Source organism: Anabas testudineus, chromosome 15 (assembly GCF_900324465.2).
Source record: "Anabas testudineus chromosome 15, fAnaTes1.2, whole genome shotgun sequence".
NCBI lineage: Eukaryota > Metazoa > Chordata > Actinopteri > Anabantiformes > Anabantidae > Anabas > Anabas testudineus.
The window spans coordinates 4,893,478-4,965,566 of record NC_046624.1 but is presented as its reverse complement, the minus strand read 5'-3'; the positions used below and the strand labels follow the sequence as shown (position 1 = coordinate 4,965,566).

General features: G+C 39.2%; 1 protein-coding gene across 1 annotated transcript; it reads left to right on the top strand.

Annotated features, from left to right (window-relative positions):
* Positions 1-31,992: 31,992 nt before the first annotated feature.
* LOC113159265 (rab11 family-interacting protein 2) lies at positions 31,993-49,027 on the top strand. Its single transcript, XM_026355872.1, has 6 exons — positions 31,993-32,165; positions 32,849-33,444; positions 36,681-37,087; positions 38,344-38,689; positions 39,948-40,020; positions 42,203-49,027. The coding sequence occupies exons 2-6, from the start codon at positions 33,092-33,094 to the stop codon at positions 42,425-42,427; spliced, it is 1,404 nt and encodes a 467-aa protein (XP_026211657.1). The 5' UTR covers positions 31,993-32,165; positions 32,849-33,091; the 3' UTR covers positions 42,428-49,027.
* The last annotated feature ends 23,062 nt before the right edge of the window (positions 49,028-72,089 follow it).

Sequence of the window (72,089 nt, the reverse complement as noted above, 5' to 3'; positions counted from 1 at the left end):
TACCAAATGAATTAACTACTGCATGGAGAACTACCAATCAGCTGCTGGCTAATGTGTCAGAAGTGCTCTGTATATCAGCAAAACGTATCTGTATCTGGTCAAAAATAATTACTGCTACTCCTGTTAGAAAGAGAAGCATCATTTCTTTGCTCTGTATAAACAGATGCAGGTGTTTTTGCCTGCTGGTTGTTAACAGCCTAACTCAAACATGCCTTGAGTGGACATGAGTTGAGTCAGAACATGTGTTTATTCTCTGCTCTGTCACATGAATTCAGTCTTTTCTCCTTTCTAGTCTTTAACCCTCCACTGTTCGCTCCTCATTTCAATCCACACACTTTCCCCACACACTCTAACCTGGGCACTCTTATTTCTATTACACACATATACAGGTTCACATGCAGTTGTTTCTCACTTCAGTGATTCCAGTGTTGGTATAGTGCCATGTGTTCTATTTGCTTTTAATTGTTTCTGTAACAGTGTTAATTGTTATGCCGTCCATGTGTGCTGAACTTTTCTCCTCTCCTCTTTTGGCACTTCTTTTTTCTCATTCTTGGGTGAGTGTGAACCACAAAACCCTTTTTGTCCAGTTTTGTCCTCTTTCCCAAGGACTAAACAAGAAATATTGTATTGGTCTTATTAAAGGTATAACAACTGATGTTTTACTCACTACAGGGATATTGAGATTGACAAGGAGAAGTTGTCTATTATATGTACTTAAACTACTTAAAGCCATTCTATGTCGATGGAAAGACAGCATTAGAAATATAACCTATACAGTCAGCCCATTGTTCTAACTTATGTTAAATTAAAACAGCTGTAAAATGTTACTGTGTGAGCAGGGTGCAGTGACTATGAATATCCAGTGTGGGTTTTCTGCCTGAGGAATGATGTGCTTTGTGTGGGAATGGGGCTTGAGAAGCTCAGATCCCCATTCTCCTAACTCACACTTCCTGCTGTTCTGTCTGATTGTGTCGCCTTTGTCTTAGCCTGATGTGCTCGCCTCCTCCTCTGGAGAGGCTAATGCAGGCCCTTTTTTCCTCCTGCAATCTCACCAAATGCCAAGTGTAACTGGTGCCCCTATTGCTCCTAATTAATGCGTGATTAAAGAGTGAAATAAGGGATTCTACCAGTGATTTGTTTTTTCAAGGAGTAAGAAATTAATCCTCTTTGGATCTTGCAGAATCATTTAAGGATTCTCCTTGTTCTGTTTATCAAATAAACCAAGTAATTAGAGACTTTAGATAAGTAGGCTAAATTGATGCCCGCCCTATGTCTTCCCAAGCTAGTGTTCACTGATAGAAACAGCTGTGTTGCTCTGCTAATGTGCGGCATTATACTTGTCCAATAACAATGCTCTTTGTGTTTGGTAGTCGCGTAATTACGCTGGGGAGCCTCCTTGACCTTGGTAAGCACATCTATCTCACTTGTGGATCAGTGTATTTCATTTCTTAACCCACAAAGATATATCACAAGGGAGTTTACTGACATTCCCCTGAATGTAATTCAGAGTACAGACTACATTACTGGCAATGCACGATTGTGTAGTGTGCAATAGTGCAGTTATCCCGGCTCTGGCTATTTAACGCCATAATCCTCAGCTAACGTATTGTAGCTGTATTGCACCTGGAGGGGCAGCAGTGTGATTTTTATTACTTTTACCTGGCTACCCAGAGGAGGTATCTTATCTCCACACTTGGTTTTATGCAGTTTGGTTTTGAAAGGTCTTCAAATGTTGGAAATTTGAATTTAGGCCGCATGTCTGACCAGTTGCACATATGAGGTGACATCACTTTGCTTCCCTTATGGGAAGGTGTCGACCATTTCTGGTATTGCATCAGTGTTTCCAACATTGCACCTGCAGCCAGTGTCCAGTCCGAGACCTCAGACAGACACTTTGAAGCCGAGCAGGGCCAGGCTGTATAAATGACTCCATCCTGTCCAGATGAAAGGGAACATTTCAGATTTCTGCATCACAAACAAAGATTAAGGACATCTATTACATTTTCTCTCTCTTCCACAGCTGTTTCAGTAGCAGTCTATGGAGCTCTGCTAGCGCAAGGACAAGATATTTGTTTTTCTTTTTTTATATTGTGTGCGCAAATTAGAAACCTTTTCTATCCAATTGCTGTGTTGTGGGCATGAATGAACATATGGACAATAAAACATAAATTAGCTGCTTGGATTTAATGCAGTTTCATTAATCCTGACATGTTGTTTGTTGACTTTGGGCAGAGATATATGTTGGATTTTTGCTACCCACTGAAAAAATGGTGTTATGCATGGCATTAATAAATGTTAAATGTAGGCAATTATGTTTTACAAGTTCCCATAGTCGTTAAGAGCAAATTAGCTTTACCCTCTATCCAGTGTGCTGCCATCATTTTACTGCTGTTGTTAACTAGTTAATACATATGTTTGCATTGTCCAATATACCATGTACACACACAATACAGTACAGTCAGTAATCTTATGGGTAGATCCAGCATGTGCACAGGATGCTGTATATCTGTAGTCAGTCATGTTTACATGTTCAGTTCACTCTATTGTGAGGGTTTTTCCACTACTCTCTCTGTATTTCAGTAACTTCTTATTCGCTTCTTTCTCTGGGCATACTGTCAGTCCGTGTTCTTTATTGTGGCAGGCCTAGCACCGGGACTTCCTCTAATTAGATCAGGAATTATGGTATGGATTAGGTGGTGGAAGGGCACGCCAGTTCTTCTGACCATGGTAGCTATTTCAAGTCACCATTTCAAAGTTATGCGCTTAATGCCTTCTTCCCTCCTCCTCTTCTTGCTCTGCATTATAACACAGCTGCAGGAAGAGTGACAAACACTGTTAATCTCTTGTTAGTTGGCAGTCCATTACAAAGGGGTAAAGCAGGATTTTTCTCCAGCGCTGTAAACACTCAAAATTCAGCATTGTCCATTACCTCTTAAACATAGCTGATAACAAGCGTCATTAATTAAACTGTGGGAGTAAGTGGGGTTACATAAATTGAAATTAATAATCGGGCGCAAACAGAAATAGAAAGCATGTTTCCCAATTGTTTCCTCACAAACTTCCAAATGTAGCCACGTAGATTAAGAAGGTTTGGCTCCTGCTTCGCCTGTGATGTTCCCACCAATCCTAGGGATAGGTTTAGTCATGGAGTGCTCTTTTAATTTGTTTGCCACATTCTCACATTTTCTCAGAAAAAAATGATCAAGTAGGCATTTAATTACTTTAAGAAAATAAATCATTTCCCATACGCTGTTGTGTTGCTGCCAAGTCTATTGCACATAAGCTAAGAACATGAAATATTTTGCCACTTGTACTTGAAATACCCAGTCAGTTTGGAGCAGACTGCAAGTGTTGACTCCAGTCTGTGGCTGAGGAGAATATGGGTCTGTAATGGAAACTATTTCAGACGTACTGGAGAATTACAATCATTGCAGAAGGCTGATAGACAATCAATATGCGTAAGATGCTCAGTCTTGGCCATTATGTCATATCTGATTACGCCAGAACAGCTGGATTCCTGTGAGTAATCATAAAGCATTACGAAGAGGTGCAAATGTCTGCGGCATGATACAAATCAGGACTAGCATGTTGTGTTTAGAGTGTTGACACTACATGAAACACCAGCGAGTCCTCAGAGGGCTTCAGTATGCCTGACTGAAGACACAGCAGCTTGTTGCTCTGTTGTCAGGGAGAATCAAGTCAAGACATGCCCATCTACATCTGACAACAGGCAGAGACGAACTGTACCTCAAACTGTTTTTATAATTGAATTAATTCTATACATTTGAGGCGGGAATTTAATCGTGGCACATCAGTGTAATCCACTGAACACAGATCTTACAAGTCAACACCAGTGGAGACTCCCACGAGTGACTGCTGGCACTGTAGGAGACTGACATCACTTTCATGTATAAATAACAGCCGCAGCGGGCCGTAATTTCACCACTGGGAAAACACCAACCCACCTGATGAAGACTGATAATCAAAATCTGACAGACATTTCCAAAACTCCACCAAAAGGTGACACCAAATCCCTTGTGTGCCAGAGTGAGCAATGGGTTGGACAAACATCTGCCAAACGCCACAGTTGAAATCCATATGGCTGGGAGTTAATTGGCGCGCGCAGGCCCGGGCTTGACGTGAGCACAGATACATAACAGCCTGTGTGGGTGGGCAGAGGTGGCTGGAGGTTTGAGGTCAAGCCTCGGTCCCCTCTTGTACCATTTCACACGGGTGTCCTGGAGCTTATCTGACAGAGAGGGGAGATCTTGCGGCACTTCCTGCAAATGGCATGTTAAATGTCTCATTAACGCTGGTGACCTCAGCCTAATCTACTGCTCATTTCCTTACAGGGAGAAGTACTGCAGCCATTAGACAGTGACTAATCAGAAAGACATGAAGTGATTTTAAAGATTTAAAGGTCTTTTCATGTTGGTTTCTGTTGTGCCATTTTATAATTTCAGTCAGTCATGTGACATGACAAGAGTGAAGTGAGTTTGGCTGGTTTGCTGAAGCCTCAGTAATAAATAATCACAGTTTTCCCCCTTTGGGTCTTTCCCACATGTGAAAGGCTTGATTCATTAGGACAGTAGGTCTCTTGAGGTAAATCTCAAGGGTCTTCAAACCATATGAGTGACTGGCATAACGCACGAAACACTTAGGAGCAAAAACCTCTGTGTTCTTCACTGGAACACTAGACTACACTGACATCATTTGCATGTTTTATGTTTTTCCATCTTTTCCCATTCATTCATGGCAAAACAAATGAGTTCTCCCTGTCAACAAATTGCCATCAGCGCTCCACCCCTGCCAGCCATGGGAATCTGAGTCACAATTGGCGTACAAATAAATGACACGCTCCTGGGAAATCACGGCAACAAGCAGATACATGTTAAAACTCAGGAGAGGCTTCTTGTTTGAGCTGGAGAGAGCCTCCCAAAAATCCAGATGTGGTGGAAGGCGCAGACGGGGCTCAGGCCTTCTCACCAGTAATGAAGCAATTAGACAGACAATTATGAACACCTGTGACGCTGATTGGCACCATGCGGCTCTGTCTCCTTCTGCGGCGCTAAAGACGCCTGAATGTTTCTAAAGTTAACCTCTAACAAGGCCTGTAATGATGACACACACGAACACACACACACACACATGTACACGTACACATATACACTCACAGCAGGTTCGCATTAGGAAGATGGGCTCATCCCACACAGCCGGTTGCGTCATGTATTATTGAAACCACCCTTGTATAAACACAACTCCAATAAATTGGGGTCTCAATTTTTCTGATTCATTAAGGTTAATGCAGTTTTAATTAGTGCCTGATTTGAAGCCTATTAGATGCAATTTATAAGTCCTTTACAGAGACCTGCAAAATGACGTTGGATGGGATTAATAAGATAAAAGACACAAGTTGGAATTGTAGTCCCTCCTGGGTTAACGCACAGACTCAGGGATTCCTCTCTTTTCACTGTAACGGCTTGTTTATTTGCACAAGTGCTTTCAGGCACATTAAAACAATCTAATGAATGGGGAGCTTTGGCTTCAGGGATTGCATCACCCATTGAATGAACAAATGAAATGCTGGTTATGGCCTGATTTAAAGGATGCTCTGGAAATAGGCTGGAACAGCTGACGGCCCTATAATTATAAACCATATTATGGGCTTTTGACAGCTTTTTACCTATCAGAGAGACTTTACAGCTAATTTTTGATGCTCCTGTTGGTTTGCTGTAAATCAAATTCCAAGGTGTGGTCAAGAGTAGAACTGATGGTTATTTCAAATGTTGAATACACATTAAAAAAAACACACTAATAATATTGATTAATACAAGAGAAATCAAGACCATATATTTAAATTATCTTAATTTGCAAAAATCGAGTCATTTCATACATCTTTTTGTAGTAAAGGTTATGGAAATCAGTACATATTGACCTGAACAATATTACTATACATCAAACTGATATAATTCATTGAATAATAGAAAAAACACATTAATCACAATCATTTTTTCTTCACTGTTTCATTTTTTGCACTCATTCAGTTCCTCATCATCACACACAATGCCTGAGAAACAAGAATAACTGTAGATTTCTGCTCCATGCTCCAGATTTCATACTTGAGCATGATCCTGAGCATATGTTTTTCTCATTAGTATTTTTATTAAAGGACTGGAATCAGTATGTGACCATCATCAGCAAACCAAATGGTAAAATAAGATTAACACAAACAAAAGTCATTAATATACTGTTGGATTTAAAATACTAGGTGTCTTAAAATAGATCTTTGTGGTACACCACATTAGCCTATATGAACTTTGAATGTTGTTATTACATATAGCTTGCTCTCATTAAGCTAATTAACCCCTATAGAGTGTTAAAGCAAAATGTGGTCACTAATGATGTCTAACACAAATCTTAAAATAAGGATTAATTAACAAGAACAAAATTACAAATCATATAATAATTTATAGATTAAGTAATTTCTCAGCACAGTATTGTTGATTTTTCCGATCACAACTGTGCAATATCCTATTGAATTATTTATTTCCGTCTATACACCAGTTACTTAGGAAGAAGTATAATGGTAGTTGTAGTTGACAAATAAATTATAAATCACCTAAATGTCATTGTATCAAATATCAACTACATTTTAGTGGGTTGTAGAATATCTATTAATTGTTTTATACTGTTGGAGAGGCTAAAATAAAATGTATACTAGATAAAGGTAGCAGATATTTTTAAAATTAGTTTACCCCTCAACCATATTAAAATAACAAAATACCAGTCATCAGAAGCTTACTTTGACAAAGGGTATATTTGTTATTATTACCTGGTTGTCTCTTTAAATATCGAGGCTGGAAACTGAAACTTACGAAGACACCTTAAATGTAGAGATCAAAACTGTCTGATCATCCTTTCAACAGGAACATCTTTAATTCACATGGGCCACATGGGTGTTTTTAAAGCATCTTTCTTTGCTCTCCTTACAATGTACAACATCAAAACCAGAGCAAACAAGTTAATAGGCCCCACAGCTTCGGTATGAGTGATAGTGAGCAGGCTTTTGAAATGGTATCAGTGCAGTGGAGATGGCTGAAAATTACAGGAAGAGAGTGTAGAGCTGAACTGCTGACAGCAGGAGTCACAATACATTAGCAGATCCAACTGGCTGCTCTTTCTGCATGACATTCCCACTGTACTGAGTTGAATTGTTAGCACACATTGTTTGACATTGTCACGGCTACATTTTTTTTCCTCCGTAGGCAGGAAAATTGTGCTCCAACAAGGTTATGAGACAGGTGGTACTCCTGCATTTGGCTCGCAGGTTGTGGTTGAGAGCTCTCCATTTTGCATGTTTGTAAATTGCCACCAGAAGCGAATAAAATGGTCCCATCTGTAAACTCCAGCTCCACAGGCCCACTTCAGAGACCTGAGATCTATTTTGCTGCATTTATTCTCTGAGAGAGGCACACAATGGGAGTTCGCTGAAGATCAGTTTTCAATTGGATAATAGGGTTGTGAAAAGAGGGGATCTAGAGGGCATTGCTTTCACACATTCTTATGGCTTCATATCTCTGTAACACAAACCGTGTACTGCTTCAGTCTCAACACCTCGATAAGCCTCCTTTTCCCTAAATCAAATTCAATTTGCACCTATAGGACATTACGTTGTATAGTACTACACTGTCAGACCATACTGAAGCTCTTTATAATAAGATATTCAAACATATAATCAAATTGAATCAAATTATGTCTGTGTTTTCTTTTAATTTTACAGTCATTTTATTATTAGTTTGTATTAGTTTTCAATTAAAACAAGACAGCTTGTATTCCTTCCCTTTTCCTATCTGTCTGTCTGTCTGTTTGTCTGTCTTTGTGTCATTAACATTTATGCAGAGAGCAGCTATTCGAGCTCTGTGAGGTGCAGCTGACACTGTCCTCTCTCCTTTAACCTGCTGCAGCCACTAGATGGGGTATGATAACCACAGAGAGGCTCTCCCAGTGGGACTCCTCAAGCTCTGGTGGGTGCTGCTACTACTCTTGGGAGAGGTGAGGAGAGGAAATTGTCTGCCAAGTTTACCAGAGATTATTATCAGCTTCTCATTTGTTTTTACGGTTTCTTTTCTATTCAAATAATTCTCAAACTAATTTGATGGCATACTTGTGTGATAAAGTATTTATTACACATGGGTAGCAGTAAAAGTCTGCTGTACGAGCCTCCACTGGCACTATTGCTTTTGTGGTTTTCGGGGATGTTATCAGTTTACAGTAGCTGCAGATTTTTATCAGTATTAAAATACTTATTAATTCAATTAACCTGATTGCTTCACAATTAAAGGCTCTAGATTTTGCCATTTATATTGAAATACTTCTCTTGCTGCAAGAACAGTTTATGTCTATGTATATTTTACAGTGTATATACAGTATATATATCTATATCTATATATATATATAGATATATATATATATATATAGATATATACTTGCATTATTGTTATTATGTTATTTTAAAAGCAATAGAAAATGATAAGTAATAGTAAATTGTGCAATCCAGCAAAAAAACTTGATTTACCTTGATTCAACCGTTTCCTTTATTCAACCAGATGAAGATCATTTTTGCTCAATTGTGCGTGTTTGTATAGTGCAAGAGGCAGAAATAGTTTGTTTTTCCCTCCTGAGAAAGGGAAACTAATAAAGTTCAGTGTTCATTTTCATTTACATTTACAGCTACACTGTGCTACAATTTAATTTACATTCAGATCCTGCGTTTGAGTTAAATACATTACCATACAAATACAAAGATGGTCCACTTACACCCAACAACGAGTCGCGTTGCTGTGACATGACTGTCTCCTCTCTGCTCGGATCACGACAGGCAGCGTGCACCGTGAACTGTAGAGCAAATATTAAAACTTAGTTTTGCTCTTTGAAACATCCCCTATGAATATTGCAAAACAAACTATTTAAAACAAGTGGAGTAAAATGTATGTATCAAAATAAATAACATTCACTAAACGACGGTGATGGTAAGAACTAATATCTATTCATTGACTTCAGTATGATGCTCGGAGCAGCTTTACTAACATCGTACTTGTGTCTTCTGCACAAACTTAGACTCCCCAGGGTTCTCACAGAGGCTCAATAGGACCCCCAGTTTAACAAGGACTTACTGTATTAATCAGAAAGACATGACTTACTGTATTATTATTATACTTAATAGAGTTTTAACCTGCAAAATGTTTGACATGAGTAACTGTTTTTATCTCCTACATACAGTTATAGAAATTCAATCTTGTATCCCTATTTTGTTGTGTTCTTTATTCAACATGCTGATAACCAACACTGTAATGATTTAGTGGTGGGAAAAAAGCTGCAGAGAGTGAAATTTCATCAACTGAATTTATCTCATTTATAAACACAGCTGGATTTCTTGTGATCATAAATTGAAACCATGCATATTTTTCTAAAGAGCGTCTCTCTCAGCTTTTGCCTAAATGCTTGTCATTGGTTGAAATCAGTCAGAATTCATAACATGGACTGCTTTGTGCCTGCAGCCGTTGAAATAGTAAAACAAATATTTTGGAGTAAAAAAAAAACTCTCATAATTGCATTTCTCCCGTTTCTGAAGAATATTTTCAAAAGCTACTGTATTGTGTGTGTGTGTGTGTGTGTGTGTGTGTGTGTGTGTGTGTGTGTGTGTGTGTGCGCGTGCGTGCGTGCGTGTGGGTGTGTGTGTGTGAGATGCAAAGAGGGAGAGATTTCTGAAGAATATAAACAGCAACATGAATTTCTTGAGCTCAGTAAATCGTTTCAGACAAATTGAAAGTGTAATTTCTTTTGCCAGTCACTGAGTTTTTGGATGAAAAAACTCTTGTAATGCCTCTCATATTCTGTTTTTAAATCACCTTTTATATTCTCTTGGAGACATGGCTTTGAACTATATGTATTCCTGAGCAGATAATTGTTTCACATTCCCTAAGTTTTATTGAGATGTTACTGAAATTTGAAATAATTCACAGCGGAGCCTACAGTAATAACTCAGTGGTAGTCATATTCTAATCATGGGCAAAGGGAATGTATTCTCCTTTATCTGCATTAATGCTTTAAATGGTTCACAGAGAGTTCATTCACACCAATGGCCAAAATAGATTTATTTTACTTGGGGCACCTATGTCAACAGTAGTTACAGGAATTACTCTGGATGCGATCCCATTATAGGATGTCAAATATTTTGAGGCCATTGGTAAATGGCAGAATGGTGTGGAGGACAACAACTGGATGGCAATTCTGCAATTTCAGGATCAGAATAAGAAATATACAGCCTGTCTGCTCACCTTCCCAATCTCAGGGCTCACCCCAGCCGGCAATGTAATACTGAACAATGAATTTTAAATAAAGTCAAACATTTGCTTCATGCTCCTCTACAGTTTAAACAAGACATTTCTGATGGAGACGTGTGGATTTATTGTAAGTAAGAGATATAAGAGATAACTTAATCCCCAATTGGATTGTAAACCCCACCTCCACTTCACATGGCTCCACCCCGTCACACCGCTTTCTTGACCTTTTGTCTCATTTCTTGGCGGGTAATGAATGCTTTCAGACTATTTCAGACGAAAAGATCTTGCACATAGTCCAGAGCATTGGAATGTCATATCAGAAAATCACCCAATCAGCATGCTGGTGTTGAGAGCAAACACAGAGCGAGGCCGTAGCATGCACAGAACAGCGGTGGACTGGGTCGTCTGGATGTCAATATAATAGACTGGCTTATGATGTGTAAATAACACACCACTTAATGGTCCTCTCCCACTCTGTCAGAGCATTTTGAATAACACAGAGGGCAGTGTCTCCCTCTCCACTCTCCACGGGATCTCTCATCCACTATTCGTCCAACTCGCCACTTTCATCCACAGAATATTAGATCAATAGTAAATGAATAATAAAATATTAGAGATATTTTTAAATTAACAGATATATTAAAAGATGTTCAGACACTATATAACTCTTTAGATTAGAGTAGAGTAGATGCAAAACATGTTTAAAACCCAATTTATTTTCTTTACTAAAGCTGCATCTCCTTCACTAATGTCTATCAACACTGTCTCTTTTCAATCTTTTCTCCTCTCTTCCTTTCAGACACATCAGTATAAAAACTAAATTAGAGCATTTATCAAGAAACCAAATTCTAAAATGGTAGAAAAATACAGGACGACCGGATCGAAAAGATATTTTTGACAAACCTCTTCCATTTGTGTTTGACATGGAACAAATAAAACGTGCTGTGTCGATTCCAGTATACAGATTACAGAGCAACATTTTCTGACACCACTGTATGTCCTTTAAATAAATAAAGAAGCAATACTTTTATGAATTTGTTAATGATAATCTGTGAATATTTTATCTAATAAAGTATCATATTTAACAATTTAATTCCTCTAGAGTATATTTAATGAGACATTTGATTTAATGCTTTAAGTGCAATTGTCTTTTTTGCCCATTTTCTTTCCATAAATGCTTTAATACTGGTAAAAACTAAATAAAAGGGCTCTTCTTATACTTTTGTTTGCCTTTTTTAATAGTTGACCAATATAAATATACTTAATATAAATAAGTTGAGGCACTCTGAATGCAAACATTAAAGTCCAGCATTTACTAAACATCATAATTGATTCTTCCAGATGAATGTGTACATGCAGGGCAGCAGGCACATTTAAAAAAATATTTACAAAACAAATTTGCCCCACAGGTATAATGTGACACATAGGGTAATATTTTTGTGAATTAATAATTACAATACACACTTTTGTAAGTGTTTGATGTTGAGTGAACTTACAATGGTGGAAAGCACCATGACATTTATTAGAATAGCCTTGAAATTACAAAACTAAGTCAATGATACACTCTCACTGTGTATTTGCTTTAAGTGTTTATAAATGTGAACAATTTTGATATTAATACAATGCACAGTTTTCTGTGTTAATTTCACACTCGGCAGCGTGCAAATGAGACAAAGCTCTCCGTGGTTAAAAGTTAGAGGAGAGCATCTTCTGCTGTCCCTGTTTCTAAAAACTCAAATAAAACAAGTTGAAACCAGCCACACACACACAGGGATGTGATGCTGCTGCAGAATCAAAACACACAGGTTTGAGTCAGTAAGTTTAAGCTGGAGCCACTTGGATAATAACTTCGATGATGACAAGTCATTCACACCTGCTGATGACATACATCAGCCGTCATTACTGTCCCTTCCATTACAGACCTGCTGTAAATGTGATACTCTCCCTTGCAGTAATAAATAGATGTGACCTCAGTGAACCAATCACTCAAGAGCCGTCTTTGATTTGGTCACTATTTCCGTCAGGCCCAGGAGACAACAGCAGTTCCCACATGCACTGACCTTGGAGAGTCTTTAGAGCTCTTTCCGAACCCGCTGCTCAAGGTTGCATCCAGTCTGTGTGTTGTTTTTCTACATTAGCAAACCTCAACTCTCCTTCACCCCGGAGCCCCTCTTGAAAACTAACACCTGAGTGTAAGGGCTTTAGTGAGAGGTGGCGTGGGAGAGCAGGTTGAGGTGGGTCAGATAGGGTGATCAAAAACAAAGCAGAAGGATAAAAAATATAATTTTACCTCCCCTATAATCCCAGGCTTCCAAGAATGACCTTTGATCTCGCAGCATGTGTGGTATGCTGAGGCGCCTGCTCGTGCTGCATGCTGCTCTGATCCTGGGAAGCAATCACCGAGCGCGCTGCTATCAGAAAGGCTGCTGGGGAAACACTCTAAGCCCGAGTCTGGAGGTGAGCGTCGAGCAAAAAGAAAATGTGCAGGGATGGAAAAAATAACCAAGTGCAGCCAACCACATAGAAAGCCTGATGGGCCAGAGCGCTGCATGATAAAGGTAAAGTGGATACAGTATCTACAACACAGGCGTATGCCAGCTTTGATTTAACACCACACAAAAATGTGCCGATCTTAACTGGTGAAATGTTGCTAAAAGTAGACAATTATTTTACACATTATTTTAATTAAGACATATTTAACGATTCTAGTTTGTTTGACACAAAATAACACCAGAATTTACTGATTAGCAATTGTTTTGACATAGAAAATGAAAACTTTGTGAGTTTATAATGTTTGTTGTGGTTGTACTATTTCCCTAATTTCTTAAATATTTTAATATTTTTATGTTTTCAAAGGTGTCAAATCCAACCAAGGAATCTGTAATCGCTCCTTCACAAGCTCCTTCTAAGAGCCTTGGGCATGGCAAATTCCCAGCATGTGCGTTTATTTGATTGTTTAAGAGTGATTTCCGGAAACCAAGTTTTGGACGGGCAGGAGCTGCCTTGTAACAATTATGGGGTTAAATGGCAGTTGGCCACACAGGAGGGCATTTGCCTGCTGGCAGCCCCTTCCTGCTCTGTGTCACAGGGTCAGAGGTCACAGACTTTTCAGGAAAAGTCCATTTCTCAAGCACCCTGAAACAGGTGGAGGCCGGGACAGCCCTGTTTACTTAAACAGCTTGGGGAAAATGGGAACGTATACGCTTGGTGAGTATTGTAGGCTTTTTATTTGACCTGCTTTGGGCACCCACAAGGTGCACTGTATCTGACAAGGATTCATTAACCTCTTCTCACAATACAGTGATTTCAGAATCTATTCATGTGTGTTTAGAAGCGGCTTCATCTGCGTCCACACTTTATAGGAATTGACTGAATAACGGGAAATCACTGTAATTGGGAGTAAGTGCCAGTAGCAGTGTAAAAAGCAGTGTGGAGCAAGATTTCCTACACACAGAATGAAACTCATGTTTTATAACTGCGTCTATAAATCTTCAATCAATGGGAAAGGTTTAATACACCGAATTAAAAGAAAAAAAGGGCAAAAGGCAACTCGGCCGAACTCGACCGCTCAGTGCTCTCACTATTTGGATTGGTTAAATCACTGGGACCTAGAGCTGAACCCATCAGGAAGGGCTTAAGTGTTTAGGATTAGGGATCTAAAAGGCATTTGGAGGCCCTGAATCAAACCCACAGGGCCACGGAGGAGGCAAACCCTGGTCTCTGGCCTGCGCCACAATCAAGCAGGGGGAGCTAGGACCTTAGCACACCTGCAGGAAGGGCCAACAGCAAAGAAAAAGGTCCCAGCAAGAGGGGCCGGCGGTGGCGGTGAGGCTTTTTCCCCGGCTGCAGAGTGACAACAGCTGGAGCAGGGTACGGTGGTGTGGCCCAAGGGCAAGGTCACCCAGTGAAGAGTGGGGGGGAGAACAGCAGGCGGATTGTTTTCACTCCTCTAGTGAAAACAGCAACCGTGGATATGCTGAATGTGCCAGCTGTGGTTGTGGATTTCTAGTCCACAGCCTGACCCCATATTAACACTACGAAGGGAAGCCGGATCGCTAATGACCAGTGGCCTCTGGCCTCACCTGAGCTCCTGCCATGCAGCAGCCAGACCTCTGGACACACTGTGAGTGCATGGAAGAGAGATTTGAATGCATTGGGCTCATATTTGAAAATTAGATATTTATTACTGTAGTCTCATGCAGGTTTGGATTGACTTTTTTCAGTATATTTCCTCAAGCACAACAAGTACTTTAAACTAGAAAGTAGTAGCTCTACCTTTAATCCCACTACTAATACAAATTCTAATATTTAAAAACATTATAGTAAAAAAATTAGATTTAAATTTCTGGGAGAGATTGGTGTGTGGTTGCAGCGCACAGAGAGTCAACCTGAATCCATCCATGAAAGCGTCGGGATTCACACATGCCCTCGGGCCTAATTGGTCTGGACAGTTAACATCAAAGAAGCCGGGTTTTATATGTAATCTGTTCGCTCCTGTGCCACATTCTCATGCCGATGCCTTTTTTTTTTTTTTTTATGTTCAAACGTTGTAATGAAGGTCATTCCCCATCAATTCACTTTGATCTGAAATGACAAAAATTTTAGCATGTTAATACAAAAATTCTTCTTCGCTTTCAACGCTCGGTTTGCTGTCGTCTCACACACTCACTTTTTTTCTCCCTCTTTCTTCAAGTCTTTATTTGTCTCTCTCTCAGTGTGTGAAAACAACTCGCACAGCTTATATAAGATAAATGAGACGGTTTTGAAAAAAAAAAAGACGAAAATAAAATAAAAATACTCTGTGAGGCTCATAATGCAGCTTCTGACATGCTCTAACACCTGCAACAGATATATAATTTAACTGTGAGAAGCTACCATGCTTTATAATGATTAGCTACTTTTATGGGTACTACAGAGTCAATTATGTGTAAAGTATAAAACATCTTTCATGGTAATAAAATCCACCTCTATGGAAATTCCCTCATAGCAGACTAAAGATTATCATTTAGCCTCTTAAACGGGGGGGTGACGTTTGTTGACTATATTTATTGCCATGCCAGTATAAGTGGAAAACGACTATAATAGTCTCTTGGAATTCTCTTATAAATAACACATTTGCTTTGAGATGAAAGTTGCACATCGTGGCATGCTCGGGCACCGTCTGCTGCAGCTGTGTGTTTCTATCAGTCTGTTATAATGAGAAATCAACTGTCTGCAGATCAGCTGCTGAAATGCTGTAACGAGCCATGAGCGCTAATACTTGAGGATCAGTTGCACTGGATGAGGCGGCTTTATCCAGTTATTAGGGTAATGTAATGGAGTCTCCTAATCCAAACCCACCAAACCCTTCCACCGTAGGGGGCACAATAGTGAGGCAACATGTTATTCCGGCACAAAGCTGACTTCCCCGCTAATATAGCAGGACACTGAAGCTCACGGCCTGTTCAAACAAGTCCTTCACAGTATCTCCCATAAAATGATTTTCTCCCTTCTTTCTCTCTCCCCCTTCTCCCTGCTAACTCTCTCCCTTCAACAAACGCTCTGCTGGCAAGGCATATTCTACGCTCCTTAATGCCAAATTAAACCCCAACTCTTTTATTTTAAATGAGAAAAGGCAAAAGAGAGTCCTGACAATCTTGATTAGGCCAAAGAGAAGGAGGGTTGAGAAGGGGGGCAAAAATTAAATGGTATTAAAAAATATAGAACATTACATTAATGCCGTCCGGCACAATTGGTGCTAATTGGCAGATAATCCAGAAGCTCTGGGCTGCCTAATGCCGGGTTGAGTATAGGAACAAGCTGGGCCTCTTGTCCTCTCCCACCACAGAGTCCTACAAGCCATGGGATGGGGTCAGAGCGTGGTGGAGGGGGAGGGATTAGCAGTGGCATTGTTGGCTCTTTCCATTGGAACATGACCTTGACGGGAGTTTGGTTCACCCCCCCTCAACCCTTCTTCCCAATATTCCAGCAACACAAACTTTAATAGGAGCATAATGGTCGGTTTTAGAGTGCCAAGAGAAACATGTGAAACAGAGACACCCCGAATAAAACCTAACATTCCAACACCTTTGAATTTCAGCCCACTTGGGAAAGACCTCTCAGAATAGAGTTCACACTATATTTGTGCAACCTCACACTGCAAATAGCTTCTCAAATTAGGATTATGTATAAATCACGAGACAAGTAAAAGGGAAGATATACTGTGTTTTATGCACTCCCACAAGCTTGTAAAAAAAAAAATAATTTTGCCAAAATGGAATGAAAACAGTTTATCCTGGATGCTGCAAGTATTAGAGCAGCGATTTTAATAACACTTTGTGCTCAGAAACAGCTGTTCTATCTACAACAATAAAGTTAAAGTGTGCCAAAACAAGGGTGGTGATCCAAAGTGCTGTGGGAAAGCTAGTAAATGTTATGTGTTTTGAAAATGGTTCTGATAATCTTTATCCTAATCCCTTAATTGGGAGTCAATGTAGTCTCCAGTGAACATACAAAGCCGCTGGCTGGAGGGAACTCGTAACTGAAAGAAGCCCTTGAAGGGACCCATCTACACCTGGGCGCTGAGCGTGCTTTTCACTACTCTGAGGAGGCTTTCAAGCAAGCCCTTGGCTGTGAAAGTTCCCATGTTAAAAGCACTACCTATTAAGGTACATCCGAAAGAGATGTATTTCCGCACAGTGTTTGAACATTTCCCATTTGCATCAAAAAAGGGCCTCGGCAAAACTGTAACTTGTGAACTGATCAAAAGCCAGAGGCCGCTCTCGAGTTGAATGGCTTTCCCCCTTTGACACGAAAGAGGCTCTCTTGAGGCGCCTACGCGGCGGTGGCCTTGGAGGTTAGGAAAATGTAGCCTCTCAGACCATACGGGACTATTCTCTGGAGTCTGGACAACACTTGAGTCTGCAGCAATAGAAAAGAGCCGATTTGCCACTGTGGATCAGTACTCCAATGGGCCTCACTCACATTCCATAAGAGGGCTTTTACTCTTTCTATGGACGGCCTTTCATGTCGAGAGGAGTGTGTGTATGTTGTGTCTGCATGTGTGCGCATGTGTTTACTTATGCATATCTGTGCATGCTATGGCTGTGTTGTCTTTAACATGCTAATATTATTTCAAAATTATAGTAAATTACACAGCAAATACCTAATTTAATAATGTAATCACCAACACTAAACACATTGTTTCCAATTTGAAAATTAGAATTTTAAGGTTGCTTGTGTTGGAAAAGTCAGTTAAACCTCTTGTTAAGATGTTTGAAACATAAGAACGTATAGCCATGCAAAGGAAAATAAATGTCCTAATTGGGGTCTTGCAGGTCTCTCTCTCTCTCTCTCACACACACACACACACACACACACACACACACACACACACACACACACTCCTTAAGCTGTATGTATACTGGTACTATCCACTGTTGCAATCGTGTTGCATCTTACAAGAAGCTGTGGCATTTGTTATTCTTTCCACATCTATCGAATGTGTTTTGACTTGATGTTTTACTTGGGAGAGGAGCTGCTGAGCTCTGTGACAGCTGGGACAAGACTTCACACCAGCTAAAGTGTCTGAGCAGCCAACATGCAGCTCCCGATTGATGGCTAAGTGAAGCTCAGCGATTGTCAGGACAATCCCGCTGTAATGCAGAGATCCTTCCCACTCCCATCCAATCCTTTCCCTCTCTGTGACTCAGCTGGTTTCACTTAAAGAACACGGAGAGAAGGGGTCACAGGGTCATACCATGACCTCATCAAATTAGCCCCAACCGAGTGAGGTGTTTAGCACGAGTTAAAACAAGTAATCTGAAGGGCATTAAATGCAAATGCGACGACCATATGCCCACTTCAAACACGGACAGCTCCCATCCAGCCGGGCTCCCCCTCTTGCCCTCTCACATACACACAGCGGAACCATTCACGTCTCACAGAGTGGGGGGCTGTTAAGATGACAATGGGTTTCTGTCATGCCAACCAGGTGCAAAACATTTCAACTGCTGGCCAAGTCCTAAGCTGTTTGATATCTGTTAAAAGAGCATTTGCAACAAAAAGTCTGCAACTGAATTACTGTTTGCCTTTGAGAATAGAGATCTCTTACACATATGTATTATGTGCATCCATATCACTTTTCATCCTGACCCTAAACTTGGAGTATGGAAATAAAGGGGACGATGATTACAAAGGTTATCCAGCAGTTCAGGAAAAAGAGAGAAGAAAAAGGAGAGAAAACGCTGGGGTAATGCCTCTGCTGTGCTCCATAAACGCTACACCATGTGCCCCTGTTAGTGGGAGCAAGAGCCTGGTCAGGCTGTGAAGATTATGGACGAAGACTGATTTTGCCCCCTCAGGCGGTGACCGGGCTGGGAACATGTGGCAGCTCATATGTGCTAATAAGCACCTGTGGAGAAGTGGGGAGAGGGAGAAGAAAACCCCCGCCGGGGCTCTACAGCCGTGCCACCTGCACAGACCTCCGCAGTGCCTCTGACTCAGTGAGAGCTGGGAACATAACTACCACTCAGATACAGTGCTGGAAAACTGGAAAAGTTAGCAAATAGTCTCCAGTCGTGATAAAATCAAGTGATAATCTGGGTTTTATTTGTAAGATAGCTTGTGGGCAGTATTATACTTTCTTTTATTTTCATTTTTTGACTTTCAACAGGTGACGTTAGTTTTCGTTTGACTGTCACTCTTGATGCTAATTTGTTCATTCTAATTTGTTTCTGCAGGAAATGTAAAATGCATCACTTCCTGTGAAGCGCTCCCAAAAAAATTCCAATGCCACTGTACCAAAAGTCAAAAATGCTTAAATTGATCTGTCACTCGTTGATTTAAATAGTTGCAGCATTTTTACCTCAGAATTACCATCTAATGATGACTGCGGCGATAAAACCGTAGCTTGTACTGTACACCGACACTGCATTTACAAAACTCTCAGTGACACAAAATAACACTTGTGAAATGTGTCATGAGTAGCACATTCAGGCCCGAAGAGACTTGTATAAAAGTCTCGCTTGTTCCAAGTCGATGGTGTGTGTGTGCAGTGCAGCTTTTCAGCCTTCATCTCATTCAAAACGGCGCACAGCTGCTGACGAGGAATGTGAGAGCAAAAAGAAGACTTTGTGGGAGAGCGCTCTCCTGTCAATCAAAAGAAGTCTTATTAAATTTGTTTAAGCTGTGAAAGCATTTTGAAGAAAAGAAACAAAGTTCTTCATGTGTTCTTCATGACCACCAATTTTCCTTGACAAAGTTTCCAATCAGACCGATCTCTCTTCAAATTAGGGTGGAAAGAGTATTAGATTTATTTGTTCCAGTAAAAAAAGTGAATGCAGTAGATCACTAACTCAACTCCTAAATTCATATAATATGATTTTTTCCAGCCTTCTAGTCGATATCGCTGCACAGAATGGCTCTGTATACGTTTAAGTTCATACCTTACAATAAATATAAATGAGTTCCTCACATGCTCTGACTCATGCCAGTAATGTATCTTAGCAGCATATGTTCGCGGAACAGGCAAATAATAAATAATATAATAAATGTTGACTTATCGGTGTGTCCGGTTTATGAATCTCGCTTGCTAGTTCTCCCGTCTGAGCGATCTGTAAACCACATTAAAACCTGTCACAGTTTAGAAAATATGCAACTCCATAATCTTAAAAAATCTGCTTTGAGCCGTGAGTGACGTACTTATGCATTTTTCAATGACCAAATGTAGAGATCTAATCAGCCCCCAGTGATTTATGGGATTTCATATTTCTCACATCTGGATTTCATTTATAAAGGAATATTTAAAACGCCACTTTACGACACACATTGCATATTTTATTGACAATCACACTGCATCACCACAAATATAGTGCGTTTTATGGAGGGACCGTGTCCAGACACTACTGAGGAGGCAAAGATCACTGATGTAAAGCAATAACTTTACTGTAATTCAGTCCACACATATTGGAAATGACTCTGAGCTCTTCAGGCAATTTCAGACAAGCAAACGAAACAGTTTTCATGCTCAATATTAGAAAGGCATTACAGACTTTTATCCCAAAACTATAACTGAAATTGACACTTCAAATAAACTTTGCCAATTCTTGTTATTCTTAAAGTTAGTTGAAACGTCATTAATACATTTTCCAATTAGAATTTTAATTGAACAACAGAGCACTGTTGATATTAATTTCTTCTCTTGTTAAGGGTATTTGAGGAAATTAGCCTGTGTCAGCACAAGAGTTATCAGCCATGCACTTTACTAGATACTGCACATTTAAGTTGATGCTTTTCAGCTTTTAACTTCCACAGTTCAAGTCGGCAACATTACAAATGTACACACGTCATTAATGGAAGGAATTCACATCATCAGCAAATTACATAGTTTAATTCTCAGTTTGGTCTTAATTATTAACACAAGTTCTTCAGTGTGATTTTAAAAAAAAAAAGAAAGAATCATAAACTTAACAATTTATAATCGCTCTACCCTACTTTTTTCCAAATAGTATTGCTGACTTTGTTGAACTTCAATTATTCTTACTGCTTGATGTCAAATTGTGCTGAAGCTTCTGTATTCTGCACCTGAAAGATACCACTGCAATTAACTGCATGAACAAATTTTACCTTTTAATAGATACGATGAGGAAACATAATAATGTGGCGCATGTGTAACAGTGCTTGTACTAACAATGGAAACTCGTCAGACTGCCTTCCAGTTATTTATCTTCACGGAAGAAACTTTATTTTTTTTCCTCAAGATGGTGGTAATTTTATGAAAATTTATTAAACTGAAATACATTTTTAAAATGGCGCAGAGCATGTATAACAAATACATCTTAATATACTTGAAGCGATGTGTCCTAAGAAGAAAAAAAACTAACAATATCTATGATTTTTGCATCATCATACTTTGTTATTAAACTGGCTTAACACTTTTTGCATGATTGTCCCACTAACTCTTGCACCTCAGGTGAGAACTTGTGAATGTTTTTCCTCACAAATTATGAAGCATTAAATGTTGATCTTACACTAATTGAGAAGTTATCATACTAGGCAACCACTAATAAGAGCCTTTTGCTTCCAAAATAATCCCTCCTGAGCCACCATTTAATAACGTTTCTGCGAGTCTTTCATTAACTAAACAAAGGACAGACTTCTCTGGTTTACATGATGCTGATTTATTTCCGAGAACCACTGAGTTTATACGGTGCACTGTATTTGCTGTTGGCTTTAACTGAAAATAAGCCCCACACATCTCAAAGCCCTTCCCTAAGACTCTGTGGGCTTTTGCCCCTTCAAGGAGCAGAAGTCTTTGATAGTGACTACATGTTTGAGACTAGTGTCCCCCTCCCTAAACTTCTAATAAATAGCTTCAAAAGTTTGGGATGCTGATCAGTGCTTTGAGCAAAGGAAGCATTGCAAGAGCATGAGATCAACCCCTGGATTATTCTGCACTAATGCTGAAAAGCAGCCCTCTCCAGCTCTTGGCCCGGGTATAATACCCATTGGTTGCCACAAGGAACACTATTCGGATTAAGTGGTGCCCCTTTCACATAAGCAACAAGTGACAAAGGAGGAGATTGGGCAACTAACCTGCTGTTTAGATAAATAAAGGTACTCTATCAGCTCTAATAATTGCTAACCCCCTCTCCTCTTGCCCCATTGTCCACTGACAAGTGCTGCTTGGCCTCCTTCTAATTGCTGACAGATTTGATTTTTCAGCGACAGCAGGAGCTCTGTTTGTGGCCTTTACATCCAGTAATTACTCTCTCCCTCTCTGCCCACCACCACCTATTTTGTCCTCTCCATTTTCCTAAATCCACCTCTTCCTTGGCTGCTTTCCGTAGCTGAATTTCTTGCTCCCTCAAACCCCTTTAATAGTTTAATTCGATGTGAATCCATTTAGTTACATTAAAAGATGGTTTAAATATATGATTCTAAGTTTCCAGTGCTACACGAGTAGCATCCCCACCCGGTACCAAATGTCTAAAAGCAGAAGAGACTCTTAAACAGGGTGGTTACATGGAAGAATACCATAACTGGGAAATAACTTAAGCACAAATAGAAATAAATTAAGTATATAATATAATATATAATAATAATAGGAGTATTTACTATATGAGTAAAAAAACTGTGTAACTGAATTAAAAGCTGTAAAAATATTTACTACATCAGGGTAAACATGTTAGAAGTCATGAGGGCATATATGAAATATAGGACAAACAAGGTTAGGGTGGGCTGACAAATGCTACCATGTGGCATTCAAAATATTCTAAACATTGAATAGCAGCCCAGCAATGTAGCATCTACAATGATGATTTAATTTTCTGAAAGGTAAATACTTTCTTGTGATTATTTAAATTATTTTGTGGACATCCTAGAAAAATACGCAGCACTTATAAAAATGCACCTCCTCTCCTCCAAGACTCAGTGTTGACTGTAAACAAAAGCGACCTAGAAAGCAGGCTCCTGAAAAACTGCGCATTTATTACCAAAACGTATTCATAGTGTAAAATAAGCTGCTGAAAAAGGGCCGTAAATTACCACGTTTAACAATTATGAAGAACTCAGATAAAGTTTGAAACTGTGATGCGCCTTTAGCTTTAGCCACAGCAACACTTTGTCTAGCAGCAGGAACTGGTTCTTAACAAGTGTTGCCTTTCCTCCTCTCCTCTGGCCTGCAGGCTGCATTTAACAAGCGCTACTACCCCATGGGAGAGCTAGAGGGCTCACTCCAGAAGCAGCAGAGCCCAGGAGAGCCTCCACAATCGCCCTCACAACATTAAAAAGCTTAATTATCCCAAGAACAAAAGTGCACTTTATTTTCACTTAACACAATTAGTCATAAACTGCGTTTCTGAGTTCTGGATCTACACGGCCTCCCATTCTCTACCAATTATTCATAGTTTCATGTTCATATCACATAGAGAGTTTCAAAGCAAACATATTTTCAGTGCTGGTGTCTGTGTTAATCATCCCACCCACACATTTCATGGATTAGTCATTCACATTGCATGAAATAGGAACCGGAGTGCCGCTCTGCCAACTATATACGTACGTATTATCCAGAATATGTCTATTGGGTTGTTTGAAAGTGCGAGGTAGACACTGTGTATACACTGAGAGAGAGAAAGAGAGAGAGAGAGAATCAATGATTGCTAATCCACTCAACAAGCTGCTAAGATAATTACGCATTTCATAAATGATTAGCAAAATACAGGAATATTTAATCCCTCTTTGCACTGGTGTTCTTTAAACAGCTCTTAGGTACAGCAGGGCACATGATGAGCATCAAATTGGCCTTTCTGCTGGAAAATAGCATATTCGAGGCAAAAGCCCCATTTGAATGTGACTTTTTTGCAGACATTAGAATTAGGTTTTTAACATATTCATAATTGAAAATGGGTAAGTATTTACAAACAGATGGAGAGGCTTAGAGTGCACAGCCTTGTTTTTAGCAGCAATTCAAAATTTAAGGGATTAGCTCTCAGGTGTGCCATCACTACTGGATGAACTGGATTTTTTTTCATACACTTAATCACGTCATGTTCACCGATGAAGACTCTGGTGCTGTTCAGCATATTGATTAATTATTTTACCAAAGTGCAGCAGTGGCGTGAAAGAGTGTCATTTACTAACCGCTTCTGAGGTAACTGTGGTTGTGTGGGAGCGACGCGACACACATCTCCATGCGCACCTTAATGCCTAAAAACTTTAACAAATAAAGAGATCTACTAAAACTAGTCATTGTAATATCAAGAGATCGCAGTACAGTACTGATTGTGTACATCACAAAAGGTCAAATTGCCAATCACAGATGTCAGCTCTGCTTAATGTCATCAGAGTAACCTTTTGTGGTTGACATGTCACAAAAAATAGACAATACTTAGCATTTCTCCATCGTAGACCTTGACCTTTGTTGTCACATCGACAATGTAAAAATGATTTCCCAATATCAGTCATCACCCTGCAGCGGTACAAGGACTAATATCATTTAAAAAATTACTTTTCTACTACCAGTTGAGAAAAATAAACTTAGGCTAGGTGGTGACAATGTGAAAGCTGCTATGATCGCAACATCTGGAAGATGAGTTAACCCACGCAAAGATGTAGTGTGTGGACACTAGACAGCGTCAGTGATGTGTCCTGCGGAAGAGGAAGAGGAGCAAGAGGGATGATGACAGAGCAGCAGCTTGTCTGACCTGAGCGATGAATGACTCCAGGGAACAGGGACGGGATAGGTTCAGCAGACGCTGGCGACTCCAGATAACGCGCACTGTTTACTGTTGCAAAAACAAGAAAGACATAAACACAACCCGTCAATAAAATTCATATTTGGACTGAGCTGTTTCCGGCTGTCCACAGTGTGTTTTATACACTTGCTCACAGATGGCCGCAGCTATCATCCGACCCGAAAGAACATCCATTGTGTTATCTGTGACAGAACGAGTCATTCCAGTTGTAGATGCTCACTTTCTTGGCCTTTAGTAAAGTAGATACAAAGGTCATCTATTTGGGCATTTATCACCCAAAGATTGAAGGGGTGGGGGTTGGGGCATTATCTTTTCATTCGTGACCTTCCTGACATTACATTGCTAAGAAAACATTTAGTGCAATATTCTGTTTTCATGCTAAAACTGGTGCATTGTAATTGTAAATGCACACACATAAAGATAGTTATAGTTCTTAATAAATGCTTTCACATGATCCATAGACTTGAAAACACACAAAAATATTATTCAACACACTAGTAGATTCCTTCAGGTACATGATAATATTATAACATGGACTGTTTTAACTTACAGAGAGAAGGTAGGATGAACTAAGCAACGTGTTCATAGGCCATGGTGGTTGTGGGTTTTAGTTACTTAATTAGCTACAAAGACATTATAGATTTGTTTTGGTGCTCTATATTTACAGTGAATTCTAGTTGTACACTCTCATTTTGTGCATCTTTATTCACTAATATTTAAACAACATAAACAATACAGTCACTACTGCACAACAATTTTGTTAGGGTGTTTTTCATTTGTTGTTCAGCTGAACTGCTTTTGTGCACGTCTTTATTTTCTCTGTGTTACCCGCCTCAATAGGAGGGTAACACACAGATTTGATTTGATTTGTTCATTCTTTTTTTTTTTTTTACTGCTACTTTGAATGTATCTCCTGTCTTCTGTGTGCAAGTGCAATCAGGATAAAAAGATAATGTAGAAAATTTAAATATGCTTACAAAATGTGTGAAATCATAGTTACTTAAAGCATGAGTACAGTTCATCTTTGTGGAGAGGTTTTAGACCAACAAGCAACATGATTATCAACCATTTTAACATACAGTGTGCAAAAGGAATCATTTCATTTTTAATTATTACTGCATTACTACAGATAATTCACATATCTATGTGTATTTCTTAAAACATTATATATTATATATATTATTAATTCTGTAGTTAACTTTGTGCTTCAGGAATATATGTCATGTCATATCTATGTACAGGTCTGACTTTGCTATAGCACATTGTGTTAAATCTTTATATGTAAGTAGAAAAAAATGTTAATTTGATACTTAATATAGGCAAATTGCTATAAAACTATGCAGACTGAGTAGCTGAGTGGGTTGTTTATCCTTGTACAAACTGGTAATAAGCTGATTCCATTCTGCTCCTAGCATTAGAGATGTGCGGTAAGCGTAATGATACATCCTAATCATTTTTTTCTGTAGGGCTAAGGAAACACTACTTTATATTTGTGTGTATTTTGTTGTGCAGTCTCTCCACATGCAAATTTGTTTTACATGTTAATGTCTCACTTATTGTATAGTTAAGACCTATACAGTATACACATACTAACGGTCTTACTGGCTATAGAAACAACCATACACTACACATTCCTTTCTTAAAAAAATTATAATCTATAGAGACTCATTTAGAGCATGTTTTACATTCATTATTTTAAATTACTTTAAATCAAACCAAATTTGCATTTTTTTATTTTGACTTTGCAAAATTCTGTCTTTGGCAGCAGGATTTTTACAGAAACAAGTCATTTTTTCAATAGATAAAATAGCAGTGGCATGAATTAGAAATAAGAAACACACTTTCTTTAGAAGTTTTCACAGTGTAATATTCAACAGGATGTGCTGTAGAAAAACTCAAGTGAAGCACAACATAATGCATGCACCATGTGCTACAAAAGCACCAATATCTTTTGGACATTTGCAAACCCTCTACATGGATTACACAAAGACATAAGGGGTCTGAAATGGCCTAACCTCTGTTCTGCAGTTCTCAATTCATTCAGAGCTGACAGTTTGCCTTTTCTCTGTGAACATGCGCTTGTCATTAGCATGCCTCTGAACTTTGCCTTACAATGTCTCTTCTGAACAGTTCTGATGAATTACTGAAGTTCTGTACAGGGCTGACTGCAGGGCATACACATATGGGTGCTTCCTCTGGCCTGGGTAGAGTCTTTTTGTGCTAATGCAGGATGAACACCTGCTCTCCTGCCCTGCTAAACATGACCTCAGTGCGTGCTGCTGACATTGAACTGTGCATGTAAGAATGCAGTAAATTAGAGCCCCACAAGGACACAGTACGGTTTCTTTCTACCATCTAAAATGTATATACATATACACTAAAACTCAAAAGTTTGAGATCACTTGCACACACAATTTCTTTGTTTTTCAAAGAAAAAAAAAAACATTTTCATACAATTCACAAACAATTTTATCCATTTCACAATTAAAAGAATGATCCAAATTTTTGCATAGAGGCCTAATATTAGCAATTGTCAGTCCTCTGCATCAATCTCCTAGTATGGCTGCTAATTTAAATTAATTACTTTTGCAATTAAGTTGCTCAGCTGAGAACAGTTGTACTAATGGAGCAAACAAGGGAGCATGGCATTCATTAGGTTAGTTTAGTACCTGAACGCAGTTGTTTGTTTGTTCACAGGTTCAAAATGGCCAGAAAGAAAAAGCTTTCATTAGAGATACATCAGTCTGTTGTTGTCCTTAGAAAGGAAGATACTCAGTGCGAGAAAGTGCGAGGAACCTTAAAATTTCTTATCGTGCTGTTAACTACTCACTTCAGAGAGCAGCATAAACTGACTCTAACAGAGATAGAAAAAGGATTAGGAGGTCCCGACAAATATCTGTGTATGTGTGTGATTTAAGACAAAGATGTCTCACAGTTCCCCAAATGGCAGCTGCACTAAATAGTACACGTCAAACACCAGTGTCAGCAGCAACAGTGAAGAAGAGACTTCAGGATGCTGGACTTGATGGCAGAATTGCCAAGGAATAGCCATATCTCAGAACAATAAAAAAAGGCTGAGATGGACAAAAGAGCATTGGCATTGGACACTAGAAGACTGGAAGAAGGTGTTGTATACAGATGAGTCCAAGTTTGAGGTTTTTAGATCAAACAGAAGAACATTTGTGAGATGCAGAACAAATGAAAAGATGCTAAAACAGTGCTTAATAGCTTTAGTCAAGCATGGTGGAGGCAGCATGATGGTCTGGGTGCTTCGGAGGCGGTAAAATAGGAGATTTGTTTTTGAGTGGAAGCGACCTTGAGGAAGGAAAGATATCACAACATTTTACAACACCATGCCGTACCCTGTGGACATCACTTAATTGTTGCCAATTTCATCATACTACAGGATAATGAAGTGTATGAAGGCAAAGTTTGAAAAACACATTCATCATTTCAATCAAAGTCATTATTTCTAACTCTGACAATATCAGCTTGTCCTGCTCTTTTGCTATATTTCCTATTTAGACTAATTTCATGTGTGTTTCCTTGGAAAACAATAAAATACCTAAGTGATCCCAAACTTTTGAGTGGTAGTGTTGGATTTACATAAGTTTAAAACAGTCTCTTTATAATTACATTACATTGTTGCATAAGTGTTTTGTGTTAATCGGACAATTAGAAAAGCATTTAAAATGTTTATCAAGAAACAACCTTGAAGTGCTGTTGGTGATTAGCGGTTTAGCCAGTGCCTCAAAACAGCGAAACTGTGATTTAACAGCGTTTTAAGACACAATGAATCAAACATGTCATGATTGTGTACTCAACAAACATGTATTTTTATGTATGAGAAAAGAAAATATGGCAGATACCACCTGTTCAAGATGATACACACAATGGACCAAAAGAATGAACTTGAAATGTACCATAAAGCAGCTCAGCACTGTGTGAGTGAGAATCTAATCACTGACACACATTTTCATTGTTAAAGGCATCTTCGGGCTGACATTTCAATATGAGCTTTTTCTTCTTTGCCACTTCCCCTAAAGCTTTGATTGGTGAAGAACCTGGGCAACAGTGTAAATCCTTCAAGAGGAGTCACAACTGTCTTGGTTGCCTCCTTGTGTCATGTGTCATGTTTCTTCTTCTATTTCATAGTGATGGATACTCCGAAGGAGATTCAGTGACTTGAAAATGTTCTTGGATGCATTCCCTAACTTGAGCTTTTCAATAATGTTTTCTCAATATTGAGTTACTTGGAGTGTTACTGAGTCTTCATGATTTTTAGTTTTAGTTTTTGGCCAGGGAACTGATTCTCCAGAAATTGGACCTTGCAGGTACAGGTGTATTTATACTACAATCACTTGAAACACATTCACCGCACTCAATTTAACAAACTGTGTGACTTCTTAAACCAACTGGCTGCATCAGCGGTGATTTAAGTGAGTTACTTTAAAGGGGGTGAATACTTATGCAATGAGCTGTGACTTGGGAGAAGATTTGTTTTCCAGTAAAACAACGACCGCAAGCATACAGCGAATGTTAGGCACAGATGCCTTCAAAACAAAAATGGTAATGATCTGGAGTGGCTGAGTCAGGGCCCAGACCTCAGTCCAAGAATTTGTGGCACAATACCCATGTAACCTAACAGAGCTTGAGTGGTTAGGGGAAAAATTGCAGTGTCCAGATATGCAAAGCTGACTGAGACCTATCCAAACAGACTGACTTGAAATGAAAATTTCTGATAATAACTTCCAAGGGGGCTTGAATACCTTTCTCAAGTCCTGTTCTGCAAACTGAAAGAAGGAATTCCCCACATCTTTGTATTAGTTGCACAATTAAATAAGGTGAAACACCAAAGTTTCGCCCCTGTGTATTGACCAAGCTGACTGACATGCAGTAAGGAACACGTACTACAAAAACAAGCCTGTGCTGACTGGATTCAGAATTTGTCGGATGTTTGTTTTTTTATGTCTTCTTTTTATAAGTGTTGGATTTATTGATTTATTTTTTGGAAGTTATGAGAAATTCACCAACAGTAAAACATTTAGCTTTCCCTATTGTGTCTTTAAGTGTTCCTTCTCTTCACGTGACTTTGATTCGAAAGAAATGAGTCACTAAATGACAAACACATGTAAATAGACCAGTGAGTTGTGGATGTTGTAGTTTTTCCGGCGTTGGTTTCACTTGCTCTGCTTGAGGTTACGAGGTAGAAATCATGGCCTTTAGGGAGTCATCAGGCTGACATGTTGCCCCAGCTTAGCAGCCCTTTTTAGCTCTGCTCGTCACGCCGCAGTCGCACATCTGCACCTATATATCAAAGCTGCACACAAAAACATTCCTGAGAGCAAAGCAGAGGTGATTTGTGTGCCTTTCTCCTTTTTTTATTAAAATTCATCTGTGATCTAACTGTTCACTCGGCTAAGAAGCTATACCTTTTAAATCAGTCATCCGTCCAGAACGCAGACCTGCAGCACATTGAAAGCAGCACTGACATCACAACTGTTTCTCCTCTCCTCGCCGTGCCTCATGCCTCTTTCATATATTTTCTCTCGTCCTCAACAGATGGGCAATCTCGCAGCAAGAGATTTTTTTAGTGTTTAATAAATGTAATACAACCTATATAGTGTTGAAGAAAGGGGCCTAAACCAGAAACATGTGCACAGAGTAGATTGAGGCTGTTAGGGGCTGCAGCTAATATGGTTCAACATGTGGACATGGCCATGCAGGCAGGTTCACTTACATGCAGGACAGTTTATGACCTTCAGTGTTGTTCCCTCAGAAGGTAGAGTGAGTCCTTACATTGCCACTGTCTAAGTTATAGCACAATGTTTTGTTCTTAAACGCACCAAAGTATTCTCTACTAGAGAAGAGTAATAAAGGGATACAAGCGATATTGGAATGCAGCGTCCTTCGTGTTTTATCTCACGTAGCAGCAGTACAGTGGTATTATGTTCCTACACAGGATAATATATGAAAGTGTTTGACTTATTGTCAAATTAAGGACGAGTGTCATGACCCTGGTAGTGGATATGCAAGTCTCTGGTCATTATTTAATTCTTCTCAACCTGACACTGTAAAGCACAACAGATAATAAAATATTCCTGAAAAGGAATGCAAGCAGTAGTAGGACACTTGGAAGTCAATCAGGAGCTGTGCAGTGTGAGTTCTTAAAACAGTGTAAGCATACTTCAGTGTTAGACTGGTAAGGCTTACCAGATCTCAACTGAACAAAACAATGTCTCTGAATGTCTGTCCCTTTTGGCTACCGTACACACAACAGCAAGAGTTAATTATATCTTAAGAGGCTTTTGTAGTGTCATCTTGACCCCATGGTGGGCCAGGTGTAATGAACTCATGTTGTGCAGCAAAAATAGTTTACATTCCTACAGGACTTCAAATTCAATGACAAGTGGGTAATTTGCGTAAAATCCATGACAAATGTGATATATATTTTGACGTCCATATAGGCTACTGTGTCGTCACTAAATATATTAAATTTTATTTTTTAAATTAAAGAAAAAGGCGTGTTATATATTGTGATCATTCACATACATTAACATTCAAAACATGATTTATGTATAGTGTGAATGTGGATTAATCCTAAAATGAAAAAAGTAAAATATGATAATAAAGTCATTTCCAAACACTAACTAATACATTAGGTATATGTGGCCACATCAGACTTTATTCAGTTACAAAGTTACACTGTAGTGTGATATTCACCTAATGCTTATTCCAAAACATGAAGGGGCGACACACAGACGCGTTAAATGTATCTGACTCACGTTTTGTGCAGCTTAATATTTCACTAAGCCTCAGCATTACATTTCGAGATGTACTCTAGATAAGTGCAATAATCTCCGTTTGATGGATGGCCCAGCCGGAGCCTCGGGCCACTGGTGTGTACACACTGCAGTGAAGGGGCATGACGATAAAGCCAACACAGGCAGGTGTGTTTGCTTAAGATGCACTTGTCAAGTGGGGGGACGAGCATGTCTGTGTTCATTGAGGCGAACCCCTTATCTGCACCTCCATGTCCCACTCATGAGACAAAAGCACTTCCCATGTTTGTATGATTTACCTCTCAAGAAAAGCGCGGCCCCGAGCACACTCACACGCGTGCACATGCAAAAGAAAAACATATATTGAAAATCATTAGTTTTGCCTCTATTTGCTACTTCCCCGCACAGTGATCTTCCAATTCAACACCAGCAGTGGATACACACACATTTGGCTTCTTTGTCCACTTCGTTTCTTTTCTTTCTTTGTGCCGTTTATTGCTTTTTAAACCAACTTTGTTTCTCACTTGTAGTTTAATAACCAAGCTGCTGTGCTCGTCCACGTGTGCGTGAACGCGTGCGACCGCGTGAACCTTCGCCGGGGTGAATTGGAAGTGACGTCAGATGAGGAAGTAATGCTCGCCGTTGTGTGATTGCTGCGGTGGACAGCAGCAAGCAGCACGAATAACTAACAATGAGCACTGGCTGACATTTGTGTCGCAAACCAGCGCATGAATGTCTCAGTGAAAGCGTCTCGGATGAGCTGAAATGCTGAATGTTCTTCTAGTGGTGGTGAAAATGTCGCCGAGGTAAGTAGCCGTGTGATGCTCTGTGATTGCTAGCTCTGTAGCTAGCTCCATGCATCTAACATTAACCTGTAGTTTAACAAAACGTTAACAACAATAACTTCATCTAAACCTTAACAAACTGTGTAGAGCAAACGATATAAAGTCGTTTTCATGCATGAGTCGACTTGAGTAGTTTGTAGAATAAAAGGTTAGCCATAATGATAAACCTGTGACAAGATATATTCACAATTTACACTAGAAGAATATGCTTAGTCTTAGTAATGAGTCATCTAGAGATCAAACCTGGACCTGCTCTTACAGAAGGCAGTGACAACAGGGAATTGACAGCACCCATCTTCATTTTAAAACAGTACATTTTTATATTCTTGTTCTCTGTCAGAAGTTCAATTTTCAGATAAAATTATTTGGAAGTAATATATGAAACAATCATGCTACCATCCCACTGAGTCACTCGCTAATTTGTTGACAATGGCATGTGTCATAGGATTAAATCATCAGTATTCGTCTTGATTTGGCAGCTTAGGAAGCCCTATGTACAGAGACTGTACACATTTCTGTAGTGCAGTGTGTTTTAGTCTTGATATTTCCTGCTACTTAATTCAAAATCACATGTTGATGCTCTGCCAAATTTAAATACACATATAACTTATGTTATGGTTGTTTCTGTATTTTATTTTCCCCAGATGACTCACCAGTGGCTTGGGCATCTGTGATCTGACAAAAGATGAGACTTGCTCGGTTTGTCAGACTTGTCATTGTGTTTAATGATTGCAACTGTAGACGCATGAACTACACTCACATAGACCAAAAACTTTAGTGAATCATGGTTGTTGCTTTTTGTATATCACAATCACTAGAAACACTAGCTACTTAAATGATCATTTAGTTTATTTTGAATGGATTTTCGTAAATAACCAGTCCTGAAAATGTCACTGGGTGAGCAGTCTCAAAAGTGGTTTCCAACCCATGTCCAAGCCACTGTTCTGCAAGCAACTGGTTTACAGCCCAAGGGCAAAAATGGCACCAATGATGCCTACACTATCATCCAGCTGGGCAAGGAGAAGTACTCAACATCTGTGGCAGAGAAGACACTTAACCCTGTCTGGAGAGAAGAAGCTTCCTTTGAATTACCAGGTCTACTATTAGAGGGAAACCCTGAAGTATATGAACTCTGCCTTATAGTGATGCATCGCTCCTTGGTTGGGATGGACAAGTTCCTGGGTCAGAGGTCCATCAACCTTAATCAAATATTTGATAACAAGGAGAGAAAGAAAACCGAGTAAGTCATTTAGTGTTAAAGAAAAGTTAAGATCTCACCACAGTTCACATCATTTCACAATAAGCCATACCTCTGCAATTTTGATAAGCTGCATCACTTTTACTTCCCAGGGATAATCAATGATTACTGTTTTATTTCAATGCAGTAGGTTGCATGTGCGAGTGTTTGTATATTCATTAAGACGTGCAAATCAACAGTTCAAAATTAGGATAGGAATTTTATGAGAGGACAAGTTCATGTCTGTTAACACATTTCTACAATATTGATTTGTTCGGTTTAATTATGTCAGCTTGTCTTAACAGTTAACCTTTAGCTCAAGTGGATATGAAGAATCAAATTTAATGTAAAACGCGTACTCTCTCTTTTCATCTGTCACTGCAAATTTACAGTACTATGAAAGTACTACACAGAGCCACAGTGAGATACTAAATAAAATAAACATGGGTAACAAAACAGTGCAGGAAAAAACATAAATTATCAAGCTTCCAAACTGTCTACTGTATAGTGAAGGAAAATGGCACGTCCTTTACATTTGGATGCGACTTCATTTAGTTATCCTGTTTAGATCTTGAATTTTAAAATTAAGCTATTTATATTAAGTCTTCTGCATCACACATACAGAATTGTGAGCTCTTTTGCATGTGATTCATATAAAATTCAAGTATTGCACGACTCCATCTCACAGTCATGCGACAATGTGCTGCAGTTTGAGCAACAGACTTCTGAGAGGAAGTGGAAAATATTGGAAGAACTATTCCAGACATAAGTGGATTACAGCATGTGCTATGTTAGTTATTTGTCACATTTGCCACACGTGTTATTTCCATATTAGGCTACATCTCTGGACCTAATGTCAGTATTGTATTATGTTGGACATGCTATATTCTGCACTCTGTTCTCAATTAAGTTCATGACCTTAGTCATGTGCGCCACATGTTTTAAATACCATTGTATTGTCTTATGAATTTGGTTTAGAACAACGTTTTATTAGATAGTTCTGTTCTGTTTTAATTTAAAGATCTGTAGCCCTGTAGGTGAACTGGTCTAACAGAAACACCAGATTGTTTCTTTTTCAGCTTTAAACTAAGTAACACAACAATCACAGATGAGGTAGTGCATTCTTCCTTACTTAGTGACCACAAATGGGTTTGTATTTTTCCATCTTGTTGTTGACCCTCTATTGTTTGAGGCTTTGCATGAATTGGCCTTCATTCTTGACAGATTATTTTTAACTTAATCACTGGCTCGGTAAGCACCAGTTGGCCTGACTGAAACTAGTGGAGCTGGCCAAACGTGTCCTGTTAGCCACTCCTAAAGATACAATTGTTTTTAAAGGTGTGGATGGAGTACGTTCTGTTCTTCACAGCCCAACGAACCTAGGTTTGAATCTGGGCCTATACTGTTCTTCTTTCCTCAGCTCAAGAGAAATGCAAGTCAGGCCTTGTAGCAGTGATACTGGTCACAGGTTGTGGTTCCTATGCTCAGCACTTGCGGGGATAAGATTTGCCTCCTTGTGTTTAACAAATATAATGTTTGAGCAGATTGAGTGAATGAATATATTTAGAGTAAATTCAACAAACATGCTGTTCATACTACCATAGCTAGAAGAGGACAACTTTGGATTTTTAACCCTTGCGACTGAGGCACACATATGCCTCTCAACCCTGCATTAAGTAAACAGAACAACCAAAATGGATCTGAATCTGGTGCTAATTAGCTAACTGCTTATTTCAGAGTGGGGAGACATTAGCACACTTCCCCTTTGCCCATCAGTTGGGAGAATCACAATACGTTCTAATCAGTGCGCATGGGTTTTATTTGTTTTAGGTGCCTGAGCTGATGCACCTTGAGGCTGTGGGGTTTTTTTTTAAAAGAGGTTCTGTAATGGATATGCCCATGATGCATGTTGGCCTAATCCCACACTGCAGGCATACTTGACAATGACGCAGGCACCCTAGATACTATATCCACACTCCACAGTGGGTCTGTCCATCTGCAATGTTTTTGAACTGACAAATTGGGAAGGAAAGCCCGTCTTGATATCTGAGTAGGCAGCCCATAATTATCACACACCTGTGTTTGTTGATTGTGAGGAGTTTCCCAGCAGTCCAGGCCCAAGTGGGAGGATTGTGGTTCCAAGCACAGAGAGGTTTATCTTGGCCTTGAGACACACGTGAGGTGCAGCCCCGGCCCCACGGCAGCAGCGTGCTGTGGCTGCTGATCACACTGAGCATGTCGCGCAGCCTGGGAATTGGACCCAGCAAGGCCTTTAATGGCAGAGCTCCTGGGCCAAAAGCCAGATGGTTTTGAACAGCTGCGGTTTTTAAAGAACAAATACCAACACCTTTTTTCGGGCTGGACTGATATTTCAGAGTTGAATTGAGGGGACATTGGAAATTTTTTATTTTAATCCAGGAAGAAATATCAGTAATTGTATTTAAATGTATGTAATAGCTCAAGTGGGTTTTAGTTCATGAGGAAATTTGATTGTGTTGATTAAACTGCACCATCATGGGGGTGAATGTGTGGGCAGGCCAATGTTAAGAGCACACCCATAACATTTCCTAGATTTACACAAACTACAGTTTTTTTCATTCTGATGTTGGTTTCTTGAACGACATCGTCACGAGGTCTGTAACACAGAGGATATGTCTCATTAGCATGTATGAACTGTTGGCTTGCCCTGCGACGTGGCTTTGCAATTTCCCAATTGCTTGTCGTTGCATTTCTGAACAAAGGCCAGATTTGTGCAAATGCCACTTTATTTTGCTCAGAGTGAAGGCATAAATCCCATTACTTCTAGTTGAAAAAGCAGAGAGGTTAAACAAATAGGAGCCCAAAAGCTGCTTGAAATAGTCTATATTATTCAGCACCATGCTATTTCTTACGTTCACTCTGCAAAGAATGTTTGTCCTCTGAGTGATAAATTGCATTCTCACTTGTGTCAGAAAGCGTTTTAAGTCCCTGTATGTGTATCTAGTTTTTGGATTATTCTGTTCAAATTAGCCTTTTCGTTGGTCTCCATAAAGAAGCAGGTAGAGCACATTAGAAAGAATGTGGGCTTTTTTTCCAGTTCTCATATTGTTTGGTAGCGTAAAGACAACATTCTGGCTTTGTACACCTGTCTTTCTGAATCATGTTCAATTACCTGCAGTCAACTCAGGCGATTTTCATCAATCCTACTAATTTTTTTATAAATTAATAAGGTAAAGCTTCTTCCACTCTGGCCGTTTCAGCTGGTATTCTTTGGAGTCCAAGTCAGGGAAGAAAAGGAAAGAACGAGGCCGCATCCAAGTCAGCATCCAGTTCATGAGGAACAACATGACAGCCAGTATGTTTGACCTCTCCATGAAGGATAAGCCCCGCTCGCCTTTTTCCAAACTCAAGGACAAGATGAAGGGTCGCAAGCATGACAGCGGCTTCGGTGACACATCTTCAGCCATCCTGCCTCGCTCTGCCGTCTGTGACTCGGAACCCAGTCGTCAGTCCTTCGCCCCAGAACCGCAACCCCAGCCTGAAGCAAAAGCCAAGAGAACACTACTTGCTGGGGCCCATAAACTCTCTGCAGCCCATTCCATGTCAGATCTAATTGGGACCCACTTTCGGCCCAAGCTGGACTCCATGAACTCTATAGAAGAGAGTGGTGAGTACCAAAGCTTTTATATAACTGATTTGTTAAAACGGTTTGTTTCAGGATTTGTTTTATTTGCAATTGAAATGAGTAAACTTTTATTACTGCTTGACATGTGTCTGAGGGCTGTTGATAAAATAACACAAATTCTTATTTTTTACAAAGTGTAGTTATTAGTGATTACTAAGTAATTGTTTCCTTTTTGTATGTTAGTATTCAAAGCTGAAAGAGTCGTGGTACAAGCCAGAGACTAGTACCTAAGAAAACATCAGCTCCAGCTAAAGGAGATTTTATTCTCAAACATTAAATTGACTTATACTTTTATAATTTTTTGTTTTGTACTGTGTCTTAACACAATGTTTCTGGACAGGAATTAGTTAGCTTATTCTTCTTGACACAATGATACTGTTAATATGAGGTGCCATTATTATTCTGTTATTTCTAGAGGCTATTAGTAGAGGTTGATAGAAGTCATAGTGGTATGCTATATAGACAAATATGACTGAAATGTCTTTAATAATCCCTGTGGTCAGGTATTGATTAGCAACTGTGATATACCCTAAAAGGACAGTATGGTCATTCTGTAGCAGTAAAAGTCATTTTTCCTTCCAATCCTGCAGGTAATTATCTAAACTGTATCAGTCATTCATTGATGACTCTGTTCTAAATGTACAAACAATCTCAACATACATATGAAGAAGCATTGCTCAACTCCCTGGTTGTTCCATTTTGACTGCCTGATGTCCACTGCGCAGTTATCCTGGTTAGTTACAGCATGATAATTTTGACTTTATCTCATGAGCTGCTTTGTGATCATTCGAATTGGCCGGCAGGGGAGGGGAACCTACACAGAGGCGCAGGCGTAGGCGTTATGCAACAGCAGATTTGGAGGATATGAATAATAAAACAAGCTGTCCTAAATCACTGCTCACAATTAAATGTTTGTTTTGTGGGGTGGAATTAGTTGGAAAAGTCACAAGGCCAGCTTGCAAAATAACTAATCAGCACAGAGTTTAGATCTTTGCATGTTTTTTTTTTTATCTTGGTAAGAAACGTATGAAAAGAAAACAGGCATTGATCATTCACCTCTTGGAATGGCATCAAATCAGTGATCACTGGCCATTGAAAAACTGCAGCAGATCATCCTAAACTCTGCCACAGATAATCATACAAATTAAAACAACATTTGACTCTGTGTGTTTAGTTACTTGAATATTGTTTTAATTGCGACTCCATAATGTTTTTGTTTTCTCTGCTTGGGAGTACAGGTGGACCTCACAGGCGTTCCCAGAGCGAAGTGCCAGGCTACCAGGACGGTGAGGCACACAGTGACCCTTTCACTGATATCAGTGACACCCTGCCACAGAAGTATGCCACGCTCCCACGCAATCGCAACCCATTTGAGGGGGAGCACGGGCAGCTGTGGGACCGGGCAGAGCGGAAGGAGAAAAAGGAGAAGGTCAGCCTGCTGGAACGTGTGACGGGAAAGAAGGAAGGTCGGAAGACCAATAATGAGGCGCGTTCGGGCAGCTCTGGAGACCTGCGGTCCCCCAACCCCTTTAGTGGAAACTCCCAAACAGACACCAACCCTTTCAGCTCTAACTACAAAGCCAGGTGGTTCCCTGTTTTGTTTGATCTGTTATATTCATCAAAATGTATAGACGCCCCACAACTTTTTTGCCGGTACTCCACGCGGTGTTCACCTCAAAAAATTTTTATAGCTTTCTTTTAGCCATCGTAGCGTTGCCTCAGTTTGTACGAGGTTTTCTTATCAACATTCCTATAAACAAGACCTATAAATCACCTTAGATATCAAATATAAAACAAAGTTTGAAAGATGCTTTTACAAAATAGAATTATACATAATAAATATAAAAGACCAATAATACAAAATATATAAGATTAAAGCCATGTTTTAGAATATAATTAAACACATGGAATATTTTATCTTAAACCATTGGTGAGGTGAAAAAGAAAAGGTTAAATATTAATTTTATCCAATACAGATCACAACAACAAACAATTATTAGACAAACTGCTCCAAGGATTTAGTTTGATGGAGTAGTTCATTTCAGTGTCTGTGATCCTGTGTTTATCTCAGCTATGGAACTAACTTCCTCATACATCATGTTCCACTTATACCACTACATCATTTCTTCCATGCCCTAAATTTAGTCGTCATACATGTGGCTAAAATTGGCATTTTGCTCCTATATACCAGTGGTTGTTAAACATTTGTAGTATATTGATCCTGTGTTTTGTTTCCTTTTTGTTGCTGTCTTGCTTCCCTAAGAGACAGCTACTGTACTACAGGATATTAGTTACAGCTTTCTCATAAAGTTTGAAATACTTTGTTGATCGACTATCTACTATTGTTGTACAAACATTTCCACAGAGTCCGTTACATCTATTTCCTGCATTACATAAAGAATTGGTGAGCACTGTGGATAAGTTCTGGTTTATCAGTGAAGAAGGTGTCATTAGTGGCTCTTTAGAGAGCCTGGGCTTGATAACGGAGCCCTCTGAGCCACAGTAATGAGATCTTCTGCAGAGATAGACCACCCAATTAACCACTTATCTCTGTAGGCACTAGTTCATCATCTTTACTGCTGCCTTTGTCATACAGTAGCTCTGTGGTCATTTATAATGTGCTACGCGAACATAAAAACTTGGTTTAGAGTTCAGTATTTATGGAGGAACCTATTCAGAACTGCAGCACAATGCCACAATGTTATTTTACATCCGTCACCATATGACTGTACTATTAATTAGCACATTGTATAGACATATTAGAATAATTTTAATTATACCTAACATATACACTGTAAGACATTTGTGTGAGTACTTGTCTTTCTTTTTGATTATTCTGCAGTGATACAAAGACAGCAGGAAATGAAGACAGCAGCTTTGGCCACAGGAAGAAGGATGTCTACGGCAAGAAAAGCGTAAGAAAAGCAGCACAGCATTTCTTCTAAAAGTTAATGATTGGTCAGGTGATGTTGTGCCACGATGTCAGTTTTACCTGACAGTGACTGAGAAGAAAAAAGAAATGACCCAAACAGTTGCAACTGTGTTGTTACTTCCCATCTAGTGTCTTACAGATTTAAAAAAAATGAGAACTCTAAGTTTTATTTGATATAGCAGCTGGTGACACTGATCTCAGAGGCCTCTGAAAACTCAGATGTGCCACTCAACTAATTAGCCGCTGCACACATCGGTCATCCTTTCTGATCCGATCATAATTTGAAGCAGTGTGAAATTTGGGTCTGTAAGGTCAGTTGTTAGTTGTGTGTGGCAATGATTCTGTAATTGGAGATTTTTTTTTTTTTTTTGGTTGAGGAAAGGCATGGAAATGTCACTTGTTTTTCTTTTTAATGATTATTACATTATTTGTCCATGACACATGTGTTTAGTTTAAATTATCTTTTTCCTGTTTGATAAAACCTGAAATTTACCGCTATTACACAGCGAAATTGGTATTTACGAAGAAGCAGTGGGAACGGCAGCTAAAGTGATGCCTAAATGAGAAGGAGAATGCTGATAATGGCTTTCCTCACCTTTCTTTGTGGGTGTTGAGGGCTGTCAGTATCCACACATGTGCCCCTGTGCATGCCGCAGTGCCTCGCAGCATTGGCAGCTCCCATTTCCTCTGCTTCAAGGCCCTAATTAACCACACACAGGGGGGAGGGAGGGCAGTGGGAGATTTCAAAGGACTGAGCTTTTAGATTCTCAGAACTGAGCTCATTAGAAACTGTAATGACACAACTGGAGAATGCCAAGTGTGTGCCTTATCTTCTCCTCACTACTGATCGCAGAAAAATGGTCATCATTACTTTGCCGGTTCATGGTCATTTCCAGGCCTTTGTCACTATCCACTAAAGCTCCTCATCACTATGCTGTGTGTGTGTGTATGCATGAGAGAGAGAGAGTAAGTTTGTGCATGTACACATGCTTGTATGAGAAGCCAACATGCACTTCCATATAGCTGTCTTATTCCCTGTCAGATGGCTTAAGTATGGTATCTTTAAGCGAGATGCCCTTTTGTGTTCTGTGTGAGGAATAGGTTACTGAGCTCTGTTCTGAAAACCCTGCTTACATTGGACATTTAATCTCGGTGGCAAATATTTCATTTAGGTTTGTGTCGCCGCACAGTAGCTTCTATGCTGTTTGAAGCGATAAGATACCCAGTAAGCAGTCCCGCTTCAGGTCTTTCTGCATTGTCTTTAGCCAGCAGTAAAGGCTTGGATGGTGCATGGGAGTGGAAGCTGATAAGTGTGGTATTTTAAACAAGGTAAAGGCTTTGCTTCCCTACCCGTTCGGGGGAGGATGCCCAGCACTGAAGCGATAAAGTGGACCCTCATTAAAAACGATTACAGCTCCTCTTGTACCCATGCAATATGATCTGCACATACCGTACCACACTGCTCTCTCCAAATATTGTAGATTGTCCTCAAAAAGCAAAGCTGGGCATGGCATGCATCCTTATTTTGGTATTTATTAGGCTGACCTTTGATTGTAGAAATATGCAGGCTGGTGTTTCCCCCTCAAAACAAAGATTCTATTTTTTGGACGGGGGGTGGGAACTGTTTTTTGTTAAGTCCTGGCAGCCTTGCAAGAGTTTTTGCCAGAAGTCTCTAGTTAGAGAGATCATGCTTTTAGATGCTTAAAGCTGAAGGCAAATGAAGACAACTTCCTCAAGCTGTTTTCTGTAGTGTCAAAGTTAAGTCCCATTAGAGGAGTTAAACTGCCCTTGATTCATTATAAACACTGTTAGACAGTATTAAATCGTAACATCTGCCATAGACTTCATTGTCAATGCTAAATCCCCGGAGAACAGTCTCATCTTAACAACACTCAATTAGCCTTTATTAGCAACAGAGAACAAGAGATACATGATGTAAACACATCGTGACTTAAACACGACTTGTGCCAACACGCCTAATTAGTCTATTTTCTCTGTCGTATTGTGAGCAAACTTCGAGGGCGTCTTTACTCTTACCTCTGTCATCATATGCTGACATTTTATAGGAGAAAATACGTCTATGCATAATATGGTGATGGGGGGGGGTATGTAACCTCAAAACCTGCTACACTTAAGATGGGCATTTGCTTGTTTTTCTTTTTTAGGAGGTGACACAAGAAAGCATCGCCGCCTATAGCAGCTTATCGTTTGAGGAAGTTGTGCAGGAACTCATCAAGCAGAAAGAAGTGGTGAAAAAGAAAGACGCCCACATCAGGGAGCTGGAAAACTACATAGATAATCTACTTGTACGTGTCATGGAGGAGACGCCGAGCATTCTGCGGACCCCCTACGAGCCAAAAAAGAAGGCGGGTAAACTTAATAAAAAGTAGGAAGAAGCAAAGAAACACAGGATCAAGAGAAGGTTTAGTGGTAGCATGTGTATCAGTATCATGGTAAAATAAGTGGGAACAAATAGGATAGATCAAAGCCAAACTTCTAATTGAGTTATGTCTTTACTTTAGAACATTTATATCCAATTGATTAAGTTTTTTTATAGACTTTTTTCAGTGTTTTGGTTATTTTAGTTCTTGCAGGTTTTCTGCCCTCTTTTCCTGTATTTCCATTTTAAAATGACTTTATGAATACTTGTGGTACATTTTAGGTACTTGAACACAAATTCATCGTTTGATTCAAATCGAATCCATATTTTTTAAGAAAGATTAGGATTTACTATATTGTATGCACTGGTGAACCCACAGACGACCTGCGGCACATGCAACTAACGTAATACAGTGTGCCCAAAAGCTCTAATGGTATTCACGCAGCCAAATACATGTTGACCAGATGCTGTAGTTGTGTGCTGATAGATGGTCAAGTGGTCGATTAGATGAAAGTTTAGTTATTGTGTTTACACCCAAGCACAAGTCTTGAACTTGCCACTTAAACTACCATGTACATTTAGGAGTGGTAGTATGAGCTTAGTTCCAGTCCAGTTTCTCTGCTGCAGATGTGACTGAACTCTGCTCTAAATGTGTGTTCTTAGAAAGACTTGAAGGCGTACATTAAGAATTAGCTGTTTTTTAAATGAAACATTCCTTTTTATCAATTACTAACTTTTTATTCTCTATTTTATTTGATTTTCTTTTTCCCCTCACAGTCTCACAGTTGTTCTTTAACTCACTCTAACTTTAAGTGCAATAATCATAACTTAAGCATCTCACTTTATGATCTGCTGGTAATTATTATGTTTACATTTTGAGTTAAACTCTCCTCTTAATATTGTTAAAGCCTAATCAGATTGGCCAGCCTTCATCTCCTTTCAATAACCTGTAGTTTCTTTTGCTGAGATTGTATGTGTGGTACCTAGAGTAGCTGCACATGTGGATACTTGCTGAACAATCGTTTTAATTTTTTAAAGAAATGTATCATAGCTTATTTACATATGAATGTTATTTCAATGTGTTTGCAAGGTCCTTTATGGTAAAATGCTACCGTATCCAGTATCCCCTCCCACCCCCCTCTACCGCTGTATTATTACTGTACAGATAGTACAAATCTAAGAAATACTTTGCGCATTTAATGAAGTATTTATGTATTAAGCATTTACTGACACAGTTTTAAATGCAATTCACAATATCTGTTTACCTTTAGTGCTATTCTTGTCACAGTTGTATTATGTGCTATGGCTCAGTATATTTCAGCTAATTTCAACATTCCTCTAAGTGTGTCTTGTGGTTCACTGAGTGTTTATGGAAGGAACTGTTTGAGGTAAACAATCAATGGTTGTCAATCAGGGCACAAATACAACCCAGGTTCTAAAAAAGGTTAGGACACTGTGTAACATGTAAATAAAAACAGAACACAATGATTCATTAATCACTTTAAATGTAATAGTACAAAGACAACATTTTTTGAAAACATATGCTGCAAATGTTTTTTTCCATATCAAGCGTGATATAAGATTTCAGCTGCTCAACAACTCGGGGGCCTTCTTTGTTGTATTTTTCACTTTATAATGTGCCAAATGTTTTCAGTGGGTTACAGGTCTGGACTGCAGGCAGGCCAGTTTAGCACCCACACTCGTTTTACAGAACCAAATGTACAGAATGTGGTTTGGCATTGTCTTGCTTAAATAAGTACGATGTTCCTTGAACAAGTCTGGATGGCAGCATATGTTACTCCAAAACATGTATACATTGTTCAGCGTTATTGGTGCCTTCACAGATGTGTTAGCCTTCCACTAATAGACCCTCATTCCATCACGGATGCTGGCTTTTGAACTGGATGCTGAGAACAGGCCTCTATAGCCCAGAGAACAGGGCATCCATCATTCCAAAACAAGTTTTAAATTCTGAATTGTCAGACCACAGAACCAAAATGAGTTTGGGCCCAGACTAGGTGTTGTTTCTGGACCTTGTTTGTTTTTTTTTTTGTTTGTTTTGTTTTTTTTAACTTTACTTACTATCAGGAAATTTTTCTGAACCCATGCAGTGTGTTTTGGTTTTTTTAGCTACAGAATCATGTCTATTTCTAATGCAGCGCCACCTGTATATATTATCTAGTGATACTATGTACTGTAGACATTTAAATAGTCAAATTGAAGTATCATTTACGTTGCAAAACATTAATCTATTTTTCTTTATTGAACTATGTACCCATGCAGTAAATGTCTCCCGATTTTAATTTTAATTTAAGCCCAATTTTTGTGATGCTCTGTTGAGATACTGAGTTTTTTTTTTAAATTCTTTGTTAACATTACACAGCTTTTCCATTTTTTGTAGCCCCTGTCCCACACTTCAGAAACATTTTGCCGGCATCAAGTTCAAAATGAGCATACATTTATCACATTTCACAGTTTCAACATTTAATATGTTGTCTTTGTACTATTTTCAACCAAATATAGTTTAAAAGTGATTTTCTAATCATTGCTTTCTGTTTTTATGGACATTTTATACAGCGTGACACAGTTTAAGAGATGCTTCCTGTTGTCATTTCACATTTTTGTGTCATTACATGTTGCCTGTTTGTGATGCAAATGTCATAACATTTGTTGTTACCACATTTAACAGTGCACCTTAATTCCCTTAATTTATCAGTTTCTACTGAACAAATGCTAAGTGTGCTAAGGGGCAGCTGTCTGATCGCACTGCTGCTACTAAAATTAAATTAATGACCACTTAAAGGTTTTAGTCTCAGGAGGAGGCCAAGTTTTAATCACCTGTTCCTGAGTTTGTGCGAGACATTCAACGACATACTATCATCAGATGTTTAGTTGTTTTTTTCCCTATTTAACAGAAAGCAGCTTCATGTACAGTGTTAAACATGCTTTGTGTTATCGTAGTTACTGTTCTTTACTCAAAAGTGGCACACCATTATGAATGCTGACATAACAGCTAACATCTCCATGAGATGATGATCCAACTTGTCTAGTTGCTGGTATTAATTAATCTGGTGTTTATATGTGTTTTGTAGTTCATTTCCCATCTCATGTTTTTTAGAGTATTTGACCTTTACACTGTACGATACCAAATCACAGGTGAGACGAAGTGGAATGTCAACAGCTAGAAACACTTCAATTAATAATTAGTTTAATTTTATTTTTTTCCTGAATGTTGCACTGCTCAGAAACACATTTTTTCATGTACTGTTTTTTTTTTTTTTTTTTGTCTTCCTGCTGCTGGGAACAGTTATTTCATCTTAAGATATAACGCCTGAATCTCTTGTCACTGAATGTATTCTGGTTGGCTTTAAAACACACTGAAATGTTTAACGATATACTTTACACTAATAAGGCCACTGAACCTTGCTTGCCTTTAAAGTATTTGGTGTTTCTAGTGACATCATTTCATGTGTGTTTGTTTGTTTGTTTGTTTTTGTTTTTGTTTGTTTAATTGGTTGGTTTTGTTTTTCTTTTTAAATACAGACCCAACTCACACACTTGTTACGTGTGGTTTTGATGTGACCCAGATGTTGGGTAAATTCTTTTGAATTGAGGAAAAAAAAGAAGATTATCTGATCTGCATATGTTTGGTAAAGCCAAAAAAGTTTGAATCAGTTTGTAAAATCACACAAGAATTATGAGAGTCTAATTAGGAAGATATGTGGATAAGAATCTGTTTTCCATTATGGAAAAGCTTCTCACTGGTTGCCTTCCTACATGTGTTGAAGTGTAAACTCTGTTACAGGCTTTATCAGCTGCTTTAACTCGCCTGTACTGGGAGTTAACCAGTTGTTCATGGACCTCGTCAAGCTCTTAGTACTTCAAGTGTACATACTGTAAAGTCACTTTGTAATACCAGTTCACCTTCCTGGGTTTTTTTTGCACATTTTGCTTTGCTTTAAAATGTTTGAAAATGTGCTTCCGGGGAGTTGATACTGTCTGGGATTCAAAGTATTAAATATGCTCATTGAAATTTCAAAAGTGGGAATATTAATAAGTATTCACCACCCATCTTTCGTCTAAGCTAAACTGACTAGACATTGGCGACGGTAATTTTATTGTGATACTCTGGCTTTTTATTAGTTGTTCTTTTTCAGGCCTTTTTGTTTCTATGCTGTAGATCTTGTCCCTTGTTTGCAAAAGCAAATACATAGATTACTCTGAGCGATATTTTATATTTTGCATCATAAAGTGTTAAAGAAAGAGCTGAATGGAAAAGGTGATTTACACTCACACTGTCCCAACATTATGCACTAAAGCTTCATGCTTTGTTTGAATGATGAAATAACAAAGATGAGGCCTGAAGACTATTAATGTTGACTGTATTTGACTACATAAGGTTGTTGTTTTTTCTTTTGCTCTGTTTCTATATTTGCTATAATTTTGTGCATTGCTATGTCTCTCACACACTTTTTTTGTTTGTTTGTTTGTTTGTTTTTTATTAATGCCAGTGTTTGACTATGTAGAGCACTCACAACACTTACAGTACAGTCAAAATTCACTTAAAAAAATTCCCACCCTGGAATTTAATTTAATTTTATATAAATTGCGCAGGTTGCAGGTGAATGTCCGCCCCATTCCAAAAACAACAATAGTGATTTTTTTTTCTTCTCCATGTTGATGAAGCATGCATTGAACCTTTTGATGAAGATGACATAAAGCTCGAGTCGGATCTCACAATCCTCATCTGGCAGTCTTTTAAGTCTTCTACTGATAATATGATGCAGCTTGCCATAGGCCACATACAGCTGCCAGACACTAAGACTTAAGCTCTGGCTAAATCCCCTGACGGTGCTTGTAATGTGGCACAGAGTTTTGAAGGAAATGATGACTGTGTTCATAAAAGATTTCACCAGTTAGCAAAGCTTTATTGAGTACACAAATTGTATGGAGGCAGACACCCAGAGGCCAGAACAATTAAACATAATATGAGTTGAGTTTTTTTGCCAACAAGGCATTCTGACATTTTGATAGTGACGTGTTGGTTTCCTTCAGAACGTAGTCAGTGTGTAGCTACTGGTCTGGGGAGTTCACTCAGGCACATGCTTTTGCTCATGTAAACAGATGATCCTGGTCTCTGCATGTTGATCACATTTTTTGATTATGTAACACTATATAACAGCCAAATTCAGTGGCATTTTCCTGATCTTGAAACGCATTCATTCCACTAAAGTGAGCTTGTTTTCACCATTACATGACCACATTATAACAGACCGAATTGTATAGTGTGTAAATTGCTTAACAAATGTACTTTCATCTGAGAGGCTAGGTGATTTTTTGTTTAATATTTTCACATAAGAGCCAATATGCAAGATTTTCGTACTTGGATGTTATTGAGAATAAGAATGTACGTCTTTTCTATTACTGTATTTCTGGTTACACACTGGGGTCTATATCATGTACAGTGGATAGAAGAAGTATGTGAACCTGATGGAACTGTGTGGTTTTCTGCATTCAGTTGTCATAAAACGTGATCTGATCTTCATCTAAGTCTAATATAATGTGCCTAAAATGATAACATAAAAAATTCCGATCTTTGGTGTCGTTATTGAGAACAACCATGAAAAACCTCATAGTAATAGTGGAAAAAGTGAACACTTGGAGTTAATTACATGTTGGAGGAATTTTAGCCCATTCTTCTTGGCAGAACTACTTTAGCTCTGTCATGTTCTTTGGACGTCTTGTGTGTGGCTCTGCTAAAGTTGTTCGATGGTATCTCTTTTGGGTTGAGGTCTGGGCTCTGACTTGGCCACTCCAAAACGCAGATTTTTCTGAAACCATTCTGTTATGTGTTATATGTTATGTGTTTTGGGTCATTGTCCTGTTGCATCACCCATTCAGAGTTTCAGCTGACGTACAGACATTCTCACATTATTCTGAGGAATTTTTTGATACACACAAACGGCAGCTTCCTTTGTGGTGTCCTGCCATAGACACCCTGCCTGTTCAATATTTTACCTACTGTAGACTCATGAACACAGAATCTTTCTCTTTTGTTGCCTCTGTCCCACACTTCGGTAACATCCCTCGGGGTTGGTTCTTTACGTCATTGATGAGTGTTTGTTGTGCTCTTATGGTCATTTTCACTGGCCGCTCACTTCTTGGTAGAGTAGCCACAGTCCCAAAGTGTCTCCATTTGTAGATTGTTTGTCTAATTGCAGACTGGTGAATTTTTTTAATCTTTGACATCACTTTGTAACCCTTTCCAGCTTTATGTAAATCAACAATTCTTGATTGTAGCTCCCCTGAAAGCACCTTTTGGTGAGGCATGGCTCACATAATTGATTCTTCTTGTGCAGAGCAAACTTAAAAAGTTAGAGCAGTTGTTGTCAGTCAAAGCAACTCTAGTCCACACCTCCAAATGAATATTCTTAACTTATGCCAACTCAATTAGATTGTTTGAGGTCATTATTCAAAGGGTTCATATACTTTTTCTATTCGCACTGTTAGGTGTATAGCAGTAAATAAATGTTATTAATAAATAATAAATGTTATTATTTTAGGTACATTATATTTGTTAATCCTCTTGACTTAGATGAAGATCAGAGCACATTTTATGACAAATTAATGCAGAAAACCATGAAATTCCAAAAGGTTCACATACTTTTTTTTTTTTTTTGCCACTGTATGTATTGCGACAGCAGTTTAAAGTTGTTAGTGGTGACTGTGTGTAAAGAGCCAACAAACGCACTAATTCACAAGAATTTGATGATGCTTTTCTTAACATTCACCTGTTCTCAATGTACTGCAATTTGTACCTTTTAGATAATATCATCACCATTATTATTCTATTCAAATTCCAATGTTTCACTGGATGTAGTTTGAAAGGCACGAGCAAGATTGTATATTGTCCTTTTCAATAAACTCACTGCAATAAAAAATTTTGTTTTTACTTTTTTTAAACATGTATTTATTTATTTTGGTTGAGACCAAAAGCTCTAAATCCTCTAAAGACATTTAACAAATAACATTAGAATTTTATAAGGTGCCCATACATTTTCAGCAGATCTGGTTAATCAAACTCTGCAGTGTAAATCCGATGCAAATCTTCTGCAAAATGGATTGCAATGCAGCTGTCGTATCATTCTTGCGGATAAATTAAAAGCCACTCTTGACTAACTCTGATCTCACTGGCAGTTAAACCATGATTAGTGTTTTTAATTGTGCTGATTTGTGTCAAGCTTTTGTTTTCCCCCTTCTCAAAGCAGCTGTTCCTTTTGTTCTGGAGAAATTCCCATGCCTTCCTGGCAAAAGAGAGAAGTGGCATCGTTTAACAACTGAGTAGCAAGATTGCTTGTTAAAACCACACTCTAATTTGCCTATGTGTGCAACAAGGCTGTGTGAAATCTTTTGGGACAAGAAACACTTGTGTTGTTTACCGGCTGATGCTTTTGTTGAGCAGGTTTGCTTCGTCGTCACCCCGCCACGTAGCAGGTTAAAACATGACCTCTCCCCTGTCACCTCAATCTAGTAGTCCCTGAAGAGGTGCACCTCAACAGTGCAGCAGCTGCCGCAGCACAGCTCCCTGAGTTAGATCTCATGATGGAAGATGCACTGTGGTTGTAACCATGGATACTGGGAAAATACCAAATTACCTGTAATTTCTCTAATTAAATATTCTCTGAATGCTGCAGGTGGTTGAAATAGAACCGCCTGTTGTGTGAATTTAATAATTAGACTAAGCTTGTCTTTAAATGAGGCTAAACAGTCAGTAACATTTATAGTAGTTTCAGCTTCAGTGTCTTTGGTGACAGAATTGGCAGCATGCATCATGATTAATTTTTTATCTCCCTGTGTTAACTTATAGTCTGCCTTGGGTGACACTGAACACAGATAAGTGTGTAATTGGGCTTTATGTAGATGTCACCTGTTGTATTCATAAGCTCAATGGCATACTCATTGTCATCCTTTGCTCGTTCATCAACGGATTGAATTACACACGTCCCGGCGTCAGCGTGGCAGTGGCACGTGTCATCGTTGTGCATCACATTGCTGTAATTTGAGGAAATATCCAACAAGTGCTTTATGGAAGATTCTGTAGGTGCAGGAGAGCCCAAAGCGTGCAAGAAAGGGCCACCCACAGGTCACCTGTACTCCCTTTAAATATGGATGGGCGTCATAGCAGGGATCAGTGTCACCCCGCACGCGTCTCTGAATGGAAGTGCCTCAGGCAATCATGGAGAAACTTATATGAGGAGAAATTCGGCAGATGGATGAGGTGTTTTTAGGGGAAAACCAGACCTATTTGGGCAGCTGGCCTGAACTTGTTGCATGATCGTGGGCCAGATGTCAAGGTTAACCTCTTACACTCCCCAGAGGATCAGACCCCACCCGCTCACACAACTCGGCGCTCTTTGTTGGTTAGTTAACTCGTCTGAATAGGTGCTTGAGATAAATCAGGTGTCAAACGTGCAGCAGATCCCGGTGTTGTGCACCGTATTGTTGGTATTGTCTTGCTCTGATCGCTGCCACGCGTCTAGTATCAGGTGAACAATGCCAGATGACAACCAGAGCAAAGAGGGAATATGTCAGCACAAGTTGTCACTATAGTCTACGTACAGATGGGACGGACTGTCAATGAACACAAAGTGTGTCCTGTACCCATAGAGCATCCTTAGAGAAGTGTAAATAAAATATAAAACAATACAAATGAAACTGTTTGACGTTCAATACAAAACAAAGGTAAATCAGTAACATATTTACATTCATGTTGGTGTTCAACATTTAACAGGAGGTGTACAGTATACAGAGGGCATAATTAAGTGTTGTCAAAAATAGATCTTTTTTCATTTTTATGTTCTCACACTGGAATTTGAGCTTTTTTACAGAATGAAACATCTGAAGTTCATCACACCAAGTTTGCTGTAGTTCAAGTTCTTCAGTTCATTGAAGGTGAAGCAGAAGGTTCAGATGTTTCCTGCTGTGCTCAGACCTCAGCTCAGTGTTCACAGTAGGTAATCATTTACAAATACTCCTCATGGAGGATTTTAGTTGTAGCAACATTAGTTTGTGTTGTTTTTTTTAAAGTCTTCACTGATGTTAAGTGTTTCACGTCTTCTGTTTGGCCTTTTAGCAAACTTAGCTAACGTTAGCTCAGCTCAATTCACCACATTTAGCTGTTAGCCACCTGCTGTTTATAAAATTAACAAGACAACACCTCTAACTTTAATGTTAGTTTGAAAAATGCAGTTGCAGCTACATAAAACGACACCAAACTTGACAATATCAAGCGGTAATAGCACAATAATGGAAGTATGTGTCCTCCAGCTGTAGTGTTCCTGTGTTAGCGTTAGCAGCTGTAGCTAGCACATAGCTAGCCGGGCTGTTGCTAGCTCTAATTAGCTCCTGCTAAGTGGAAAAGCAGCGTTATTTGTAATTTTACTGAAAAGCAACAACGCCAAAAATTCAATATTATATCATAACTACAACTGGAACTAACTTAGTTCTGTGATGCTGCATGCTCTCGGCAGGTCTGGTTTTGAAGAATAGAGCCAGCTCTTTGGACCTCAGTGTTTCCTCTGCAGGCTGGTGAGCCACTGCTCTCATTATCACTGTCTGAGCAGCACGTGTCTGGGACTTACCAGCTAAAAGCAAGGAAACATGAGCTGTGAGCAGACCCTAGGTTTGCATTTAGTCATTTTTAGCCTGTAATCTGCACCACAAAGAGGCTGTCCAGAGATCATTGTAGTGTGAAAGCAGTGAGAAACTCTAACTGATGACCTAATTTTGATATTATTAGCAGTGAAGAAATACATAGGAGCATGATCAAGGAGAAGAATTCAGTTACATTGTAAAAGCTGTGCTACAGTAGATAATAATTGTTCTAGGTTGAACCAAAAGTGCATATTTTTTCTTAAATTTCAAGCATTTTATAACTAAAAATATAAGTAGTATTATTTCTGCAGGTTGTGCTTACTTCACTTTTTAACTATGATTTCTAATCATCGCAGCAGGCTAACCCTGCAGCAGGCTGTCTGCTCACTGCTTACATCTAGCACAGATGTAGTTTGCAGTGGATAGATCACATTAGAACTTCACTGCAATAGCTCAGTAAAGCCATGCTAAAACTAGAGTAATACAATCAATCAATCAGTCATCTCCTGACTTCACAGCACAGGAGAGCTCTGCTGGAATGCTGCTAAGCTGCAGATGTACCAGCCAAATTACTCCAGAGGGGAATTACCAGACCATAAATCCAGACGTCAGGAGGATGGCTGTAGCCTATTTCACGGTATAAAATCCATGCAACTTGTTTCCATTGCCTTCATAAAGAATGTCTTGCTGTGCAGAGTTCAAACTTATCATTGCTGACAGATCTAAACATGCTTGCATCCAAACATGTCCTGAAATCATAGAGACTTTAAACAAAACATCATGAGAATCTGCTGTCTTCATTCACCATGCCCTGACAGGTCCTTTAAAATGAATGATCTGTGACATGACAAACTGTGTGAGCAACTAATAATCATCTCCTGCTCATTCATAATCGTCTGTAAATCGGAGTCATGCTGCAGCTTGCGGGTTTCACTTTCCTATGGCTATATGCTTAGTTATCATTAGGTGGTGTATCAGGCTCATTCAGACTAAATATTTTCATCCTCAGGTATTGCCTGAATTCAGAGATCCATCATCATTAGTGTATGCGTTTGTTATCTGATCTAATGATTTTAGCAAAACACAGAATCTTTTTACCTATTTTATTTGTACAATTCTCATGTAAGTAGCAGGCAAACAACAGACATTTTAGAGAGTTTAGCCAATATGACCCAGCTACCACTGGCATCAGATCGTTGGCAGGTACTGGGCTTCATTATTGCTAATTAAGATGTATAAATATGCTCTCTGGCACTTGACTTGTCGTTTGCAATGGGCCATTTTTTTCCCATCAAATTCAGAAAGTGCCAAGGTAGACAAGGTGAGGGCATGAGTGCTGGTAGTGATGCTGCAGTGTGTACTCTGTGGGCACACTTCAGCTCAGCTGGCATACATCTGACTGACGCCTTCGGGTGCCAGCAGCTAAACAAGCCCAGGTTTGAGGGGAGAGTGTTGTATATTTGGGCTGAGCTCAGCGAAGTCTGCCAATGTCTTTGAGTGTCTGGCTTCATGGTCGCGCATACAGAGCTCCTTGTTGAGCTGTGCTCACTGGTCATCTTACAGATGATGGCAGTAGACAGTTTACAGCAGGAGGTAAGGCCAAGAGGACGTGACATCACTGAACTAACAGAAAATAATAACCTCATACTTAAATGAATCAGGATCCAATTGTTGTTTCTGGACTTAACTGTATTTAGACATTTCAGACAATTAACATTAGTTTCACTTTCCACGTACCACATGTCATCTTGTTACAAACAGCTCATTAAAAATATTATATTTGAAATAGAGACAAAATGTTTATATATAAAAGACTTTGTTTTATATATTGTCTGAATATGATTATTTTCAGTTAAACAGTTATCTTTGTTGAAATAAGATAAGCATCCTATTACAATATACTGTAAAACATGATCCCTCAGTGATCACAAACTTCCTTTTGGAAGTTTTGTAAATGTCACAAAATGTTTTGTCTGAATACTTCTCATACATGGATTTAATTCTCGTAAAAATGAAAAAGAAAGCTTGTTTTGATTTTACCTTCTTCTTCTTTTTTTTTTTTTTTTTTTTTTTTGTTACTTCCTGTATGACCAGCATCAGGAATATTTGCAAAGCATTTTTTGTTTAATATGCAGCACGCAGGGTCAATTATAGATGGAAGTGGTTTTGTGATTTTTTTTTCCTTCCGCCTTAATTTATCTAGATGGGCCAGAGATTAAAGCCAGTGGTCATTTTATTTAACATTTTCCCTACTTTGCTCATGTGGGAAATGATGTCAGGTGCCATTTCAGAATTTCCTATGAATTTGTCATGGCAGTAATATGCATGTTAGAGGAAGTGTCACACTCTGGTTACCATTCAAGCTTTTTGCTGACCACTGGTAGTTAGTGGGTAGAGAAATCGCCTCTGATTTTCTGTACTTGTAGTGATGGGAATATTCTGACTTTCTGAACATACAGCAGGCATGAATGATGGCAGGAACCAGCAGGGCAGAGTTTACAGACCCATGATGTAATTTAATATGTCTATTATTATATTGTCTTGTTATTTGTTGTGCATTGCCGATGTGCACTATCAGACCAATTTAACAGTACTTTTGAATGTTAGCACGACAGTACTCTCTCGGGTGTTGGTTCACCGACTAGCTCCCCTAACACTGACACTGTCAGGGCTTCTATGCTTTCTACTTCTTATGCTCTACCTAATATGCACACAAGTTTGAAATTTCATTACCAAGCATCCAAGCATCTCCCAGGTTTGAATATAAATGTGTAACTTTTCTCATCCTGAAGATACCACAGTATGCAGTTTTCTGCAAATAAAAAAATGTACTTACAGCTTGTGTGTTTAGATGAACATATATTAGGTTAAATCTGTTTTAGAGAATTTTTTTTGTTTCCATTTACTATGCGTTAGATGTCATTACTTACTTACCTAATATTCAGCTACCTTCATTTTCCATTATTTTTCATTTTTATTTAGTTTAGTTTTTCCCAAATACACAGTTTCGTATTTCTGTCCAGTCATTTAGACTTTGGCGTGTGTGTGGCTTGCATGTGTGAATCCTCTAATACAACATTAGACAAGCATATTACTGTAAATGAGGGTCACTGAACAAAGCCTGTTGTTCCTCTGCGGTGACTAATTAAGAAAAAGAACAATTAGCCAATTGACCAATTAATAACAATCCTCTAATCTACAAAAAGTGATCGGCAGGAAAGATCTATTGGTGTTCCTTCACTGTGAAAAGAGAAGCTCCATGGGCGTTCTGCACCAGACGAGATTTAAAAGGTTTTTAATCGTATAAATCTGAGATAAATAATGATTTATGCTATTAGAAATTGCTCATAGAGAGGATTACAATACCATAAAATACAAAGTAATAAGTTTTAATGAAAAGACTTGAAATTTCTTTCTCTTGCCTCATTCCCTCTGTCTGTCTTTCTCTTTTTTATGATCTGTAGTCCCATCTGAACAGTTCCTTCTTATAATTATAGACTGCATGAACACACCACAAGCGCAGTACATACAGACACACAGCAATTTGTTCCCAGTTAACATGTGGCTATATTAACTTACACTGTAAGTTAACTCACTATTGAGATATTACTGTCCGTGTAAGAATAAATGTTAAGTGTATGTCAGTGGCAGATGTTGTAGAATTTCTGGCTCATACTCAGTGGCAAAAATCCCATATAAACCTTATGTTGCTGGAGTTCAAAATCCTCACTGCATGCCTTCCAGTGTCACAGTTTGTTTTTCAAATATAAGTTCACTGCAAGTAATTGTGAAGCCCTTCTCCAAACAGCTCAGTTTGTGTGAGCACTGTGCTCTCGGCCATATGGACTCTCATCATTAGGACTCTGCATGTTTCTTTCCAGCCTCCAGTATTATGAACTGTCTCCACTGTTTTCAAAGTGTCACGTAGCTTCATGGAGACCTATCAAGCCTTGACTGGCAAGAAGCTTGCTACCCTCTACGGACTCCTTTGTGGGGGGGGGGGGGGGGTAAAATGCTTGCAATTTGCATGTGAGATGAGTTTCCAAGCACTGGAGACATGCAGGTGGCTCAATTTGTCTGTGTGTTTTGATATAGCTGAAGCAGAGAGTTTTGGCAAAGTGTTGGTAAAGCTCTACAAGTCTTTGTGAGTTCAGTGAGTGCTGCAATTAATTATGTCGCCCGAGTGTTTTGACACACATAACATTATGCTGTCACTCCCTCAGAGAGATGACGTTGATGTCTTTATCCCTTGAATGTAATTGCCTGCTGTCTTTTAATCTTCACACTAACAGCCAGAAAGAAAGACGATCGGACACATTTGATAAAAACTTACATCAGGCATCTGCAAAATAGTATTATAATATAGTGTGGCAACATCCAAAATAAAAAGCCTGAATTTTCTTAATGTGCAAGTGATACATCCACTTCAAGGTTGTTAAACCAGTAGAAAGACAAACAAATGAGACATTAAAGCACTAATCTGCTACATTTTTATAGTATATGTCTGTGTTGTAGTTCTCTGACAGAACTACTATAACAAAAACAGGCTCCAGTAACAGTATGGATTGGGTCTCTGCAGAGAAAATCCTATCAGCAAGTACTTTGATATTTCTTTAAGTCATTTTACAAGCAGAAATATTCTCTATTCAAATGCAAGCTTTCCCTATGTTTTATAAATACAGCATCAAAGACATAATGAATTAGTATTTTCTCTCACACTTTAACAGACATGTTCCTCCAGCAGTCTTACACTATATGTTTCAACAATAGGGATTTAACTGATAATTAAAAAAATCTTTTGTTTTCTTTGGCTTTACAATGTATTTCACCTGACTAGCCTGGGGATGAGGAGATGGGTGCTTTGAGGAGTCACCAGTAGCCAAGAAGTTGTTAAGCTAGGTGGTGCTTCGTCTGTGGGTACGAGTTTAGAACATGCAGTCCCCTCTCCTCGAGCGGTGAACCAGAACCAAGTGGAGTGAGGCTGGTGGGCCACAAGAGCTCCATTGTTCTTCACATTAATCAAACTGAGGAAGGGCAGGTAGCATTTCCCTAGCCCACCCCACATGCACACCCTGCCAACCTCCATGAATGGACTGCTTTTTTAGCTGGCAGCGATTGGCCATCGGAGCTCCGAGAGGATGTGTGTCTGTTTAATTAGTGTGATGAGCTCAGCGGAGTTTATGTGCAGTGTCAGACACCAGGTATTAACCCCTCGAGTTTGACCCCGTGAGGGGGGCAGTCGACCTCAATCTTGACATCTCTCTCTTTCCGCTGTTCTCGCTTTCCTTCTCTTCATTAGAAAAAGACAGATTAGACAGGGGAAAGCAGATCGGAAAAAAGAGGAGTCTTGTCTCAACCTCAACCTTCGTTTTTCACCAGCCCCTCTTTGTGGGCTCAAGAGAGAATAATTACTGCTATGATACTTCTAATGATGCTGTCATTAGGATGCTGAGTTGTGGTCTGATGGTACGAAATGCTCCATCCTGCTCTGACCACTCGGAGCTTCCCAGAGCTTTTCTCTGTATTGGTATCACATCTATATATACAGGCATATGTTTAGCTTTTCAATGTCTCAGGCGGTTTGAAGTGTAGTACAAACTGTTGCCAACGTGATAAATTATTTCAGAGTTATTAAAATTAAACCCCCGAAACCAAATAATTATATAGATAATGAAAGACACATTCAAACCATAATTAGAGCTGTGGTCTTCTTCACTGTGTACCATAAACACTCATATAAATGACACATAGATCATGTGCTGGCAGCCGCCTTACTGTGCATGTGCTTTGGAAGTGTGCAACGTGTTAACATCACCCAGGGGTACTGTTTTCTAATTCATTTAACCACAGCAGTGTTTTCCTAACAGCTTCAGTTTGACAATTAAAAACCATGAAAAGATATGAAAACATTCTTACCATGGCAGACGCAGTTTCCACAAAGGTAAAACAACCACTTCAGGCACAATTAAAGCTTAGGAAATCATTCTTTATCGGATTATGCACTTTATTAGTTCAGTGGAACAAACACAAGGACTTGAGGGGCATCTAGTTTAAGATTATAATGCCTCTTATGCTCACTGATGGTTAATTTATGCAAGGGCAATTAATTAGTAAAACAGCTTTCTGACTTTCTAATATTCTGTGTAATGTTCCACAGAATGTGACATTAATGGTCAGCGCATGTCCAAACATTAAAGGGCACCTGGAGTGCACTTCCATTGATGGGTTAAGGCAATGATTTAGGAAACTAGGCTGGATTAACTCCACAAACGACTAATTTGTTAAAACATCTGGCAATCATTTCAAAGCTTTTAACTTTGGCCCAGTCCAGCCAGGGAATTTTATGGGATTACAGCATAAGGACATCCTACAAGCACATTATGCAAGCAAGTGCAATGCATGCCAGACTGAACAATAAAGAGAAGAGTGATTTTTGTAGAAAATGTACCCATATCCATCATAAAATGAACTTTATATTATGAAATATTTTCTGGATATTATCTTGCAAAAGAGACTTTTTCACTTAATGTTTATTTTAGCAGATCAATCTAAATAAATAAAAAAAAAGAAATCTGCATCCCAGTTTTCTTTCAAGAGTGATTCAGGCTCAGGGATGTATTTATTAATATCACCCTTGCTACTAAGGGAGTGGGGAACAAAGAAGTGGAGTCACAGCATGTCAGCTCTCTAAAAGGCAGTGTTTGCTGCACCCCCTCTGAAAACACTTTATTAATTGGATTTAGATATTTGCAAAATGATCTATTTAATGGGATTACCACTCGTATAATGATCTTATTTATGAGGGAAGCAATCCAAGCTTTGGGGCGGGCTGATAATGCATTTCCAGCTCTTTGGCAGTTAATGTTGTGTTACAAGGGAAGATAAAGTTGAAGTCCCATTGTGAATGAATAGGTAAGTTAGCCCACTGAAATGGAGCTGGTATGGTGGCAGGTCAGACAGGCTTGAGTGGCCGCACTCACATTCCAGAGGCCTGTCTGGACTGTAGGCTCAGACCTGCTGAACTCCTTACAAGTTCAAGGCAGACGTAAAGAGGGAAAGAGGAGGGAACGGAGAGAGATAGACCCCCCCCCCATCTCAGCAGCATAATGGCCCTTTCTTACATCTTTATCCACCTTAATATCTCGCCGAAGCTTTTACTGACCCGGTTTCCACTTAAATGCCTGGAAGTAATGTCCTACCTTTCTTCTCCTGTCCTCTCCAGGAATATTTAATAATGAGTTAATATTGTCAACAACAGTACAGGTTTCAGAAAAGTATAAAAAAAAAAGGGGGCAGAAACGATATATGTACATATATGTTGGGCAAACTAGCACAAAGAGTGTATTTGCAGTTGTTTATTGTAGCTCTTTAAAAAGGATTTTACATGTTTGCCAAGACATTTAAGCTGTTGGATGTTTTCCCTCATGGAGGTTTTAGCTTCGTTTTGTATCTTTTCATGTTGTGTTGAGCCACTAATGCAAAAAAAAAAAAAAAAAAGTATATATGTAAATGCACTTCTTTTCTGCAGAGCACACAGACTTTAAAACATTACCATTTCAATATAACATTTGATTTATATGTGTTTAAAAAAAAGGTTATAATCTTTTACTTTAAAAGGATGTATTCTCAAATGAGATTATGCTAATAGGCTGTAATTTGCATAAAACGGGTGGAAATATTAAACCAGATTAAAAATTCTGAATATTTAAGAGTTTTATCCATGCTGTTAGTCAACAAATATATTCATTCTCCCGGAGAATATTAGAGCCTAAATATGACATTGTGAAATAAACACAAACTGTGTTGCAGTTGTAGTGATCACCTGCAATGAGTTGGCTTCTGAAATTATTAGTAAATAACAGCAGTGTTTAAGAACATTCCTTGAGAAATAAACATTTCTTTTGTCCCATTTGTGCTGCTCAGCCCAGTGTGGTTTTAGGGTCTTTTGAGCATTAGTCTCAGGTGAGGGCTGAGGCACAATGTGAGGCTGGCGACAAAGAGCGCCCTCACAAGCCTCCATTCAAGACATTAATCTGCAAACAAGTGTTTTTTTGTGTCGCAGAATCTTATTTTCATCGCCATCAATTTAGTACACAGATTGAAAGTGATTCAGGTTGTGCTCTCAAGTTCCACATCCTTACACCCCCAGCTTTTACCCCACTCTCTCCGCAACCTGCAGCCCCCAGCTGGGTCAGCTGGCAGATTTCTTACTGTAAGCACAGATGAAAAACTAACCTTGCAGCGCTACTCCCACATTGTAAATCGCATCAACACGGCACCAACCTACAGCACACGATTAAGTCAACCCACTGCAATATATTCAGATTATTTTAAAGTTTATTATTTCTTTACAATTACATCATCACCATAATCAAGGAATAACAAAATAAGTCGGTCATGATGAAAGGTACAAGTAATTACCTGAAGCCAAATTACATAAAAAATAATATTTTAATTACCAAAATTAAAACATTTTAAATATTTTAGCATAGTAGCATGTTTTCTTAAAATATTGAAACTATACCATTTATGCATAGCACTAAATAAGTAAGTTTTCTGTATTTGGTATCAAATGTTGTAATTTAAATGTAAAATGTGAAGCAACACACACACTCGCACAGTCTTTGTCAGTACTGTACCTGCAAAAACTTTTCTTTCCTTTGAAACAATCCAATCAGGGGAATTAAAATGGCGAACAAGGGAGCCTGTTAATTCAAATAAAATCCATCTACTAGAAGCTATTAATTGGTCATATGAAATATTCAGCATCCCTTTCAGCCCATTTAAATGGCATATTAAAGATGACTAGTTTGCTATTTTGGAATCAATCGACCTTTTCTCGGGTTTCTTGTTAATATTAGTACAATATATTGCCCTAGAAACATCACATTAGTGTAATCTAGAGATCAACAGTAACTGATGTTAGACAATTTATACATACATATATATATATATATATATATATATATATATATATATACATATATATATATATATATTTATATTTATAAAATTCACAAAAACATTTGATAACCTTAACTGAATTGTGTGAGCCCACTTCTGCAGTGAATCACATGTGTAACGGCATTGTAGCCCTTGTTTGTCATGTACTGCACACTGCCCCTTGTGGTGTGCTACAAACTGAGATTGAGATTGTGACTTGGCAGCAAGAGCCCCTCTTTGCCCTGAGGCTTACATATTTGTACACTCATTTATTTATTGGTTTATTTGAATAGCTTTGCTATTGTGAACTTTGGATACGTTTTTATTTTCATTTTGTCTCGCTACAATGCAGTCCGGAGTGATATTTCTTCCATCTGGCAACAGCCCTCTCTGTCACAGCTTTCCTGCTTTAAATTACAGTTAAAATCATCTTTACAACATGTTATGCAACAAAAAAACCTTCTCATAATCGCTGGGTCATGAAAATCCTATATGAAATTAGTGTGAAAACCTGACATGCATCTTCTACCTCATTGTAAATTTGTGAGGCTTTAATCATCAGCAGATGTCTGTGTGTTCTTTCTTCTTTATCAAGGAGTTATTACTTTCTAAATAATTGCTCAACGAGTTACTATTAATGTATATGTGAACCCTGCCTGTTTGACCTGTACCCAGTTCCTTTAATTGAAGCAAACATATTAGACATATACGCCACAGTATGTGTGTTTTGAAGTTTCAGTATTGTTGATATAGATTTATGAAGTGTCAGCGATTGAGGTCACTGCCCTATTAGAGATTTATGAAATGCCCATGAGGCACCATTATTCAAGCTCAATAAATCATGCCAACCACTTTTATTATTGTAAAATGTGCCATGAGCTGATCAAATGCATCTCTTTGTTCAAAGTCAAAAGTGAGATGGCATTTTCATGATTCCTGGTCATCTGCTTAGAAGCTATCACCACATTTGTCAGAGCAGAGTCGACGTGAAATTCATTTTTGGTTTGACTCATTTAATCACAAAGCATCAGGGTTTTTCTGAATCTTTTCTTCTCACTATGGTGGGTGCCATCTGAGACCTCCCTAATGACACATTTGCTGTAAACCTCATAGTCTCTAAAGCATTGTTATTTCAGATGTGGGTGCAGAAAGAACTGAATCACTGTAAAGTAGAGCATTGTCCAAACACCCCTCTGGCAGTTTTCCTGAAGTCCACTGAATAGGAATATCTAAATGTAGAGAATTGCTGAAGATTTCTTGCATTGAAAAGTGGTGCTGTTTACCTGACGATTTGAGGAAGGTGCAGCATGTTCAGGTTGTAGTCTTAAGGTGTCATGGGTTGCAGACGAGGTGTTTAGGATGTGGAGTTTTTTTATCACTTGCACAAGCTTATAATATAAATTTCTTTCACTGGGAGCGGTGGGTGTTAAGTGTTGTGTTCTGGTGGGCAGAGACAGTTAATGTCCCAGATCTACAGTATGAATAAAGTCATATTGTGAAGTGTGTGGGCTGATATGCTTGGCAGTCAACCCTGACAAGTAGATTAGCTCTTACTGGGCCACCTCTGAATGGCATGCACACGACTCAAGCATTTCCAGTCACAACGCTACATATCAAACATCTAACGCCCGGCAACACAGAAGAAAGCACATCAAAAACATGGGAAAAAAAAAAGAAACTGCTATATGTTATGTAGCTTCTCCACAGCTGCAGTGGTTAACAGGAGTCAAAAATTGGCATGTCTAAAAAGTGGGATAATGATTATAAATGTGACAGGCTGAAAACTAATTACAATTGTCTCACTGTGTTTTCCAATAATGCCTCTAACATTTCTATAAAACTCATTTAAATCTTCCACAAGTCCAAAATTCAGTCTTGCTCTAGAGCCATTTGGCACATTTTTCTTCAGTTTACATTTAGAGAGGATTAGCTGAAGAGCTGAAAATAATCATGCCAGATGTCTGCTACAGTGAGAAAACTGCCTCCCTGGTGGGCATTTGATTTTATTGAGTTTTTATCAATCTTAAGTGAATACACTGTAGGATCCTCATAATTCACGGCCTCATGTTATGAAGTCATGTACACAAACTGAATTTCATGTCACATTTTACAATAACAGTGAAAAAAAGAAAGAAAGAAACACGCAAAAAGCAAACACGCCCTTTGCTCATGTGAATGTATGAGGAGGAGTTCAAACAGTCAGCAACAGTCTGTTTATAGCCAAGTTAAACAGACAACACATAGCTTAACTGGGCAGACTGGTGGAACAAACAGCATTATAAATAAGCCAAATTCAATGACAGGTTTAAAATGCTAAACCACATCTGTACACTTTATAAAAGCCATGGTAAATGTCACTGTCTTTAAAACGTGTCTGAAAATTCAGCTGTCAATCAAACTGACTCATTAAAGTTACTGAGATGATGAGCATGTGGAATTAAGGATTATGGGAATTCTGGGATTTTTTTCTCTTTTGTTGTTGTGTGGAGTAGACAATGGCAATAATCAAATTATTAAAAATAGATAAATAAAGAGAAATAATGGCAGCTGTCATTTGTTGTAGCCCATACTACATATTTCACGGTCCTCCTTTGAGACTAGGGCAGTGTTTGTTTGATTTGTTTTTTAGCTTTAATGAGCTCCACTGGAATGCAGTGTCTCCCACATGTCTTGCGAAGGGCGGGGCCATCTTATTGCTGCCACATGTTGGGCTCATAGTGACTCTTCCAGGCTTGTGTGGTCAGCCAGTTCAAAGAGCCCAGGCTCATTTGTTATACAACTTTATGTAACAACAAGCCGATGCTTCAGTGTGTCTGAGGAGGCAACAAAGGAATGCCGCCATTCTTTCTTTGTCCTAACTGGCTCTGCCCAGAAAGACTTTTCAGATCATCTGTTTTGCTAATTAGCATGTTTGCTGGACAATGTGGGGTATTGTACTTCGAGATGATGCAGAAATCCTATATTTGAGTCAGTTCAGTGTTTGAACTCTGACGGTAGTGTTTGCTGGATGGTTATGGTGAACAGTAGTAGTTGATCATTGTCATTGCCGGAGTGGTGCGCCGTGCCACATATGGCAACAATCTGACATGGTAATCCACTCTTGAGGTTATGAGTGACTAGGTGTGGGCTCCCTGGATCAGGCCAACTCCATCAATTCTTCTGTTAGCCATTTTTGTGCAGCCGGCAGCTGCAAAGCCCCTGCTGGTAGTTGACAGGACATCTCAGCAAGAGCACAAACTTGGGCCTCACCAAACTCCCCTCATGCTGTTTTTAACGTATTTTAAAGTTACATTTTCACTTGTTAAGAGGAAGAGAAGAAAGATGGAGGAAAGCTGAGCTACATTTCAATTCAGATTCCTGCTGCCACAAACTGACCGAGTGCTACTTTGTTTTAAACTCCCCTACTTACAGTACAGTACACCCTAATCAAACGCATGTTCATTTGTTAGTGGACTAAATTACAGAGGGTCTTGACCACCCTATACCACACACTTACTGCAAATAACCAGCTTTTCCCCGTGTCACACATCAATTCCCCGGGGATGTTTTCAGCTTCAGTAGACTGGCGAGTCTTCAGGGACCAGGTCCACTGCATGTGCTGGCTAGTAGGCCATTTGCAATAATCTCCTTTTTACCGTTTAGAGGCTAATTATGTAACATTACACCTGCCTCCCTGAGTCTTGGCTCTGGCATAGTGCAGAATGAGTTGCTTTTTTCCCCCACTACTCATAGAGGTGGTTAGAGTTTCTTAATGAGATTAGCCCAAAGCTGAAATCTGCTTTGTGTCCCTTGCTATATGGCAAGATACTGGATCAGCGGAATCAAAGCTAAGAGGGGGAATCATTGGAAGATGCAGGCAGCCGACCTCGTTTCTGTCTCCCCACCAACCCCCCTGCGTGTGACTTGGACGAGATTCGTCGGTATCACACATGACATTGTGTGCAAGCTTTGCATAGGAAATATCTTTGTCTCACTGTGATGTTTGCTTGTTTTCGTGCTTTTCCTTTATCTTGCTGTCCAGTTTATATTTGCTCTTGGATCAAACTTCTCAATAGCTGTTTTCAGAATTGAGGACAGATGGGTTGAATATTGAACAAAATAAAGGAAGAGCTTTTCCACCAGTCTGGGATATAAACTTGTCTAGTTGTGGTTGCTCTACTACTGTCTTCTTGTCTTTATTAACTCAAAATATCTTGTATTTTACAACAACTTCTAAGGCCAGGCCTAAACTCTTATTTGTCAGTGACACCATAATGTGCGAGACAGAGCTATATAAAGACACAACTACCCACCCACAACAGCCCATCTACAATGGCAGCCTTTCTTCCTCTAATTTATTGGGACCTTAATGTCCTTGTGACTTTCAGCTCAGACAAAAGATGAAAAACCAACAATGGACCCTGGACAGAATAACACATGCACACACAGTCACGCATGGACATACTGTACACACACACGCACACAAACACATTTTTACACGCACAGTGATGTATGCAAGCATGCAAACAAACTCAGCTGAGAATTCCCAGAGTGAAAGCCAAATATCACTGAATGCTGCGAGAGATAACATGTAAATATTTTGCCCACTTGCTCAGAATATGATGTTAATTAAGAGAGTAAAGGTTAAGGTTAGGGAAGGGGCAGGGATTAGTAGTATGGACTGTGTCTTGGGTTACCATAACAGCCTGGCTGCTGGGACTAGTAATAACAACAGAAGTAATAATAATCACAGACTAATTGATTGAACCCCATGGCTTCCTTGCAAGAGTCATATTTGTAAAGCTTAATGACTCCACTATAGCAGCTGAATTAATGCATCAGTTTAAGTATAGCTTTCAAGTGAATCTAATTTATTTATTCAATACCCACTTAAGTAAATGCAATGAAATATTATCTTAAATTCTTGACTTTTTTTCTTGAGTTTTTCCTCACTGCCATTCACTTATCTATGATTTTGATACTAAGCATTCTGGTTCCTCTGTATGAGATCCTATCGTTGCATTGTAGTTTGTTGAATTTACAAAGAAGCCTGGAAGCCCTGCAGCTATATACTGCTACAGAGAGCTATTTGCTCTGCGTCAGCGGAGTATCCTGTCATGGAGAGAAAATCCCGTTTGAAGTATGGCCCCCGTCTTTCACACTGACGATAATGCTCCTGGCTTTATCATGTCCTCCGTGCAAAGCCCATGTCTTCTCTTTTGTCCGGCTCCCTCTCCCCCACTCCTGCACACCCCCTGGCTTTCCTCTTTTGTGTCACTCTCTGTCACATTGCTACCCGTTCACTGTGAGGAGAAGCGGTCCAAACCATATCCCCCTGAGGCATGCTGGGAAGTGTAGTCAAAGTCTGGGTATTGTTGATTCTGTTTTTGGGACATTGCTGATATCAGCGACTTCAAACTGATGTATGGTGCAGTTTACATTTCAACTAAAAGTTAGAAACTATAATACATTTGTAATATATTTCATAGTAAATGCTTCATGAAATTTAAATAGACCACCATTTGCTGTAAACAGACTATACTGGATATTGGATACAAATGTGTCTTTTGATTTTATTTATAAGGTTTTATGGTTGAATAAATTCTAAGGTAAATACTTAGCATTTTAAATGAGATACATTATTAGTATTCATTCTGCTTTGGCTGTTCCTAAGTCCACAGCTTAAATGCAAATGCACTCCAGTCTTTTCCATCCATGGCTTTGTTGGCCTCTCAGAAACCTTAAGCCGGTATCTTAAATAGGGGCCTCTCATGGCATATGCATGTGCAGTATCTTATCTGGTGAATATCACAATCATTCTCTAGGACATCAAATATTTAAACAGGCCATACAAACAAGAGACAGGAGGGAGGGCATGGAAACAAGCTTTTTGTGGGCCCTGTGTGAAAACAATAAATGTGCTACCAGCCCTCAATATTTTCATATTCAATGACTTTGTATGATCCATATGATCCCAACATAAAGAGGGTCTGTGAACCCTCTCTCTTAAACTGTAGCAGGCATATATTACCAGGCTTAGAGCTTGGCAAGCTCCGTATCCCAAAATAGATTTCAACAATACTCTATGAGGATGCATTAAATAAATCTCTGCTCAGCTAATCCGTGGAACAGTTCACATTTTCGAGAGAGACACTCCGGTAGGACAAAAGCTCTGCTTTGCTCGCCGCGCCTTCATCTGGGGACAGACACACATAAAGAGAGATATTTAGAGAGAAGGGAGTGGATTGGTGGGGGGGTTAGAAATCCTCCACTAATGTGACAGAGAATCCCCCCCCCCCCCCAAAAAAAAATCATCATTGTATGCTCTCGCACTGCAAAGCAGATTCTGTTTCACTCTATATTTTGTCTTTTTTTTTCTCGAGCAAGTGCAATAACTTAATCTTAAAGGCAAACCATGGACACGAGGGCCATTTTGAAACATGTTGTAGATAAATGTTAATCACATTAGCATTTCCCAGACTTCCGTAAATCTCCATAAATAGCATGCTGAGGTTGATCCCTCTTTTTTGCCCATTGAGGCAAAATTACAGTTGATGAATTGCTTTTGCCATGCATGTAGGCTAATGAAAGCTTTGCTCCTGGGCCTTCCTTAACAAAGGCCCATAATTTTTCCACTTTCCACTAAAATAAGAACCTGTTCCACTTTTAATTAATAGTTTTACCCTCTCCTATTCAGGAGTCTATGCATAGTTTCAAATTAATTTTTTAGGTGAGACTTGGTTATTAATACTGTAGAAACAACCCCTTTTGTGTTAAAGTAACAGGGAGGTAATGTTAGCCTGCAGGATTTTCCTTGCATGTCACCTTACTACTTAACTCAACTCATGACACTGCTCAGAGAGGGAAACAGTTCATGACAGGTGGCTATTTCATTCACTTGAAGTCAACACTTGCACATTTGTTCAGTGAGCTGCAGTGGGATTGAAGATACAGCTACTTACATAAGCACTCTGGATTAACCTATCCTGGTTTTGTGTTCATATAAACTAAAACCATTAGCAATGTTTAAACTATGTGAAATAAAATATAAAACATACATCAGGTAAGTTGTAGTTGAATTTATATCAGTGCAACCTTACTTGGTATTAGTAATATGCTTAATTTGCTCATATATTGCTTATATGTTGCTTCAAAATATGCACCACTGAGCGTCTACTGTTACCTCTGTTAATGGATGTATTAGGTTAATAAGCAGTAATTAGCATGCATGAGAGTATTCCACACATAATGAGTACTTGGGTATGATTATTCAAGACAGCTTGATGTTTGAGAGAGCAAATAGCCTCATCTGGCCATATGTTGTCACAGGACACCCGCTATCCCATGACAGATCTAAGTGAGGTGGTTTTGACATCAAACTCTACAGTATCCTCTCACTGCAGTCATTTATTACTGTCACTTGTCTACTGCTGAAAGGCTAAATGTTTCTTTATCTTAGGAACATGTCTGGAAATGTTGTGACACGCTGTCGCCGCTCAACTTTTAACTGCTTCTCTCAGTTGCCAAACTGCACTCGTGTCATTGTGTGTAAATCATTTTATGTCATAATATTTAGAATGGCTTCCTTTGCACAAGAGAATATCTGCAGCTTTTATGTGTTCCTTGATAATGACAGCAAATAGCACGTGTATTCTTTACTGCTGATAAGAAAAGCAAAAAGCAACAGAGACGAATTTCTGGTGGAAATCCATTCCCTCTTTGTACCTGTGGCTTAAGCTCAAAGGTGGGCGATCCATATGGCAATTTTGTATTTGTATTTCCAGGCTGTCAGAAAGAATCGGCCTTGACATAGAGCAGACGCAGCAAACCAAAGCGGTAGCTGCACTTAAGCACTGTGGGTGATTTCATACCAATTAGTGCAAATCATGGAGTACTTAAGATTATTGCTCAGTTAGTTTAACAACACTTTGACACCTTGTCTAAAACTGACCCCTCTCAAGTTTATTTTTCCCCATAGATTTGTGATTTGTTTGCGGGATGTAGGAGTAATTTATACAGGCTGGGACTTTTCATTTTACCAGCTTGGGATTTTTTTTTTTAAATGGCCTCCGGTGACAAATCTGGTTTCCATCTAAGTGCAGGCCAGTCCCCCTCATTTGTAGTAATGGAAGGGGTGGCTGGACTGGGGACAAACTAACAGCCCCTTTTTGCTGCCCCTCATCTTGGGGCTTTAGCAGAACTGCTCTGGCATGAAGTAGAGGCTGCTGTCTCCATGGTGACAAGTCACTTCAGCTCCACCAGCTTTACCCAGCACGATCAAGCTGTGAATTGACTAGCTTTAAAAAACAAAACATTGAGAGAAAATATACCGTTTCATTCCTCACCCTATTATGGCGGCTCGTGAAACACTACCCTAATATGGCGCATTGGCTGCTAACACGAATAATGGCTAGAGAATATGCGCTGAATAGCTGTTCTGCTGGTGAAAAGCTAATGGAGGGAGTCTTTGGCAGTGTGCTCTCACTGTGCACAGAGAGAGAGAGAGGCGGTCCCAGAGGTATGGATGGAGCTGCTGTGATAGTGAACTCTCGCTGTGTTTATGTGTCAGCCAACAGCCTCCGGAAGGAGACTGGAGACATTCTCCACACCGTCTTGCAGGCAAGAAGTGGTCCCCTCAATTAAATGAGTTAATTTGAAACCATAAGCTTGTCCTTAATTAAGAAGAGCTTAGACATCTCCTGAAATGAAATATCTGAAATGAGCTATATTGACGACATACTATTCCCTTTTGTTGAGATGTTGGGTTCCCCATCCTCCTCCATTAGTCAAGATTGTCCATATGCAGTGCTCAGTTCATGCAAGACATAGATAAATGCCAAAGAGAGACCTAACCTCAGCAAAATATGTATGGTTTTGAAGGAAGTTTCAATTTCAAAGTAGATCCTTTGTGGACTCCCACCGCGTCTCCTCTCACACCCCGTATTCCCCGTCTGCCTGACTCTGTGCATCCCTGGTGCCAGAGAGAGGTGGATGAGAGAGGAGGAGAGGGAGAGAGGGAGAGAGATTGTGGCATTAAGTAAATAATTTGTATGATAATTCATTACAGCGCAGTCTTTTTCAACTTTAATTGCTCTAAATGAAGAGACATTTCACACCATTTAGATAAAAAAGAAAAAGGAGGCCAGCATAATGAAAAGGGGCCTGCCTATCGGACTTCAGAGGTTTGCTCTAAATGAAAATGTAATTGCAGGCGGAATGGTACAAGAGGAGAGACCCGCGCTGCAGATCCGGGGGTATCTTCAGACAGCCGAGCAAAAGCTAATGACTGAGCAATTTGGAACATTTACTCACCCCAAAGACTCTCATTAAGTCAATCACAGGCTTAGCCGAGACCCACTCGCAGCGTCGGAGCCGGCCCCGCATTTATTCCAACATCAATCAGGAGGGCTGGCTTCTTCTTCTTTCAGTAGCCATGAAAAACGCCCAAGTAATTTATTCGGGATCTTTGAGAGGATAATGGCCAATTATTTGTTTATAACACTGGTTAAATTTTCATTAGGCAGATTAATGGAATATCATGTACTGTCAACACTGGACTGAGGGGTGGTGTGTCAGAGATAAACGGCCAAACAGATGATGTCACTCTGTTAGTAAATTGGTTTTTCTGCAGCCTTCCTTCTCCATATGAAAATTTAAAGGTGGACAAGGCACTGGTGGTTGAAGATGTCTCCAACAGGAGTCAGGCTGGGAACGGATAGGCAGAAGGGAGGATGCTGTGATCAACTTCATCCAGCTGCAGGTTTTTTGTTCTTAATGTTTGTTCGTAATGTTTAAATCTCAGCACCATATTTACCCTATTTCAATGTTAAATATTGTAAGTTGTGTAAATTTGACTGTGTGCACACTCTTCACACTATTCATAGTAACTTCATCCCAACCCTTAAATCACCTATTCTATCAATCATGCACAATCCAAAGCCAATCCCTGGGAAACATATTTCACACAGGCACCATTTGAAATGATAATTCTATGAGTTTTTAGAACCCAACTTTTTTTAATGAACAGAAAAAGCTACTTTTGGCAGTGACTGTGGATGATAGCTTAATCTGACATTATGCAGGCGACACAAGATACCTGTAAGTGACAGTTAAGAGTGAAATGACAACTACAAGGCTGGCAGGCTAGTGATTTGCTGACCCCATATGATGCTCAAAGTTGATATAAAGCTGTTTGAACCTTAAGTTGTGCTTTAACAGACCTCCACCTGAAAGTGGTCTGAGAATTGTCATTTTGAGCGTTGCATATTTGGGCTTCAAATAACCTCCCTTTTTCCCCAAATGCAGGGTTTTGAGAATCGAGATAAAATATGGCATATCAAATTTTAATATGCACGCTTCACCCACTAGTGTGCAAATGATGCATCGTGGGTTCACAGTCCCAGATTTATGAAGCCAGAATTTCAATGACTGTTTTTTTTTTTTTATAACTTGTGGTTAGGAGACTGAATTTTTTTGTGAAAGCTTATGATGACTTTCTAAAAATTCTCGTACTATGAAGCTCCACCAGCTTAGATCTAATTTCAACATGAATCTGTTACATCTGTTATAGTCACATTACATTATGATTTTAAAGAATCTATCCATCATTTTTTTCCATAAACCTTTGCGTCCTGAATGTGAGTTAATTTGGACTCCTGGATCGCAATCTGTCAACCTTAGGGCACCCTATCAAAACAATCATCGGCTGAAGGAGGTTATCGTTGGGCTGGGCTATCTGTCACCCCGCCACCGGCAGCCAGCGGGACACAAGGGCCATTTAATTAGGCCTACTGCTCCTCTCTGGTGTGAAAGACTCTCAGACCCCTTTGATTCCCCGCTGCTATCCCAGCAGGAAGTGGTTGGTGATAATTGACACAGGATTTCCTTGTTAACCAGCGGCAGACTCTGTGGATTAAAGTGACAGAGATCTCCAGAAGAAAGTGGGGAGTAGATAAGGGGGAGGTGAGGAGGTGCAGTGGGGGGAGTAGTGGGCGCAGCAGCTATTTACCGCTCTTGAGAAACCAGGGAGGAAATAGCAATATCAGAGTGGTGCGCAGTCCTGCCGCGAGATGTAGCTCCCACTTATCTTAGCCATT

What these genes read in the sequence shown, in the direction of transcription:
- LOC113159265 (XM_026355872.1), top strand. Translation starts at nt 33,092, where the DNA reads ATGTCACTGGGTGAGCAGTCTCAAAAGTGGTTTCCAACCCATGTCCAA. An exon ending in AGCTCTAACTACAAAGCCAG is followed by an intron (nt 38,690 to 39,947) that starts GTGGTTCCCTGT and finishes ATTATTCTGCAG; the next exon opens with TGATACAAAGACAGCAGGAA. An exon ending in ATGTCTACGGCAAGAAAAGC is followed by an intron (nt 40,021 to 42,202) that starts GTAAGAAAAGCA and finishes TTTCTTTTTTAG; the next exon opens with GAGGTGACACAAGAAAGCAT.